The 67,645-nt window shown below is 46.7% G+C and overlaps 1 protein-coding gene across 1 annotated transcript; it reads left to right on the forward strand.

The window, feature by feature from the left end:
• Positions 1-25,566: 25,566 nt before the first annotated feature.
• LOC142767794 (uncharacterized) lies at positions 25,567-41,402 on the forward strand. The gene is made up of 4 exons (XM_075870037.1): positions 25,567-25,894; positions 36,888-37,080; positions 37,590-37,734; positions 41,104-41,402. Exons 1-4 carry the CDS (start codon positions 25,704-25,706, stop codon positions 41,400-41,402), a joined length of 828 nt encoding a protein of 275 aa, XP_075726152.1. The 5' UTR covers positions 25,567-25,703.
• The last annotated feature ends 26,243 nt before the right edge of the window (positions 41,403-67,645 follow it).

Below are 67,645 nucleotides of genomic sequence, written 5' to 3' on the forward strand. Positions count from 1 at the left end.
TTGACTTGCTGACTGATCCATCCACTCCATCCACTCGCGCGTTGCGTCGTCAAGCCCACCATTTCGCCGTTCGCGACGACCTCCTCCATCGACGCAATTACAACGGTGACGGCCGCCAGTGGCTACTAGTCTTACCCCGCAGTCTGCGCTCTGACATATGCGAATTCTTTCATTCTGATTTGCAGTGTGCGCACTCCGCGGTATTGAAGACTTACCACTGCATTCGCCAACGGTACTTTTGGCGCGGCATGTACCGCTACGTGCAGAAATTCGTTCGCTCCTGCATAGAATGTCAGCGCCGCAAAACTTCAACGCACCTGTCGCTGGTAGGTCTGCAACCTCTTCCTTGCCCTGCCAGGCCGTTTGGGCGCGTTGGCATTGATTTGTATGGGCCACTTCCACTAACGTCGGCTGGTAACCGCTGGGCCATTGTTGCTGTGGACCACCTCACGCGATACGCCGAAACGGCCGCTCTTCCCGCGGCTACAGCGAGCGATGTGGCCTCCTTTCTGCTGCAACGATTCATTCTGCGACACGGCCCACCCCAGGAACTGCTCAGTGACCGAGGCCGTGTCTTCCTGTCTGAAGTCGTTGAAGCCATTCTCAAAGAGTGCAACGTTGTTCACCGCAAAACTGCTGCTTACCACCCGCAGACGAATGGCCTCACAGAACTCTTCAACCGTACGCTCGGCGACATGCTCTCCAAGTACGTCACCGCCGATCACACAAATTGGGATTCCATTCTACTCTTCGTCACCTACGCATATAATACCGCCCCTCAGAGCACTACTGGCTTTTCACCTTTCTTTTTATTATATGGAAGGCACCCGTCACACACCATCGACACGATACTTCCGTACAGGCCAGATCCGTCTGAGTGGGCACCTATTTCTGCTACAGCCAAGCTTGCTGAAGAGTGTCGAGAGCTTGCAAAGACCTTTACTGCGCATGATCAAGAGCGGCAAAAAAGCATTCGCGCTGACGCCAGCACTACTGCGCCCACGTTCCTCCCTGGAGCGCTCGTCTGGCTCTCGATCGCTACTACTGCAACTGGCCTATCTTCAAAACTATTGCCCAAATACGAAGGCCCCTACCGTGTCGTCAAATGCACTTCCCCAGTCAACTACTTGATTGAACCCATCGAACAGTCTTCGGACATGCGTCGTCGAGGACGCGACATTGTTAACGTGGAGCGCCTCAAGGCCTACCATGACCCGCTCATTGTAACCACCTGTTAGGTCGCCAGGCGGCTCCCTTTTCGTACCCGGGGTAGTTGTGGTAAAGCCTTTGAACAGTGGGTCGTCCTCTTCAGCGCTTTCTAGTGGGTCGCCCTTTTCTTAGGAAGAAGAGCAGCTCGTGGAGAGTCGATCCCCGCATTGACTGTCGCTGTCGTGAATCATCGCTGAGTGTCCGCCAATAAACCGCTTAACAATATATATATATATATATATATATATATATATATATATATATATATATATATATATATATATATATATATATATATATATATGTGACGTAAGAAGGCAGGGATGGTTAGGAGAAGTAGACAAGGAAGAAGTGCAGAGTAGAATAAACATGGAGTGTGAGCCAGGCCACGTCTCCCAGTCATCATAGCGTCACACGAGTCGACAGGATGAAGACCTCCCAGCCACTTCATCAGTGTCTCATCATCAACGCAGTTCTACACAAGACGCCCTGACCATACATCGGCTACGGAATCATCTCCTAGCTGCACACATCGACCAGTACCGTGACAGAATCATCGACCGACCTTCCCATCCCCAAGTACACTGGAGCAGCGGACGACGGACCTGTACAGGACTGGTTCGACCTGTTCGAGTTCCACGCTACCGCTGCATCTTGGTCGGAACAGGAGATGGTCACGAACTTCACTGACTACATCTCCGGTGAGGCATTCAAGTTTTACCTGACACACATATTCGAAAACAACGAATCATGGCAAAAGATCAGGGAAGAGATGATTGCCCGTTTTAATGACTACGAAAAGGACTTCCTCATTACCGACCATCTGCATACAAACACACTCGGCCGTCACAGTCCACGCTTATTAGTCAAGAAACGCGGCGTTCCACCAGGTTTCTCTTCACGAAAGTCGCCATTTCCAAAGTCGTGGCACCAACATACGACACGACACGTCGCTCACCCTACTGATGCCTTTCATGCTTCGTCTCGCATACATGGTCCACCACCTGGTTTTCTACAACGCAGCTCTTCAAAGGCTCCTAACGGTCATTATTCGTGTCATAAGGACGCCTTGTTTATGGTAGACCAGCCGACACATGGGGAAAATGCCGAACAACCCCATGACGACTCGAAGTGTGAAGATCAGTCTTCACACATTGGATCAGCTTACCTTCCATCTAGCACGATTGGGCTACCTCCTGGTTTTCCGTCACTTGGCTCTTTCGTCGCTCACAACACCCACCTCACATCTAGCATGCTCACAACGGTCGGGATAGAGCTGCAGAGCTCGAAGAATACTCAGCCAAGCCCTGAACCTACCATCCAGATTCAGGCGCAAGAACCAATCGCAGTGAACAGCGAAGAAGAAGCCCCTGATGATGTATCTATCAACTCTGAAGCATTACCTTTATTACCCGAAATGCCGCACAACAGCCTAAAGACTACTACCTGCCCGCTCGACACCACAATCAGTTGCCCAGAAAGTCAGTGTCATGGTCAAAAAGGGCTGCCACCTCAGCTTTTTTCGCAGCAACATCATCAATGCCAGCAAGTCCAAGAACAACACAGATTCCAAGGGCTATACGAACAAGGACAACGACGAACACAAACATCAGCGGATGATCACTAAAGGGTTAAGCGAAGGCATCTACAAGCTAGTTATGTGAAGCGACGACAAATTCAATATGTCTCGCTTAAGACAAACAAGTCTTCTGATTCAAGATGTTTTCGTAAAAAGGAACATCGCACAAGTTTTCTCCAGGAGAAATCAAGACCCAGTCTACAATCAAAGCTGTTGAGACAACAGGACACAAAACGACGAAGAAGGCGCAAGAGCACACCCTGTATTCCGGAAGGACGCAGAAATCAGCTCATCAGTCTTGGACAACAAACACGAAGACTGGTGGCGCTGCATGTGTACCAATCAAGACAAAAAACACAACGCCTACGCAAATCATGCTGCTGGTGCTCCAAAGCCTTCACATCACGTTCATTCTTTGCAAGTATGCAAGCACTTTCGTGATCTGCAGTTTCCACGTTCAGGGTGTACTTGTGTTTTCCAGTACGCAACAGTCAACCTCGTCCACCAGAATTCCAGCGCTTACCGGACTGCTGCACTCTCCTGTGAAGCTAAAGTGTGTTAACGGAAACTTTCTGGGACATGGAACGATCTTCCCTTTTTTGACTGTGTTCACTTCTAAGCCATGCATGTTGAATTTTCGTGTCTGTTCGTCTGACGCGACTTCTTTCGGGGGGAGGGGGAATCCTGTGACGTAAGAAGGCAGGGATGCTTAGGAGAAGTAGAGAAGGAAGAAGTGCAGAGTAGAATAAACATGGAGTGTGAGCCAGGCCACGTCTCCCATTCATCATAGCGTTACATATATATATATATATATATATATATATATATATATATATATATATATATATATATATATATATATATATAGCTGGGAATAATTCCTCTCTGACTGAGATAGGGTGCGCGAAGCAAAAGCGATCGGGGCTTCCCGTCCCTGGTCATCAACTTGGGAGAGGACTGCTCCCACTCCGTATGGTGATGCGTCACAGGCTAGCAGTAGGGGTCTCCTTTCGTCGTAGTGTCGCAGAACAGTAGACTTGCGAAGTAGTTGCTTAAGGGACACAAATGACTCTTGGTGGCGTGGCGACCAAGTCCATGGGACTTCTTTCTGCAGGAGCTGATATAGATCGTTGGCCACTGTAGCTCGATGTTCTAAGAACCGTTCGTAGAACGTCAATAGCCTCAAAAACGACTGCAGTTCTTGCTTGTTAGTAGGCGCTCGTGCTTCGGTGATTGCACGCACTTTGTCTTCAGTGGGATGGATACCCTGCGCGTCAATTTGATGTCCAAGAAACTTCACTTCAGGCACCGCAAAAACACATTTTTCTTTACTGATGCGCAAATTAACAATTGCTAGCCTTTCCAAAATGAGCTCCAAGCGTTTTGTGTGCTCTTCATTGGAGGCGCCACCGACAATAACATCGTCCAAGTAGACGCAAACACCTGGGATCCCGCTAAGTGTAGACTCCATAAATTTCTGGAAGATGGCTGGCGCTGCAGATATTCCGAATGGTAGCCTTTTAACTTTGTAAAGACCCTTAATAGTGTTTATTGTGAGCAGTTCAGACGTTGATTCGCTCACCTTCAGCTGCTGGTAGGCTTGTGTCAAGTCCAAGGTGCTGAAGATTTTTCCACCACGAAGCGTGCTAAAAACCTCTTCCGGTGTCGGCAGTGGGTAGGAAGATGCTTTTGTCGCCAGGTTGACAGTGCGCCGGTAGTCTCCGCAGAGGCGTAGGATACCGTTCTTCTTTCGGACGACAACGAGTGGTGTAGATTGATTGATTGATTGATTGATTTGTGGGGTTTAACGTCCCAAAACCACTATATGATTATGAGAGACGCCGTAGTGGAGGGCTCCGGAAATTTTGACCACCTGGGGTTCTTTAACGTGCGCCCAAATCTGAGCACACGGGCCTATAACATTTCCGCCTCCATCGGAAATGCAGCCGCCGCAGCCGGGAATCGAACCCGCGACCTGCGGGTCAGCAGCCGAGTACCTTAGCCACTAGACCACCGCGGCGGGGCAACGAGTGGTGTAGCCCATTCCGAATGTTGCGTCGGTTCGATGATCCCTTGTTCCTGCAGTCGGTCAAGCTCATTCTCGGCTGACGTTCGTAGGGCGAAAGGCACCGACCTAGCTTTCAAAAATTACGGCGTCGCATCCTCCCGCAGCTCCATTGTGACTGGAGGTCCGTTGTTCTCTGGTATTTCTTCGGAGAAAACCGCTTTGTACTTATCTTGAAGCTGCTCCACTAACGGATAACTGGGTGTGGTGAACTCCGCCAATGACCACTCCAAGGGGGGTGAACCAATTTCGTCCTAAAAGGCTCGATCCACATCCGTGGACGACTAGCAAGGGGAGCTGATGGGTCTGCCCGTTGTAGTACACGTCTACGTTGGCACAGCCCAGCAGTGGAAGGGAATGTCCGGACCACGTTCTCAGCTGCGTGTCGTCTTGCTGGAGAGCTGGCGCGTCCTCATGCCAAGTAGCGCGAAAAGTGTCCTCGCTGATGAGCGTACATGCTGCTCCGGAATCCACCTCAAACCTGATAGGGCGCTGGTGTACCATGATTTCAGTTGTAATCTTCGGTCTCGTTCCGAGGTTCACAGCGGCGTTTAAGTCATATAGTGCTGATGACGTTAGTGCTGTTCGGCTTGTATCTTGCGTCTGGCCCTCCTGTGCGTCGACATTGTTGTTCCGTTGCACTACAATCTTCGGTCCGAGCTGTTTGCGTTTCGAGATGCATGCCCTTTCAATGTGTCCCAGTTTTCGGCAAAAATTGCAGGTCGCTGTCTTGTATCGACATACTTGGGGATCGTGCATGTCGTCGCATCGCCAACAGCGCTGTGTCTTTCTGCTTGATTTCGCCTTAGATGTGGAATGACCTGACTGCTGACTGGTGTGATGCACCGGCTCGACGTTCCGTCGAATATCCCTCTGCTGGTGACCGGCGCTCTCTGCTCGTTGGGCGATGTCGTAGGCTTTGGAGAAGGTGAGACCCGTCTCCGCGAACAGGCGTTGTTGTAGGCCTGCGTCACGCAGTCCGCACACAAAACGGTCACGCAACATAACGTCCAAGGGGAGCATAGTGGTGTTAGCAGGTGTGGAAGTCGATCCTCCCTCCTGCGCAGTAGCTGCAGCTGTCGCGGTCAACGTCCCGAAATTGCAATCAGCAGCGAGCTTTTTGAGAGCCGCGACGTATTCGGCCACTTTTTCGCCTTCCAGTTGGTCTCGCCGTTGGAAGCGGGCTCGACAGTAGACCTCCGATGGCCTTGGGTCATAGTGCTCTTGTAGCGCTGCTACGATGTCGTCATTGTCAATGGCTGCTGGAGTGCGTGGCTGAATCAGGGCACAGACTGTGTCGTATGTCTGCTCCCCACACAGCGTTAGCAGGTTCGCCCTCTTCATTGCTGCATCAGTGATGTTGTTAGCCTCGAAGTAAAATTGCAGGCGTCCAAACCACGATGACCATGATGAGCCGTTGTATTCGGGTAGCCGATTTGGGAGCCCGTTCGTAGCCATAGCTTGTAGCTTGTCAATATCGTTACGTAGCGTTGGTCCAAATCCACTTCCTCGTCGCCACTGTTATGTCCAGTGTTGTCGTCGGCCCATAGACGTACGCGTTGGTCGCGGTCGTCCAAAAAGCTCAGACAGCCTCGAATGGTTAAAACAGGTTTATTCCTATTCGGATGGAGGCGGCGGCCGAACTGCCGGGGGAAACGACGGTGGCTCGTTTGCACCGAGCGGCGGAAGAGGAGGAGTCAACATCTGGAAGCAGTTTCAGCAACCGGTCCTTCGCGGGTTCGCTCGTGACGCAGGGGTGCTTGGAACACAACAATATATATATTGCCACGCGCTGTGTTGGTAGCAGAAGACGAGAGCAAAGAAGTGAATGGCAGCTGTGGCTGAGTAAACAGTCCTCTACTTCGAGTTCCTGCCTATCGTTTCCTCTCGCGACAGACTTGTGGACGTGCTGGGTACTGTACTGCAACGTCTTATGCCTGCTGGTCCTGAACCAGAAGCAACCACCGCCAGTGCACCAGGGTCTGCTGATATCTACCGAAGCAGCCGCCGCCTTCAAGGACTACCACCACAGTACGGCCCCTTGGCAAGTTCCGTGAGGACAATGTTTGCCACATCCGCAACCCAAACCGAGCATGACCCACTCGCTAGCGTACCCTGTGTCATCAACATGCCTCGCACACCCAACCCATTCCATGGTGATGCCGGTGAGGATGTCGAAGACTGGCTTGACCATTTCGACAGGGTCGCTGCCATCAACGACTGGGACAATCGCCGTAAGTTGAAGAACGTGTATATCTCCCTCTTAGACGCGGCAAGAGTGTGGTATGAGAACCACGAAACTTCATTCACAAGTTGGCAGGAATTCCATCGGCAGCTTCGTGAGGCGTTCAGTAACCCCGAACGGAAAGAGAGAGCGGAGCAGGCACTTTCTTCGCGGTTTCAAATGCCGAACGAGAGCGTCGCCATGTTCGTCGAAGAAATGTCGCGATTGTTTCGACGGGCTGACTCCCACATGCCAGAAGACAAGAAAGTGCGCCTGCTAATGCGAGGCGTAAAGGAGCAACTTTTCGCGGGCCTTGTGCGCAACCCTCCTACGACAGTGTCCGAGTTCATACGTGAGGCCACAATTATGGAGCGCATGCTTCGGCAGCGGGTGTCGCAGTATGAGCGTCAGACGGCCATGTCCGCTGCGTGCTCACTTGTACCAGGAGGTGATAACAGGGAGGTGCTCACAGAACTCATACGGCAAGTTGTACGCGAAGAACTTCGGAAATTTCATGCAGCGTCTCCTCCCAGTAGTGCTGCTCTTACGCACGTCGTTCGTAACGAAATCAGGCAGTTCGTTCACTCCTCACCACCATCGCAAGTCGAAGCTCCCATGCTTTCCTACGCGGATGCCCTACGCGTCTCTACGCCGTCGACGGCACATTTTGCTCATCCACCAGCTGGGACTCCCAGACGCTTTCCAAGTCCAGCCCATCGCCTGCCTTCTCAGGCCGATTTTCGTCCTGGCCCACGGAAGTCCACCATCTGGCGTGCACCCGACAACCGTCCTTTGTGCTAACATTGTGGTGAAGTTGGACACATGTACCGCGACTGTTACTACCGACGAATAGGCCTACGCGGATTCCACCCAGATGCACGTTGCCCACGCTATGGTGAGCGCCCACAAGAAATTGCGGATTACTTGGAAGGTAGTCATCACGCTCCTGTCTCGCCGCGACGACAGTCACGGTCACCATCACCCCGTCCGTCCACATCAACGCACCGCACCCGACCCACCTTTGGGTCCCCTGGTGTCAGTGGCGCAAGCCCACGCCGGAGAAACTGAAAACGGCGACCTCCGGAGGTGAGACCGCTGTCACGCGAACCGACAAATACCCTCCGCCGCGGCCTTACGACGTGCCGTTAAAGCCTGTTTGTAAAACCGCCAACAGAACGTCTGCTGCCATTACCGTTTCCGTCGACTGTTATCCGGTGACTGCGCTTGTTGACACGGGAGCTGATTACTCGGTGATGAGTGCTTCATTGGCCACCCGTCTACACAAGGTGCTGACAACGTGGGACGGCCCTCAACTAATCACCGCTGGAGGACACCTCGTATCCCCTATAGGAAGGTGCACCGCCAGGCTTGAGATTTGTGCGTCGGCTTTTGTAGCATCATTCCTTGTACTGCCCAATTGTTCTCGGCCGGTCATTTTGGGCATGGATTTTCTGCAAGAGTATGGAGCGATAATTAATCTGCGCGATTTGTTCGTCAGTTTCGTTAACTGTGTTTCGCCAGATTTCGACATCGAGAACAAACATCGTGGCGTGGCCTTAGCGTAGTCGATGATTGCGTCACGTTGCCACCTCGCAGTAGTATCTTCGTGCTTGTTGAGTGTCAACAAAAGCAGTCGATTACGGGCATCGCCGAAAGTAACCTGACGTTATTGCTTGATCGGGAAGTGGCCATTGCTCGAAGTCTCGTTCAACTCCAAAATGGCCAGACTACGGTTTTAGTTACGAACTTCGGTGGCGAACACAGGCATTTTGCGAAACGCACAACCATAGCTTACTTAAAGGCATCGGATGATTTGGACGCTTTCCCTTTGATTACGACGATCTCGACTGAGAACAGCTGCGATACTGACGTGACTAGTCGCCTCAACGTCAATCGCCTGTTAGAAGAACCTAAGAGGGCAAAGCTCCTCAGTCTCCTCTCATCCTTTAGTGACTGTTTTGCCACTACTTCGAAAGTCCGACAGACTCCTCTAATGAAGCACAGAATTATCACTGAGACCAACGTGCAACCCGTGCGCCAACATGCTTACCGCGTGTCGCAGAAGGAGCAAGATGCTATCCGTCATCAAGTGAAACAAATCCTCGACGACGACGTAATTCAACCATCGACTAGTCCTTGGGCGTCACCAGTTGTTCTGGTTAAAAAGAAAGATGGTTCATTACGATTCTGCGTCGACTACCGCAAACTGAACAAGATAACACAAAAAGACGTATATCCTCTTCCTCGTATCGATGACTCCTTGGATCGCCTGCGACACGCCCGTTGCTTCTCTTCCATGGATCTCCGTAGCGGATATTGGCAGATTGAAGTAGATGAACGGGGCCGAGAAAAAACAGCGTTTATTGCACCGGACGGTCTCTATGAATTTAAAGTTCTCCCTTTTGGCCTGTGCTGCGCTCCAGCCACGTTCCAACGAATGATGGACACAGTTTTATGTGGCTTGAAGAGGTACTCTTGTTTAGTGTATTTAGACGACGTAGTCGTTTATTCCACGACTTTCGAACAGCACATTGAGCGGCTTGAGGCGGTTCTTCTGGCTATTCGCACTGCCGGCCTCTCTCTGAAACCGGAAAAGTGTCATTTTGGATATGAGGAACTGAAATTTCTTGGCCACATTGTCAGCAGCTGTGGTGTTCGCCCCGATACTGACAAGGCTATGGCAGTTGCTTTGTTCCCGATACCGAAAACAAAACATGATGTACGCCGCTTTCTGGGACTTTGTGCTTATTACCGCCGCTTCGTGCCAAACTTTTCGAAAATCGCCGACCCTCTACAACAACTCGTCAAGGATGACGTCGCCTTCCTCTGGGGTCCCAAACAATCCAGCGCTTTCTGCGACCTTCAACAACGCCTACAAACGCCACCGATCCTAGGTCACTTCGACACCGAAGCAGACACAGAAGTCCACACTGACGCGAGCAACCTTGGCCTCGGAGCTATTCTCGTGCAATATCAATATGGCGTGGAACGCGTCATCGCCTACGCTAGCCGCACGTTGTCATCTGCGGAGAAGAACTACTCGACAACTGAAAAAGAATGTCTGGCGGTTGTATGGGCCATAACGAAATTCAGGCCATACTTGTACGGACGCCCCTTCCGAATCGTAAGTGACCAACACTCTCTCTGCTGGCTAGCGAATCTGAAAGATCCTTCGGGCCGTCTCACAAGATGGAGCCTTCGGTTACAAGAGTTTGATATAACGATGGTTTACAAGTCTGGCCAGAAACACACCAACGCTGACTGTCTTTCCCGTGCACCCGTCGAGGTCGCTGAAGAAGACAATGATGAAGAATTCAGCTGCCTTGCTATTCTCGCATCATTAAACGTGGCTGAGCAGCAGCGCCAAGACTTGGAATTGCAACCCCTGATCGAATACCTTGAGGGACGTCGCCCACAACCCCCACATCAGTTCGCGCGTGATTTGTCATCTTTCTGTTTACGCCAAGGCATCCTCTACAAGCGCAACTTTCATTCAACGAAAACTGTTTACCTCCTCGTCGTTCCTCTGCTCTCCGCGATGATGTTTTGCGTGCTAGTCACGACGAGCCATCGTCAGGGCATCTTGGCTTCGCGCGTACTCTGGCGCGGATCAAGGACAAATACTACTGGCGGAAACCTACGAAAACCGTCCGGCAGTACGTCAAGACATGCACAGCCTGTCAGCGCCGCAAAACTCCAACGACCAAACCAGCCGGTCTGCTTCAGCCTTTGCGACCCCCTCACGAACCTTTTGAAAAGGTCGGGATGGATTTACTCTGCCCATTTCCGAAGTCTACGGCTGGTAACCGCTGGATCGTGGTTGCCACCGATTACTTGACCAGATACTGCGAAACACAAGCCGCCCAGCGAGCAACTGCCTCCGAGGTGGCTGACTTTTTCATCAAGAACATCGTTCTCCGCCACGGTGCTCCCGCTGTCGTCATCACAGATCGTGGTACTGCTTTTACGGCACAGTTGCTCCGAGAGATCCTGTTGCTGAGCGGCACGACGCATCGTACAGCAACTGCGTACCACCGACAGACTAACGGGTTAACCGAACGTCTTAACAAAACGATTGCAGATATGCTTTCGATGTATGTCGCCAAGGATCAGAAGAAATGGGATGAAATCCTCCCGTATATAACATTTGCCTACAATACGGCTTTGCAGGAAACCATCGGCTTTGCTCCTTTTCGTCTGGTTTACGGCCGCGACGTCACCACAATGCTTGACACCATGCTGCAACCAACTCTTCCGGACACGATTACCCCGGACGCAGATGTATTTGTTCAGCGTGCCGAAGACGCCCGGCAGCTGGCGCGCTTTCGCATTTTATCGCGGCAAAATCAAGATGCTCGCCAGTACAACACCCACCACAGAGCAGTAATATACGAACTCGGTGACCTAGTCTGGGTTTGGACTCCTATACGTCAACGTGGACGCTCAGAAAAATTGTTACGTCGGTACTTCGGACCCTACCGAGTTCTTCATCGCCTCGGCGAAGTGAACTACGAAGTTGTCCCAGCAGACACGTCACACCGTTCTCGCAGACCGCGCTCCTCGGATGTGGTTCACGTCTCCAGGATGAAGCCTTACTATTCTCGTTGACTGCAAGACAAGAACTTTGTGATGTGGCAATATCCTTCAAGACAGTTGCACATTACTTTCTTGCATCTTTATTTTTCATCTCGTCCTTTTTCTTTTCAATGGACACAGACATTTCTTACTACTTTTCGTTGTTTTTCGGAGCCATGGCATTCATTCGATGCTTCTTCTTTTTTTTTCATTGGGGAGAGGGTAATGCCACGCGCTGTGTTGGTAGCAGAAGACGAGAGCAAAGAAGTGAATGGCAGCTGTGGCTGAGTAAACAGTCCTCAACTTCGAGTTCCTGTCTATCGTTTCCTCTCGCGACAATATATATATATGTATATATATATGTATATATATATATATATATATATATATATATATATATATATATATATATTGTAGGCATCTATTATGCGCTTCATCCTCATCTGAACAGCAGTCAATCATCATCATATGTTCTGGCTGACAATCATCATCTTCTTGGCATGTGCGCTTCTTGGTCGGGTCCAGTGCGCTTGTTCGTTCCCGAGTTCACGACGAATAAACCTCGTTACAACCGAGTCGTCATACGAGGTGGAGGTGGATTGACGTTCCCAGTACCTCTCCTTACAACGCCTACTCGCTGGAGCTCCGTTCAGGCCGCCGCTTGGACCCTCAGTCCGCCAACATGTCTCAGAGTGAGTGGGTGGATGCCCTTTCTGCTCCCGTCTCTGCGCCGCAAGCCGTCACTGCGCCGCAAGCCCCTCCTCTTTACATCGTAAACCACCAGCGTGACCCTCCGATCTTCGCTGGTCTCCGCGGCGAAGATGTGGGGGACTGGCTCGATAACTACGAGCGAGTAAGCGCCACTAATCACTGGGACGGCTCTAACAAGCTCCGCCGAGTATCGCTTTATCTCACGGGCGTTGCCAAGACATGGTTCTTAAACCATGAGATCGACCTCACCGACTGGCCTGCCTTCAAGCAGCAGCTTCGTCAAGTTTTCGGCACGCCAGCCGTTCGATCCGCTCTAGCGAGGAGGGCCCTAGATACTCGCCAACAACATCCCGGCGAGTCATACACATCTTATATCGAGGATGTGCTTGCGCTTTGCCGGCGCGTCAATTCTTCGATGCCCGAGTCGGACAAACTGCGCCACATCCTGAAGGGCATCGGAAGCATTGCCTACAATGCCCTTGTTGCCCAGAATCCTTCTACTGTCACAGACGTCGTCTCTACGTGTCAGCGTCTCGACGAACTTGATTCTGTTCGCCTTCAGTCGGGCAATAGTGAACACCGTACAGCAGACCGGGACCTGCGTGACATGATACGGGAGATCATACGAGAAGAACTTCAATCAATGGGCATTTCTCAACCTTCTCCATCGGTCACACAGCCTTCAAGCATGGCACTCCGTGACATCGTAAGGGAGGAACTAACATCATTCACCGGTCCAGCCTACGTACAGCCACCTCCGTCTAGCCCTCGAACGTACGCGCAAGTTGCGGCCGCGCCTCCTGGAAACGTAAACTCCACTTCACCGCTGACATCATTCACGCCGGTTGCTGCTGCACCACCGGTCCACTTCCGGCCAATCCCACCTGACCCTCCGTCTGTCCACTTGAGTGCGCTATCTCCCGGTGCGCCGAACGCCCTCTACTACCCGCCTTGGCGCCCGTCTCGCCCAACATGCTTTTACTGTGGATATCGTGGCCATATATCGCGCTTCTGCCGCAAGCGCCAGCAGGACGAGCGTCGCGGGTACGACATGTGCGAACGGGACTTTTCCAGAGGGGATTCTTACACTCGGCGGTATTCATCTGGACAGCAGCGGTCTCCATTTCCGCCCGCGTCGACTGAGACGCGGAACACTTACCGTTCAAGCCGACGCCGATCACCTTCGCCCTTCCGTCGCTCCTCCTCTCCTCTTCGGCCAGCCTCGTTTACTACTGACAACCGGTCGGAAAACTAAATGATGCAGTTTTCGGAGGAGGAACTGCATGTAACAGTAGGACTCATATTCCTCCAGCACGCCCGTTCAACATGGTTTCTGTTACGGTGGAAGGAGTTCTCGTGGACGCTTTGGTGGACACCGGTGCTACAGTTTCTGTGATTAGGTATGATTTGTGCAAACGCCTAAAAAAGTAATGACAGCTTATAATGGACCCAATCTAGTCGAAGCCCAGGGGAACGCTATCCGCCCTTTTGCTCTTTGTACTGCTCGTGTGTTTATTGATGATATTTGCATTGTTGTGGATGCTGAGCCTGTCAGCGTCACGCCACTTAACCCTGCCTCTACCAACGACCGTTCTATGAGTAAGCCTACCTCATCATCTCCCTTCACAGCTCTTATCAGTGATGACTTAACAGCTATGCAGGTGCAGCAGTTGCTTGCGTTATTAACGAAACACGCCGATTCTTTCGACACCTGCTCCTCAACGTTGGGCCGAACTACCACTGCAGCGCATCGCATTCAGACGGAGGGAACATCTATTGTACATCGCCGCCCGTACCGCGTGTCTCTCGCTGAGCGAAAAATCATCGAGGAAAACGTCGCTGACATGCTCCAAAGAGAAATAATTCGTCCATCAACTAGCCCTTGGTCATCCCCTGTTGTTTTGGTACGAAAAAAAGATGGCTCCGTGCGCTTTTGCGTTGATTACCGGGCACTTAACAACATTACACGCAAGGACGTATACCCCATGCCACGCATCGACGACGCCCTTGATTCACTGCAAGGCGCCAAATACTTTTCAAGCCTTGATTTGCGTTCGGGATATTGGCAAATTCCCATGCACGATGACGACAAAAAAAACGGCATTCGCAACCCCCGATGGTCTATACGAATTTAACGTGATGCCTTTCGGGCTCTGCAATGCGCCCGCGACGTTTGAACGCATGATCGACACCGTCCTGCGTGGTCTGAAATGGAAGACGTGTCTCTGCTACCTTGATGACATTATCATCTTTTCATCAACGTTTTCTCAGCACCTGAGCCGCTTGGATGACGTCCTAACATGCCTCGCCGGTGCGGGTCTGCAGCTCAACACTAAGAAGTGCCGTTTCGCCACCAAATCCATCAAGGTTCTCGGTCATGTCGTCAGCAAGGACGGTATTCGCCCTGACCCCAAAAAGATCGCTGCCGTCCTTCGATTTCCATGCCCCACAAGACTTAAGGATTTGCGAAGTTTTCTTGGCCTCGCATCATATTTTCGTCGCTTCATACAAAATTTCACTTCAATAGCTGCGCCACTTCACAAACTACTTGCATCTAATGCACCCTTTGTGTGGTCTGAGGAATGTGAGTCGGCGTTTCACCTATTGAAGAAAGCTTTGACGTCAGAGCCAGTACTCTGCCATTTTGATGACACCGCCCCAACACTCCTGCATACCGACGCCAGCGGTTGCGGTATAGGTGCTGTTCTCCTCCAACGCGCTAACTCTGGACGGGAAAGGGTCATCGCATATGCTAGCCGAGTGCTAACTTCTACCGAAAAAAACTATACCATCACTGAGCAGGAGTGCCTCGCTGTGGTTTGGTCCATACAAAAGTTCCGTCCTTATCTGTACGGCCGTCAATTCACCATCGTAACGGACCACCATGCCTTATGCTGGCTTTCTACAATGAAGAACTTGTCTGGACGCTTGGGTCGTTAGATTTCACGCCTACAGGAGTATCAGTTTAAGATTATTAAAAAATCGGGCAAAAAACATCAAGACGCCGACGCTCTTTCTCGTTGCCCACTACCTACGGCGTCGTTCGACACTCCAGCTGCCACCTCAAACGACACCAGTGCGGACGTGACTTCCACTTCTGTTGCCTTGCTCGCCTCGCTGTACCAACCGCCAATCGACAATGAACAACCCTTCAGTTCTCGCCAGCAGGCTGACCCATATTGTCGGCGCATTATAGACCACCTTTCAGGAGCTACGCGTCCACCCAATGCACGCCTTCGTCGACAACTCGAGCACTTCAAATTTCAGGACGGTGTGCTGTATCGTCACATATATCATCCTGACGGCCAACGCTGGGTACCTGTTCTGCCACGCGCTCTTCAACATCATGTACTTAACGCCTTTCATGACGATTTGACTGCTGGCCACCTAGGCTTTCACAAAACCTACGACCGCATTCGAAGCCGCTTTTATTGGCCTGGGATTTCTACCAGCGTAGCAAAGTACGTGGGTTCCTGCTCTCCATGGCAACTTCGCAAACTTCCGACATCTCCTCCGGCTGGTCAGTTACAGCCAATGACGTGCCCTACAACACCTTTCGAGGTCGTCGGTGTCGATCTTTATGGACCCCTTCCTGTTACTGGTGCTGGAAATCGATGGATAGTCACCGCCGTAGACCATATGACACGCTACGCCGAGACAACTTCAGTAGCTACTGGTTCAGCATCGGAAGTTGCTGACTTCGTCCTTCAGGCCATAATACTACGTCATGGTGCTCCTCGTGTACTTCTAAGTGACCGTGGAAAGGTGTTCTTATCACAGCTTTTAGGTGAAATTCTTCGCGTTTCTGGTACCGCACACAAGATGGCATCTAGCTACCATCCTCAAACAAACGGTCTGACCGAGAGATTTCATCGAACCCTTGCCGACATGATCGCCGTATACATTCAACCGGATCACAGAAACTGGGATAAACTTCTACCGTTCCTCACTTTCGCCTACAACACCGCTGTTCAGCGCACAACAGGCTACTCACCGTTTTATCTCGTTTACGGACGTTCACCTACTTTTTTTATCGATGTTTCCTTCTTCACCAGCAATGGCCCTCCATCACCATCTTCTTGCGAAGAATATATTTCTCGCTTGCCCAGTGCCGCCAGCGCGCTCGTATGAACACGGAAGCTACGCAACAAGCAAGGAAGGCCGTCTACGACACCTCTCATCGTGTGGTATCATTCCGACCAGGTGATGAAGTGCTGCTATTGACACCAATTCGCACACCTGGTCTCTGCGACAAGTTCCAGCCTCGATTCATCGGCCCATATGTTGTTTTAGAGTAGACATCACCTGTCAACTATCGTATGACGCCTCTTGTCGTGCCAACTGACCGCCGTTGCCGCAGCACCGAAGTTGTACACGTTTCCCGCATGAAGCTTTTTACACGACGTTCCTCGTCACCTTGACTACCCGCCCGCAGCGGCCAGGCTGGCCGCTTCCACGGGGGGGGGGAATCAGTGTAGGCATCTATTATGCGCTTCATCCTCATCTGAACAGCAGTCAATCATCATCATATGTTCTGGCTGACAATCATCATCTTCTTGGCACGTGCGCTTCTTGGTCGGGTCCGTTGCGCTTGTTCGTTCCCGAGTTCACGACGAATAAACCTCGTTACAACCGAGTCGTCATAATATATATATATATTATGACGACTCGGTTGTAGCGAGGTTTATTGGCCGTGAACTCGGGAACGAACAAGCGTAACGGACCCGACAAAGAAGCGCTCGTGCCAAGCAGATAATGATATCCACAGTAAAAGCATGTCCACAGTAAAAGCATGTTGGGCGAGACGAGCGCCAAGGCGGGTAGTAGAGGGCGTTCGGCACACCGGGAGATAGCGCACTCAAGTGGACTGACGGAGGTTCGGGTGGGATTGGCCGGAAGTGGACCGGTGGTGCAGCAGCAACCGGCGTGAATGATGGCAGCGGTGAAGTAGAGTTTACGTTGCGAGGAGGCGCGGCCGCAACTTGCGCGTACGTTGGAGGGCTAGACGGAGGTGGCTGGACGTAGGCTGGACCGGTGAATGATGTTAGTTCCTCCCTTACGATGTCACGGAGGGCCATGCTTGAAGGCTGTGTGACAGATGGAGAAGGTTTTGAGATACCCTTTGATTGAAGTTCTTCTCGTATGATCTCCCGTATCATGTCACGCAGGTCCCGGTCTGCGGTACGGTGTTCACTATTGCCCGACTGAAGGCGAACAGAATCAAGTTCGTCGAGACGCTGACACGTAGAGACGATGTCCGTGACAGTAGAAGGATTCTGGGCAACAAGGGCATTGTAGGCAATGCTTCCGATGCCCTTCAGGATGTGGCGCAGTTTGTCCGACTCGGACATCGAAGAATTGACGCGCCGGCAAAGCGCAAGGACATCCTCGATATAAGATGTGTATGACTCGCCGGGATGTTGTTGGCGAGTATCTAGGGCCCTCCTCGCTAGAGCGGATCGAACGGCTGGCGTGCCGAATACTTGGCGAAGCTGCTGCTTGAAGGAAGGCCAGTCGGTGAGGTCGATCTCATGGTTCAAGAACCATGTCTTGGCAACGCCCGTGAGATAAAGCGATACTCGGCGGAGCTTGTTAGAGTCGTCCCAGTGATTAGTTGCGCTTACCCGCTCGTAGTTATCGAGCCAGTCCTCCACATCTTCGCCGCGGAGACCAGCGAAGATCGGAGGGTCACGCTGGTGGTTTACCATGTAAAGAGGAGGGGCTTGCGGCGCAGTGACGGCTTGCGGCGCAGAGACGGCTTGCGGCGCAGAGACGGGAGCCGAAAGGGCATCCACCCACTCACTCTGAGACATGTTGGCGGACTGAGGGTCCAAGCGGCGGCCTGAACGGAGCTCCAGCGAGTAGGCGTTGTAAGTAGAGGTACTGGGAACGTCAATCCACCTCCACCACGTATGACGACTCGGTTGTAGCGAGGTTTATTGGCCGTGAACTCGGCAACGAACAAGCGCAACGGACCCGACAAAGAAGCGCTCGTGCCAAGCAGATGATGATTGTCAGCCAAAACATATGATGATGATTGACTGCTGTTCAGATGAGGATGAAACGCATAATAGATGCCTACAATATATATATATATATATATATATATATATATATATATATATATATATATATATATATATATATATATATCTAAGCAATCCAAGAACAAGTCCAGAAAATGCTCAATGATGACATCATTGAGCCCTTCTCGCTTCTTCTCGTCGATGGACCTGAAAAGCGGTTATTGGCAAATTGAGGTCGATGAGCGGGACAGAGAAAAGACTCTTTTGTTAAGCCTGACAGGCTTTGCGAGTTTAAAGTCCTGCCCTTCGAATTGTGCTCAGCCCCAGCAACATTTCAGAGACTGATGGATACCGTTCTATCAGGCTTTAAGTGGCAGACGTGTCTGGTATACCTCGACGACGTCATTGTTTTCTCACCAACATTCGAGGAACATCTAAGACGGCTGCTATTATTATTTCGAGCAATACGGTCCGCTGGCTTAACGCTGAAACCTGAGAAATGTCATATCAATTTCAAGGAACTCCGATTGCCCCGCCGCGGTGGTCTAGTGGCTAAGGTACTCGGCTGCTGACCTGCAGGTCGCGGTATCGAATCCCGGCTTCGGCGGCTGCAATTCCGATGGAGGCGGAAGTGTTGTATGCCCGTGTGCTCAGATTTGGGTGCACGTTAAAGACCCCAGGTGGTCGAAATTTTCAGAGCCCTTCACTACGGCGTCTCTCATAATCATATGGTGGTTTTGGGACGTTAAACACCACAAATCAATCAAGGAACTCCGATTCTTAGGACATGTGGTGAGCCATGAAGGTGTTCGTCCGGACCCTGACAAGATCGACGGCGTCCGAAAATTTCTGGTGACATTAGAAAAGAAGGCCGTAAGACATTTTCTTACCTTTTGCGCCTACTACCGCAGGTTTATCGCCAATTTCTCGCACATAGCGTCGCCCTTAACACGCATAATGAGAGGCGATGTTCCATTTTTATGGGGCGAAGAGGAACAAGCAGCATTTGACGGTCTACGACAGTGCCTGCAGACATCACCTGTGCTTGCTCCCTTTGACGAGGACGCTCCTACCATGATCCACACCGATGCCAGTAACGTAGGTTTAGGTGCTGTACTCGTCCAGTGGCATGACTTAGGCGAGAGAGTGATTGCATATGCAAGTAGGACGCCTCACCGCGGTGGTCTAGTGGCTAAGGTACTCGGTAGCTGACCCGCAGGTCGCGGGTTCAAATCCGGGCTGCGGCGGCAGCATTTCCGATGGAGGCGGAAATGGTGTAGGCCCGTGTGCTCAGATTTGGGTGCACGTTAAAGAACCCCAGGTGGTCGAAATTTCCGGAGCCCTCCACTACGGCGTCTCTCATAATCATATGGTGGTTTTGGGACGTTAAACCCCACATATCAATCATTATGCAAGTAGGATGCTTTCCCGTGCCAAGTCCCATTATTTCACAACGGAAAAGGAATGTCTTGCTGTAGTATGGGCAGTTCTGAAGTTTCGCCCATACCTCTATGGCCGTCCCTTCCACGTAGTCAGCGAACACCACTACCTTTGCTGGCTGACCAACTTGAAGGACCCATCTGGTCGGCTAGCGCGCTGGAGCTTACGTCTACAAGAATCTGATATGACGGTCGTCTATAAGTCGGGACGGCAGCACTCTGATGCTGATTGCTTATCCAGGTCGCCCATAAAGCAAGACGATGTCTCAGAAGATGATGACATGGCATTTTTAGGAGTGGTCGACACGGTCACCGTTTCGTCTAAGCAGAAAGAAGAGAGTGAGTTGCTTCATCTTATTAATTTTATTCACGGCCAGTCTACAAGCGTTCCCAAGATATTTGCAAGGAGCCTGCCATCATTCTGCTTGCGCAGTGGTGTCCTATACAAGAACTTCTCCCCCAGCGGAACTGCCCACTTACTTGTCGTCCCGACATCCATTCGCGATGAGATCCTGAGCACTTGCCACGATAAGCCAACCTCCGGCCACCTCGGATACACGCGCACATTGGCCAGAATCCAACAAAAGTACTACTGACCGAAGCTTCCAGGCATTGTAAAGCATTACGTCCGCACGTGCCTCGATTGTAAACGACAAAAATCGCCATCTTTAAAACCAGCCGGATTGTTGCAACCAGTTCAAGTGCCCACCATGCCTTTTGCACAAGCTGGAATAGATCTCCTTGGACCATTTCTGACCTCGCATACTGGAAACAAGTGGGTAATTTTTGCTACGGACTATCTTACTCGCTACGCAGAAACAAAGACTTTATCAAGGGGAACCACAGTAGAAGCGGCACGATTTTTTATTGAAAATATCGTTCTGAGGCATGGTGCTCCTAGAATTATGATAACCGAGAGAGGTGCCACTTTCACGGCCATGCTCCTCAAGTGAGTGCTTGAGTTGAGTGGAACAGCGCATCGAAAAACTACCTCCTACCACCCACAAACCAACGGCTTAACAGAACGCCTTAACAAGACAATTGCTGATATGCTGAGTATGTACATCGACGTGGATCACAAAAATTGGGACGACGATCTAACGTACGTGACGTTTGCCTCTAATACGGCGCTGCAGGAAACTACCCGAAGCACGCCATTTAGTCTTCTTTATGACCGTGAAGTGACGACAATGCTTGATGCCATGTTGCTGCACGACTGCGACGATACAGGCACGGATGTTGAAGCCTTTACCCAACGAGCTGAAGAGGCGCGGCAGCTAGCACGCGTGCGAGTCACCCGGCAGCAGAGTTACGACGCACAACGTTATAACCTGCGACACCGATACGTCACTTATCAACCAGGCGAGAAAGTGTGGTTCTGGAGCCCTATTCGCTGACGCGGCCTTTCTGAAAAGTTACTGAAGAAGTACTTTGGTCTCTACAATGTTGTACGGCGCCTAAGTGACGTGAATTATGAGGTCATTCCTGGCAGTTCCTCGCGAACTCAAAAATCTGAAATCGTACACGTTGTGCGGATGAAGCCATATTGCAGTGAGCCAGTTGCGTAATACGTCAACTACATACACCACGTATTCTGTAGCCGAGCATCGGGACGATGCTCTTTCTGGAGGGAGGCAAATGCCGCATTCAACCTGCAGAGGAGAGCTCGCGCAGCCAGAAAGGAAGACGAAGCTCTTGCCCGGTATTCTTTACGAGCGCCTTTCATTTTAATTAAAGTGAGCTCTTCTATATCGGACTTCTGCTGTGTCTGCGCCGTGACAATATATATTATGTATGTATATATATATATATATATATATATATATATATATATATATATATATATATATATATATATATATATATATATATATATGTGTGTGTGTGTGTGTGTGTGTGTGTGTGTGTGTGTGTGTGTGTGTGTGTGTGTTCGTGTGTGTGTGTGTGTGTGTAAGCCTGAATGTAGGATCATAGGGGGACAGCCAATCAGAAAAGTTGCTAGCTTCGGAGCTGGCCGGTGAAGCACCGCCTGAGAAAGACCGAAGCGGTCTCGAAACGTATGGTCAGTTTTTTTTATACTGTGCACTAAATGCACGTGCACAGTCCACTTATTCGTGTAATTTTACTTAGCCAGACAATTCTGCCGTCATCTTTACTTTTAGGAAAATATCTTGATTGATATGTTGTGTTTAACGTTCCAAAACGACCATAATAATAAGAGAGACCCCGTAGTAAAGGGCTGCGCAATTTTCGGCCAAATGAGGTTCAGTATTATGCACCTAAATCTGAGCAAACGGGCCTGCAGCTTTTTCGGCTTCATCGGAAAAGCAGGTGCCGCAGTCGGGATTTGATCCCACGACTTCCAAGTCAGCAACCGAGTACCTTAGCCACTAGACCACCGTGGCGGGGCAAAGTGGCTAAACGTAGAATCTTTCCAACTACGCGAGTTAATGTAGTATCTCCCACCGTTCTTATGTGTGTTTCGAGATGGTACTGCGCCGTTTGATGACGCTTGTTTTGGTGAAATAAACCGCGAAACCTCAGTGATGCTACGACGATTTTATTGTTGCTCTTTTAGGCGCTCATAGAAAAACTAGTTCTTTTATATTTGTTACTTTTGTGGTCTATCATTTCTCAGGAGAGCTGCGTGGGCAGATCGTCGACAGTGACAGCACACATGTTCTTACAGACGTTGAACAGGCCGAAAAAGTGAGGAAAGCAATTTCGTCTCTTGATCTCAAGGTACGTGAATAGAACAAGCATATATTTTTTTGAGAGAACATGAACACTTAATTGCATTGAATAAATCTTCGGTCTCAGAAAAACTATTCACTCTGAGCGAACAGTTTCGAGACTAAAGACGTTGGCACAAAATGGTGAATAGTGGAGTGTAGGGGCTTATATTTGTGACTTTTTGGGTGCATCAGGCCCCGTAGTCCATGCCCCGTATTCCATCTCCACTGCGTGGAGATGGATTAGTATAAAATACGGGCATCAGGCCCGGTAATCTATCTCCACTGCGTGGAGATGGATTAGTATAAAATGCGTCACCTATTTTGCAATGTAAAAAGTTATATTTTAGTGGCTTATTCATTTTATTTATTCTAAAATAATCTTATGACGAGGAATTTTCAGCGCAAAGCAGCCTTAAAAATTGTCATTTTACTAAATGTCAATTTTTTGATTACTTTAGAATAGGACTCTTAATTGGAAGCTGATTAAGAGATCACTGAATTATGCTAGATTTGCTGCCACCTTTATTAGCTCATTTCAGAAGCCACGTAACTTCAATTGAAAGTGCATTGCTATGTCGAAGCACATTAAGCAGGTATTCAATTCAATTCAATTCTTTATTTGCAAACTGTGAAACATACAGAAACATCACGACTGGTTGAAGCAATATTTGAAGTTTGAATGCAATATTTTAGAAGCCAAGTGTGCACATAAATGCAAGTATGCACTTTATATTTCACATGCCCACCAAGAATGCCACTGGGTACCACGAGATATTCTCCTCTGTAAAGACTTCACCAGGGTGGAGGAGTGCTGGCTTCTCCACTTCTTCACCAATACTGTACTATGCCCTGCAGTATTGAAGCATTTCAATTCGACCTTCTCGGGCGCGTGCTGCACTGCGTGGAGATGTCTTGTGGCACATATCTAGTGTTGTGGGCATGCCCCTCAAATTCCATCTACCCCCCACTTCTCCCCACGCGAGTGAACTGCGAAGCTGTGCTGCTCAGCTTCTCTGACTTCCAAGCCCAACAGGCGTTAGGGGCTAGAGCCCAAGGCGCCACGGCAGCGGTAAGGATATTGGACTAGGGATCCCTTCTAGTGTTTATCAAAGGCAGGCCCTTTAGACGTGCCTTATTTGCAACTCTCACTGTAAATATAATAGTAAATGCTTTTCACCACCACCACTCGTCGATGGTTATTAAAATGGGTTTGTGTGTTGATCTGCCATAAAAAAGCTTATCACGCAGCCTTTTGCTATAACCTCATGGAGTTATTAGGGGCTGAACTCCTTAAGATGTGGCTCTGTCACTCATGCGTCGCTGTCCTATAAAGCAACCGGGATGCGAGATGGAGGATAGCGGTACTTGGAGTGTTCACTAGATTAACGCATAGATGAAAGCATGGAGGGATGGACAGACAGACTAGCAGATGGACAGACGGATGGACGGATGCATGGAGCGGGTATGTGCCACAGGGGATGCGAGATGGCGATGCTTGGAGTGTTAACTAGATGGACGCACGGACAGCTGGACAGAGAGACTAGGGGACGGATGGACAAATGGACAGATGGATAGACGCATGGACAGATGGACGGACGCATGGATGGACGCACGGATGGTCGGGCGGACGTACGGAAGCAAGAACGAATGGACGGACGGAAGCATAATGGTCTGACGGACGCTTCGCCCCACTCAACATCATTCACGCTGTGAATATGCCGTGATTTTTTTTCTCGTATATCTCTTCGGTAATTGGTATAGAGGGTGCCAGTGGACACTCGTTTCGAAAGAGTCCAAAAGATTCATCAACATGTTGTTGTGAATCGCAGCATGACTGATCGCACGGCAACGCTGTTGATAACGGAAAAAAGAGAGGGAGAGGTTAAGAAAAGCTGTAGTTTATATCAGCTGAACCGGCCCACGTGTAATGACTGCTTAGATCCTGCTGGTTCCATAAAAGTGGACAAAGTTCAAAAGGGTCGTTAATTTGGAGAGCGTGGGATAAATCCGAATATTCAAAATTTATACGCATGCATGCTTATCCAATAATTGTTTTGTATTTATGCGAAGGCACAGAGCCCTAATTATGATATTCGCCAAATCCATGACGAATGCAGCGTTTGTCCTCTGTATTCCCGCTCAAAAGCACGCCGAAATAAAAAGTTGCATAAAGCTGTACATGCCAGTGCATGCCGCTAAGTGACTAAATAAGGTGATGCAACAGTGCCACCAGGTTTAATCACACCTTGGCAGAAGCGTGACGTCGTGCCTCTGAAGCATCAGCGAAAATTCTTTGCCCCTCAAAATTCTCTAGAAAATGTTCCACTAAGTCATTTATTTCTCTGAATCGACGCTAACAGCGGCACGACAAAATTGCTTGCAGGTACAAATTTAGCTAGCATTTCTGTAAAGCAGGGCCTATAATTAGACAGCTCATAGCTATAGATAGGTGGCTGTGAGGCGAAAGAATTGCGCATGTTTACTGCGATACCGACTGGCTCTGTGGGCTGGCTTCCTTCACTCAATTACTATTATTGGCTAGTGGTTATCTTATCTGCACTTACATACCGTGACAATGCTATATCTTCGTCTAAATTTTGACTGTTATGTCCTTAACAGTAATTTGTTCCCTGGCCCTCCTTGTTATCTCCTTTCACCTTTCACGTTACACTTTAAATTTTCCTTTCAATGACTTCCCATTTTCCGCCCGCCCTGATACGGTGGTGTAGTGGCTAAGGTTTTCAGCGGCTGACCGGCTGCGGAAGCAGGATTAAATTCGGGCTGCGGCGGCTGCATTTTTAATGGAGGCGAAAATGCTGCGGGGCCATGGGCTCATGTTTGAGTGCACGTTAAAAAACCCCAGTTGGTCGATATTTCCAAAGCCCAACCCTACGGCGTCTCTACTAATCATATAGTGGTTTTGAGGCGTTAATCCTCGAATATCTATCTAAATTTCCGCCACGTTTCTGCTCCGTATGTAAGGACCCGTAAGATGCAGCGGCAAATTTAAGCTAACTCTCTTGAGGGATAGTAAACTGCAAATCTTGATTCGAAAATGCCCGCCTAAAGCGCCATACCCCATTACTTAGTACTGTTTGTATGCTCTACAAAAACACGATCTTGTTCAGGGTCCATTATCAATGGGTCCTGTGTCTGGTTTCACAGATGCCGCATCATTCAAGTACCTGGACCAGTCCACCTTAAGGGAGTGCCCTGTCGGAGACCCGAGGGAAGCAGTCTTCGTTGTTGTCTACACGTCGGGCACCACGGGACTTCCGAAGGGCGTCGAGCTCACTCACCATAGCTTCATTGCAAACTTCTGCATATCAAAGTACGTAGTCTTATGAGTTAATGTCTAACGATAAGCTTGTATCACCGTTACATTTGTGTGACCACATAAAGTATCGCAGATGGTAAAGAGCTGAGAAGACATGCTAGTAAACTGTCAAAGGGTGCAGTTGGGCAGAAAGAATAACGTCAAAAATAGCGTGAACAGAACAGTGCGCATGGCGGATGAGCTTAGTTACCTTAGACACGCAAGCTGACGACACTAAGGAGAGCGAATGAGCAAGCTTCATCATATAACGCAAATATAGTGCACTTAATGTGCTCGTGCTTCTCGCTTTCCTTGATGAGACGCTTGGCGCACATGAGCTAGCGTATGCACGACAACAACACTGCAGTCGATGTTGCAAGAAAGAATACAGTCATTATAAATGTCTTCGAAGCTTCGGGAGATTGTTTTTGTTGGTCAGCTCTTTTCGTTGCTGCAATTGGTTGGTTTGCACCTTTGTGAAGAAAAATCACACAAGCTGGGACCAAGTTTGTCATGTCGTCACTTTGACTTACGACATTCCGGCAGCAGGTATTACGGCACTTTCCCCAGACTTTCTTCAGTAGGGACGTAAACCTTCCAATAGATTCTTTCTTCTAAGGGAGACACGTTCGAGATTACTTTTATCTCTGAAGCGGCCAGGTTATGCCGTGGGCTCTACAGCTATGTTGACGTTCTTCCAAAATAGGAACGAAAGGTCGTTTCTACTTTCTTCGAAATGTTGAGTTGAACTCACTGAACAGGTTCTTTTATCGAGAAATGAAAGCGTTCCAGTTACATTTAAATAATTGAACCGTTTCGCTGCAATAATGCTATATTTGCACTTCTTTATCTACATGTGTTTACCCTGAGCTGTAATAAGTATAGAAACCGCAAACCCATTTCAAAATATGGATGTTATAGGAACGTGAGCATCAACGATAACAATTGCCTTTTCGTGCGGCCACCTTACGTGTCGATGACCCGGGTGGTGCTAAAGTTGATGTGATGGTCCATTTTTCCACTATATTCGACGAGAGCGTTTCGCGACGAGTTCAAGCTACGTACGTCATTTCTCCTCTAGGCCACTTAACCCCTTAACTGCTTCGTACGAACAGAGCTCGTCCTGCCCAAACTGTCACCAAACTTCTTTGGACGAATAGAACTCGTCCAAGCAAAATAATTACTCTCTTCTAGCGTTCAGATGGAGAAGCGCGCACTTACGACTCACATTGCGTGTCATCTTCTAGATAGCGGCATTTTAGCGGGGATTTGTTTTTACCCTGTGGCGTAAGTGCAGTTTTTGTATGGAAAAACGGCGTGCAGTGGCGGCGACACATGCATAGCAGGCACGTGAACATGAAAGAAATGCTATTCATTTTCGTCATCTTCTTTTAGCAATGATGATTAGAGCACAGCTATTTATCGTGTTCCCACTAATAAAGACAGCGATTACGGTGAATCGAGAAGTTGCTCCGGTGATCATCAAGGCGGCTAGGACACAAACGCTGCAAGTGACCGCCAGTGAAGCCGCCTTGCGATACTACCCATTCGGAAATTGTCCACGCAGTTCCGAAGCTCCTCGAGCGAAATACCCGAAGGATTCGTAGCCTACCGAAGCGAAAAAAGGTGTGGCGCCTGTAACTCTATGCTTCATAAGGTTTTAAACTTTCATTAGCATCATGTAGCTGGTTTTCTTTGTATTGTCCAGAAATACACTTTATTCATTTGATTTCACTGAGCATGTCATGAAAATATTTTTTACCATTGACTAGCTACTTTTTAGTGCAGTCAGATTCTAAATAGGCAGTAAAAATAGGCACTTTTGGATGGAAAATATTAAAAAAAAAACGAGCATTTAAGGGGTTAAGTCAATAATGATTCCCGCAAGCACGTTAACCGTGGCGGAGGCTGCACGATCAGCAGATCGTGTGAGCCTGTTCTGCATAAGTGATTGTTACAAGATATGTGTACTACATTTCTTTCAAACCTAGTTAAACAACATATGTGCACTGATGAACGCTATCTGACATGTGGCTTCGCATCGAGTCTGCTGATAGAGTCAAGCTCGAATCGTTTTCTCTCGTATATGTTCGGCTATGGTAAACAACCGCGACGGCCAAACATAACAAACCTTCCTTCTAAGGCCTTGTATGTCATCAGATGAAACGGATACTGTGCTCGCTTCGGCTCCTATCGGCCACCTGTCTGGACTGCTGCTCGGATTGATGGCTGTTCTCGATGAATCGGTCTGCGTCCTTGCGCAGCCAGGCCTGAGCCTTCAAGAAATCACTGAACTTGCTGATGAACACAATGTAAGTTCTTCGTTAAGCATTTAAGCATGATTCTTTATTCCGGACATGCGCAGGCATTTACAAGGCTCAGATGAGAAAAAAAGCCGCTCAATAAGGGCTTGACGATTGAACGAAAAAAAAATGCATTTCTTACGCACCTTGAAAGTCGACGTTATGCGAAGCCTGCCGATATGAAGACGTTAGCTTCACGCACTACCAACATGAAGTGAAGTAGGCAGAAATGTTTCATTAGCACGTGTTGGTGGTTACGTATGCACACATCAAGAATACGCATACATCTGTGGCGTATCTGTGACGTCCACGTAACGATAGGTAACTGTGAAATGTGAGCACCATGAGCAGAAGTATAGTTGTTTCTATGATCGTCCGTTAACGCTGTGATGAGGGGTCCTGGTACACTAAAGAACTAGTTAATTTAAATTGATAATACCTCCTATAAAGAAGTGATCAATGACACCTGCGTTCCTCGTACTGAGTGCGAGATTTTCCAACGCTATGTCTACATAGGCAACGTCTTACATGAATTGTCTGAATCAAGTAAGGTTGTTATTTTAAGATATCCACAATAACGATGTCAGTGACTGACGGATCTAAGTAGGCGAATGACGGAACTTGAGCAACGCTACCAGGCACTCATACTCATGCCCTTACGCAACGAATGAGAAGCAGTACATCCTTCTACTGGCGTAACTGGTCACCTGGTGGCTATTCTCGGGGGCCGCATAGACGACGCTCACGACCGGTTTCATAAAAATATCTTAATATTGTATGGAATTCCTGATTTCAACGCTTCTGAAACCTTTACGCAGTCCGAAAAATTATTCATTGATAAGATTTGTGAGCACATGCACATAAGCCTTGATGATTAGGAAATAGAGCGTGCACACCGGCTGGGACGGTACTCACCTGGCCGAAACCGCCCCATCATAGTTAAATTTGCGCTCTACAAAACTAAAGAATTAGTCCTGGCTGGCGGTCCTAAGTTAAAGGCGAGTAATTGCGCAATTGGCGAAGATTTTTCACCAGCCGTTCGAAATGCCCCCAAACATCTTACTGCTTTCGGCAAAAGCAAAGCACGACGATTTCGTCGACGTCTGTATAAACTTTAATCTTTCACAGCTTGTTTCAGAACCAACACGTGTTACGCATCACTGCGCGAACGTCTTAAACCTTATACTAACTAATCACCCAGACAGCTTATCATCTTTAACCTTTCTTCCTTTTATCAGTGACCACAAAGTTCTTCACGCCACATTTTTAGTTTCCACACCACCACGTGCAAAATGTAGCAAAACAATCAGCCTATACGATATTTATTTTTCAGATAACCTAAAGGCTCCGAAGGCATTACATATGGGGAGGGGGAGAACAATGTGTTGAGTGCATTTCAATTCAAGAGCAAACACAGTCAAGGGCGAGCCAGTAACAGAAAACAGTAGAAAAGTAAACAAACAAACAAAAATAATTTGAAAAGAAATACAAAGCAAGCGCACATCGTACATGGTTCATGGCTCTGATAATAAAAATCGCTTCAAGTGGCTTACAATCAAATTGTGATTATGAATTGTGGCAATATCTTCTGGTAATCGATTCCAATGAAAAATGGCCAAGAACAACGGGGATTGACGAAGAAGATTAGTACGTGCAAACAAGGGGAGGACTTTGAAAGGGTGGTCTAGACGCGGAAAAATGCGATGGGCAGGTTTGATATGTGATGCAGCAAATGACGACGCACTATGATAGTCCTGGAGGATAGTCCTGATAGTCCGATAAAGGAAACTTCCGAGCCATTATTGACGAATCAGCTGCTTTTCTACCTAACTTTGAGTCTCTATTTCACGAGCAATCTATTGATGATAACGGGGTGCTCTTTAAAAGTAAAATGATTCATTTACCAGAGAAACATATACAGAAAATTACCTTCCGTAAGAATCGGCAGATGCCGTGGTTCACTATTCACCTAAAGCGTTTAGAAAATAAGAAGAAAAGACTTTTCCGAGCTGCTAAACAGGGTACAAATGCTAACGTTTGGGAAAAGTATTATTCTCCCAAAAACTGTATCTATCTTCTGTTCGTGGTGCCAAGCATGCTTTATTTAACAATGACTTGCCAAAAATACTTAGAGAAAACCGAAAGAAATTCTGGCGGTAACATGTCCCAAGTCATGTTAGCGCCAGCCTTAACACTTGCTGATAATTCGGGGAACAATATGTCTGATACTGACTGCGCCACAACTTTTAACAATGCCTTCGTCTGAGTTTTAGGGGCGAAGCTCCTTAGGGCGTGGGCTGTCCGTCCCCTGTAGCCTGTATGTAGCCACCTCTAGTTTAGTTCTTGCAGTATTCACTAGATGGCGGTACCATCCCCTGTATGTAGCCACCTCTAGTTTAGTTCTTGCAGTGTTCACTAGATGGCGGTACAGTCTCCTGTATGTAGCCACCTCTCGTTTAGTTCTTGTAGTGTTTACTAGATGGTGGTACTTGTAGCTGATGATGAAAAGATGCAAGATGTTATAAACTAGAAAGCGGTACTTGTAGTTGATGAAAGACGCGAGATCTTATAAAATAGAAATGATGTCACATATGGCGCGTGTCATTGGTTGAAGGCAATCGTTCGATTTAGTGCGGCGACGTACGCTAGGGGGAGCGATGTAATAAAATCGAGTGGGCGAAATGTACAGAGGATTCATGGTTTACCAGGTTTACCTCCGGAGCTTCGCCCACTCATCATCATTCACTTCGTGGATATGGCGGAATTTTTTTACTAAGGATGCTAGTGCTCCTCTACCTTTACTGTCTAAAAACAAAGTATCCAGTATGCCGGCCATTACGTTCAGCGTAGATGGTATTTAAAATGTGATTGATAACCTAAAACTTTCGTTCTGTACCGGTATCGATGGTATTAACTCAAAACTGCTAAGAAACACTAAAGATATATCTTTGTCATTTTTGTGTCTGTTGTTTGCTCAGTCGCTTTCAGTAGGTTGCATTCCTCACGACTGGAAAGTGGAAAAAGTCATTCCCATCTACAAAGAGGGAACAGGCTTCACCCGCTAATTTATCGCCCCATCTCCCTTACGAGTCTGCCAAGTAAAATCATGGAGCACGTCCTGTAATCACTCATTATAGACCATTTGAATGCCAATCATTTCTTTCATCCTGCACAACATGGATTCCGCAAGGGCCTTTCTTGCGAAACACAGCTAGCTCGTTTCATTCACGACCTTCATACTAATCTTGACTGTAACAAACAAACTGAAGCTATCTTCCTCGACTATGAAAAATCTTTTGACAAGGTTTCTCACTGACACTTGTTACATAAACTTTCCTTCTTAATCTTAAACTCCGACGTTCTAAAATGGCTTGAAGCATTTTTGTCAACCGTTCGCAATTCGTCAGCGTCAGTTATCAGTCCTCCGTCCCACTTCCTGTTACTTCAGGTGTCCCCCAGGGGTCTCTTCTTGGCCCATTTCTTTTTGATATATATTAATGACTTACCCTTCATGTAACCTCTAAATCCATATGTTCGCAGACGACTGCGTGATTTATCATACCATTAACAATATTACTGACGCAGATACATTACAGCAAAATCTTAACCACGTGTAGTCTTGATGTATCCGGTGGCTAATGACTCTCAATCCAAAAAAATCAAACATTTATCATTCACCCCTAGTAACAGTCCCATTACTTCTTCTTACCTGATAGCCAATAGTCTCATTGAAACAGTCCCATCATTCAAGTACCTAGGAGTATTAATTTCATTTGATCTTAACTGGGGCACACATATAAATAGCATTTTGTCATCGGTGAACCAATCACTCGGCTTCTTGAGGCGCTACTTACGTCATGCCCCACGCGACGTAAGATTACCAGCGTACATAACACTAATCAGGCCTAAAGTTGAATATGCTTCAACAATCTGGGACCCATATCAAAAATACTTCATCAACGCACTTGAGTCCATTCAAAATCGCGCAGCAAGATTCATTCATTCATACTATCTACATGACGTAAGCATATTCGCCCTAAAAGAAAAATCTAAACTACAATCCCTCTTACACCGTCGTGCGATATCCAGCCTTAGTCTTTTTCATAAGTTCTTTTACAGTTCACTTTACCGCATGCCGTACATCACCCCACCATCAATAATATCGCAACGCACTGGTCACCCACTACAGGTTTCAAAACAGCGCAAACACACTACTACTTTCTCTACTTCAATTTTTTTCTCGTACAGCGTCAGAGTTGAATGCCCTTCCGCACCATGTTGTATCTACCAATAACTGTCACATGTTCTATGCTGCTGTGTCTTCTGTTTTACCAAATTAGTTGCCATTGATTGTACTTAACTCCAGTCTTTATTTCTACAGTGTTCATTGTTTGTTATTGTTGTATTTATTTGTACAGTGTTATTTTGTGCAAGATTTTCAATGAATATTACGTTATATTGCCACATCATGTTGTTTCTTCTAATGTTACCAAATGAATTACTTAGCGCGTTTTCTCGTTTTCACAGTGTATCAACATTTCTTTCTTTTACTTTCTCCTCTTTTCCCAAAGTTCTATTGGTTTTTACCTTTATTTGGATATACCCATTACATGTTGTGCCCACCCCTTATGTAACACCCCTATAAACAGGGCCTTTAAGGAAATAAACTGAACTGAACGGAACTGAATGAGAAGTGGTAGACTGATATACCTTGCATGTGCAGGCAAGGATGGCGGCCCTGGACACTCTTAGACAAAAGAGCTTAAGTGGATGGCGCTTAACTACAATTGCCGTTACAGGTCGAGGGATCGAATCTTGACTGCGGTGGCTACATTTTCGATGGAGGCGAAATCGTTCTGTGCCCGTGTGCTCCTATGGGTGCTTGTTAAAGAGCCCCAGGTGGTCAAAATTTTCGGAGACTTTGATTATGGCGTCTCTCATAAGCATTAGGTGGTTTCCGAACATTAGGTCCTACTTATCAATCAGTTAATACGATTGTTGTTATCTCAAAGTGACGGGTGTATGATAAAAATACATCAGTACTGTTTATAAGTTTGCATAGCCAGGACTGCAACCACAGGTAACGTTTTACGAACATTGCGGTGTAATTGACAACAAACTCCGAGAACTAAGACATATAATACGATTAGATTATTTTTTGAAGGCTGTAGTCGATTTAGCCTGTATATAAACTTGCATAGGTTTACATAAATGCGGTATTGTCTGATGGTTAGATGTAACAGCGTTCTTATTATGTTAAAACTTCTGAATATTCGTTAGAAATAAAATGGTGTAGGATTTCAGGCTTATATCTTTAAACACTGTGCCGTGCAATTCCCAACTTTTTTGAGTAGTATTCAATAAGTATTCGTAATCGATTTTGCTCGATTACCATTCCCTTCAGTTCTAAATTTCACTCTTCGCAAAACACTAAGTAGAGGTGGCTAACATTTCCGGTGTCTCCCATAATCACATCAATGTCTAACAGACAGTACTAGGTTAACTAAGCCTTCATACCTTCTTTATTATACAATCGTCGGCCATTTAAATATGGTACAAATGTATTAGGCCATTGTCGAAAGAAAACGTTCGTTAGAAAAAGGAGACGAGATTTCGACGTCTCTACATACTAATATGAATTGCGTATTCACACGGTAGATGATAAAAAACGCCATGAGCCGATATGTCCTCGCTTGCATTTGTATATCGCTCATCAGTAAGAACCTCACTGATCATCTGAATGGTCATCACCTCTACGGTGGTGTTAGTGGTAAACATTTCATCACCCTTTGAAGAAAGCCTCTGCCTCGCCTTACCGTCACTGCTCATTCTTCCATGCAGATTACGTCTATGTTCTCATTTCCGACACGACTTCAGACTTTAGCAGAAGAGATGCTCCATGACGGAAAGCAGATCAGGAGCATCCGTCGCATCGGCGTGGCCGGTGGTTTACTTTCACAAGCAACGTATGATGCGGCCTTCAAGGCATTCGAGAATCTCGACAGCTTGGTCATCATGTACACTATGACGGAGAGCGGTGGCATCGTCTGTTCAACTTCTCTGCACGAGGCGGTAGGAATTGGCATGGGATTTCAAGGAGCCATGGTTGAAATCAAGGTATTTGTATAATTGTTCGCAACGAGGTTTTTTTTTATGCAGTACTGACCGTGTAAACTGGAAAGAATCAGAATTTTGCAGTTTAGAAACTTGGTTCGTGAGAACTATTCTCCTAATCTTCTAGATTTATGAAACTAACCACCATCAACTCTAAAGCAAATAATATCTCGCCCAAACAATCCTAAATTTTTATTTCGTTTAGAACGTACCTAGCCCAGCTGCATTGTGTTTGTCGTAGAATTTGTGTCTACCTAAAGCGTCGTGGTGCACACAAGGTAGGTGATTTTTAACGCTCTTGCGTAAGGAGCTCGTTTTGCCGAAATTCCGGCGTCGGAATTGTTGGTTGTGAGCGAAAATCCATTTTATGCATGACCGAAAAATTGAGAAAGATACAAGGGAAATAAATACTATTAAGTAAATCCGGGTCTGGGTTTGAGATCAAACTCGGGTCATTTGCGTGTACAGCGGGTGTTCTACCACACAGCCACACGTCTGCTTGCGAATACGATGAAAATAACTATCTCTGCTTGGAAATGCAGTGATAGTAACTTTCATGTTTTAAAAACACACGTGACCTAATTACGTGCTTCATAATAAATTAGGAAATAAGGCAATAAGAATGCGTGGTACAAGCGTACATGGCCACCGAGATCAGAACATGCGAGTACTATAATAATTTCTATGCTTAAAGCCAGTCACCCACTACAAAAGGCACACGCGTTACTGCTCCTATTTCCTAAGTGCGACAAAGCCGGTGCATAATTAGCTCGCAAAGATTTTATTCATTTAGTATTTGGAGTGTGCACTAAGGACAGGATATAGCTGTCAAGTGTTAAATTGAAGCCTAAGGAGCCCCATGTTGTTATTGCAATTGCAATTCTGTGGAGACTCTCAGCTGGGTTTTGCCACCAACATCGCCGTCACTACCCATATATGTATACGTATCTGTATATATGAAAACACAAGAAAGAAAAATAATCCTGATAATTGATTGATATGTGGGGTTTAACGTCCCAAAACCACTATATGATTATGAGAGAGAAATCCTGATAATTGCTTTGATGCGCGGAATCAAACAACCGAACCTACGTTTGTGAACGCGCGGCCTTAGCCACTGAGCCACCAAAGAGGACCTTTGAACGACAATCTATTTATATCTACCACTGGTAAATGGTGCGTTCTTAGCATTACCAGCGAGATGGCGTGATGAGTGTGTTCAGTGTAGTTCAGCGCAAAGGTCTGCGCCCAGCTCGTCGCGATGCACTGATGCGTGCTCAATTCCCACGCATGCTTTGCTCCGCGGAGGGAGGGGGGCTTTATCCGCGCACTTATCTAGTGGTTGGGGAGAATCGCGCGCCTTTGGCTTTGATCGAATGATTGCGTTCAGTTGCCGATGGGACAAAGATCACTTCGCTCGCTGGACAGGCCCTGTTGTCGAAAAGAGCGTGCTAAACAAAACGAAGTAACTGGGACAGTAGTTAGTTTGCACTCATATCTGTACCGATGATAACATTTTGTGCATTGTTTTTGTTTACACGGCGCGTTGAGTGCCAATCTGTAAACATTGTTAGTTAGCTGTCATCCTGTGTGTGGTTTTCGTGCATTTTTTGTGCGTGAGCAGCACGCTGCACGTTTCGATGTGCTTGCCATTCTCAATGTTACATTCCAAGTTTTTGATGTCGCATTCGTTGTTTCGCCCTTACGGTGAAACTGTCACTTTTTCTTGCTAGTGCAAACCAAGGTGCTGCTGTGTGGATGGATGGCTGGATGAATAAACTTTATTGAGACTTTCAGAACGCGCTTCATCTCCTGCGGGCTGTTTTCATGTCGAAACAGAAAGACCAAGTCTTTCTACTGCATCGCGTCCGAAGAAAAAAAAAAGTAGAATTACACTAGTCTTTCCACAGGACCAAAATAAACTTCTTTTCCTGCTTCCTTCCTCGCACTCGTTGTGCAAGGTGCCCGCAGGGGTGTCTGCGCAAGCAGGAGTTTATTGAGTGGTGTAACCATGGACCTGGGCCTAGGGGCGGGGGGGGGAATCAATTTTTTTTCACTCTTAGCCGTGCATGGCATTGACATATCTGGGGAAAGGGAATGTGGGGAGGGGGGGTTGACTTACTCTGGGTGATTGGACTTCTAAGGCATCCTGGTAAATGCAACGCACCCCTTTAACAGTGGCTTGGCATCTTTTCCGGTGTTTCTCTAAATATCTATTTTTCTTTCTCTTTTAAATTACAGCTTTTTCTGTATTGTCTTCTCTTCCATTTATTTCCTTGTTTCCTGGCGGCAAGTGATATGTTTTGAGGTTTTAAGTCAGATTTCGTTATAGTAATGGCGTGCTGCTGGCTTTGTTCAGACCTGCTCACATGTTCTGCCACGTTGTAGGCGCTGTTGCCGAACGAACAACCTTTTCCATGGAATCGAACAAATTACCCATGAATCGCCCCACTAGAAGTGGCGCACAGATGCAAGTACACATCCCCCGCCCCAACAAAGAATAAACACGACTTGTTCTCCAAGTACCACGTTAGTCATTGTGTGTATCCTGACAAGAATGCTCGAAACATATCACCACTCCTTGCACCCAGGCACCTCACAGGGACAATCGGAAATAGCTACAAGGCCACGAAGATGGCCAGTGAGTACCTTCTGGTGGAGGTCAAGAGGGACACTCCGTATGAGAAGTTCACTGACCTTGTAGCGTTTGAGGAGAAGCCAATAACCCTCACTGCTCTCCGAGCCATGAACACCGTCGAATATTTCCTGTCAGACGACAACTTAGTGACAACTTAGTGGATATTTCGGATGAGGCACTTCTAGGTAGCGGATATCCGCAATGAACAACTATGTGACATAGAAAACGATGATTTTTCGTATAGTTCAATTCAGTATATTATGGAATGATTATCAGCGTACACAGCAATACAAAGTTTTTTTTTCACATCGCCTTAGTTGTAAGTGTTTCGGTATTATGTCTTCCGAATATAAGAAACACCAATGTTTTCCACATGAGGGCTCCGAGAATATTACGTTTCATTTTTGAGCTTCCTGTTACTAGTTATTTGCCGATGTATATGACTGATTTTGTGTGGTTTGTAACGGATACATCATTTTTAATGGAAAAATTTTGATAAAGAGAGTTTTTTTTTCGGCAGGGTGATGCCATCAATTTCTAGTTGAGGTATATTTGTTGAAAGTGACCGTGCTAACTAACTTGCAGGCATGTACATGATCAGGAAATATTCATAAATATAGAGCCCAGATTAAGATAAAACCCCTGGCACACGCAGGTGCTGGACCCTGTGAGTAGAGTCAAGCTGGGTCCGAATGAGCCAGGCGAAATCTGCTTCCGTATACCGACAGTGATGCGTGGCTATTACAAACAACCAAAAGAGACAGCGGAATTCTTTGAAGGAAATGGCTGGTGCCGATCGGGTGAGTAGCAGTTTCAGGCACATTATAGAGACACTAAACAGAAGCAATGACTTGGTGTATATTTTTGAATTGTGAATAGTGATAAACTGCAATAGATCAATATATGTCACTATCAAAAGTTCGTTATCAGCGGAGAAAAGCTCCGTATTAGACGTCACAAATTCAAGAACGCATTTTTCGCATTTTCTCGACACTGGTACGACAAAATTGACTGAAATTTCTTGTGCCAGGTGATTGGCAACCGCAGATGGCTACGTACTTCATTTTTATTGATTGGAAGCTGTGTAAGAACTAGCAAACTCTTTCAAAATCAATGACGTCGTGGTGTTCGGTGCCAGACCGAAAGTCGAGACTTCACCCGCATTTTTTCGCGCGTTTTCTGTAGGGAGCCTTCATGTGCGCGCACCTGCGTGTTTTAGGATGGTGACAACTTCAATTATGGTTGCTTACTCTGGCTAAACCAGCCGCCATACTTCATGGGCCCACATGTTGGTTCTGAGTGGTCGCTCATTTACATTGAAGGCAGTGTGAGTTGCAACAAGATAGGAGTAGGTTTTTTTTAACTATATAGCAAGTTCTGAAGGCTGAAGGGTTGTATTCTGATGTTATGCACGGTTTTGTAGAAAAGAAAAGACATGTTCGTGGCTCAAGTTTGTTTAAAATACTGTTAAAACAGTTCGTTTCTCCCACCTGTTAGACACATGCACCACATTGGTGGAGTGAGGATATTTGGGGAGCCTTTATATGCGAGGGCGTCAACCTCGACGTCGCATTGAATAAACTTCAATGCCTGCGTGGCATTGATAAAGCAAGTTCGCCTCAGCACCGCAGACACCTCAAACGCCTTCTTGTGCAAAGCTCGAAATCGTTCTTTTTATATGGTGGTACCCATAATGACAGGGAAGGCAGATCAAACAACTGGGCAGCTCGCGATGTTCTCTGTAAACCGCATAACTCCGCTTTCTTGTTTCTCGTACCTGAAATGTTGCTTTTGTCCATAATGTAATTTCCTGCAGTAAGTATATATACTTCCTTCGAACGAATTTGTACATTGGACAATTAAAAACCTTACAAGCTGTAAGCATTTTCTGAAAACAGTAAGGCACTCAATCATATTACACCAACCCAAACCCCACAAAAGCCTGCATATTAGGCTAGAAAAAACAAAGGGGAGCAACAAGGGACAAACCAAGTTTTTTCAGGTCATGTTTTATTGCAAACAGCATGCAACCGGCATGTGGCCTTAAGTTCTTCAAACCGTCCTGCCTCCGTTGTTAAAATCTCGTATCCTCGTTGTGGGCCTACAATAAAGCAAGAAGACGAAAAGTTATACACGGCGCCGACCACGTAACGAAGTCCATTCTCATTTTCTCTACTAGCACTGAATAAAAACTGAGTTTACGATATCAAATCATCTGTGTACATGGTTATGAAAAAATGCAGCACATAGGGCATATTTGAGTTACGGGCCAACAACCAACTTGCTTAGGGCACATATACTGCACCATCTAGGACCGACAGACAGACAGAAAAACAGACGGACACGAACAGTAAATCTGTCGCATTCTATGTTGAAGAGAAATCCTTTTCGTAATTATTGAGCGAGTTTCGGTGTGGTTGCGCGTGTCATTGAAGGGCCGAACGAATACCCCATGGCAAGCCGCACAAAATTTAGTTGTGTTGCAACTGCGCAAGACTACGAGAGTATACAGAGAACGCGTTCGTCGGCTCGTCTGTCTACCTCTTCTAATGTCCTTCCACAGCGACCGAGGTGAAATTGCAGGACACGAGCATCTGCAAGCGAAGGAATATGTGAACGCGAGCGTGTCTAGAAGGTTCGCGGGCCTGGTGTTTTCCGCAACGATTGCGGTGACGGCTTCGGAAATCGATAAAGCGCAGATAGTGAATGCGTGCAGGACCACTCATTCGACTAGTCATATCATTTGGTTGGTGAACTGTGCTTTGACTACGAGAATAAACAAGCATACTAAACCAGCTTTCGCTCGCATAGCACGGCGTGGCCGAACGAAGCCTGATTCATTTATTAACTGTGCACGTTGTCGAGTTTACTTTCCTCAAACTGCTTTTCGTCTTATGGTTAAGTCAGCCCTTTCAACATGTGTGCGGCAATATACTCAACCCACTCGCAATACAACGGGTACTCACCTCACAAACACGGGGAGAAGTATTCGTCTCCAAGCAGTCTCACTTCACATGTGTAATCTCGTGTTTCCGTTGGATAGCGCAAGTCGGGAAGCCGGGAAGTCTCATTGCGGCACGCAGCACCATGGCATTTACACTTCAAAGTCATTGTAGGTGCGCCTAGCGCGGAGCTGGTGTCGTAGTGGAAGCTACGTCTACGGTGTAGTCAAACGTAGCTAATACTGCAGCTCGCTCACCCGCGCCATCATGCAGCTGGTGAAGTGCGACGCAGCAAGAACGGCTGGCCGCAAGAACCAGCATGGCGCTAGTTACCATGAAAACCAGGACTGGCAACAATGTGTTTTAGCAGACGGCGGCAAGTGGTGAGTCAAAGGCTGACACCACCCTAAAACACGGAGACGCGCGCACATGAAGGCTCCCTAGTTATTTAGCTTACCAAGTGGCACGTCGCGGTAATAGTGCTGTTTGCGGGATTTTCGAAATGTACGTTATTATTGCGCGAAAATTAATTTAGCTGTTTAATGGCCCGTTATGTCGATGTATATTTCCTTTGCAAAGCGGTACCTCGACTATCAGTCCTCACGTCACTATACTATATTATAACAGTGGCACACATATTGGAGCATTCACCGATTTCTGCATAGTAAGAGAATGCCGTGTGTTTATGAAAAGCGTTTAACGATTTCAAGTACATCGTACTCAACTATGAGAGAGCAGTGAGTCACCTCGTATGTACAGTAAACATACAAATACTGTCTAAAGCACAAAAAGCATCGCCGTTTAGCTGAACAGTCATTCGATCATGTGATCCTGGCCTGTGTTACATTGCTCCAAAGGAGGATAAATCAGTTATTTTAACTCAGCAGCCCATTTCTAATCAGTTGGCTCCATCCACGAAACCGCGGCGCGTTTGTCTGTCACTTGCAAATGACAGCCGTACTGGTTGGATTTTTTACTTGAACCGTTAGTACTTTTTCTCGGATAACGCAACCACGCGCATTTAGAATTAAAGGTTCGTCATAATACCTAAAACACTGTTTCGTGAAGGAGCAATCCTGTGATCTCTAAAGAAAGATTAGGCCATTCGTGTTTATTTATGACTGAAAACCAGTGCCACAAAGATGGGTCATTATTCAGTTATCCAAAATGCGCGAGAGGTGCTTAACATGTCTCTTTAAAAACTCATAGTCCTCTTCCTCCGATTAGGTGACATTGGTTATTACGACAAGGAAGGGCGTTTCTATTTCGTCCAGAGGCTGAAAGAGATGATAAAATGCATGGACAACCAAGTTGTTCCTGCTGAGCTTGAGCAATTGCTGCTTCAGGAGCTCTCCGAAGACATTGCCGAAGTGACAGTGGTGGGGCTACCGCACACTTTATTCGGAGAAACACCAGCGGCTGCGGTAGTGCCCCGGGACCAGTACATGTGTCACAAGGCCGCGGGTCCCTTGGTGGATAAGATTAAGTCTACCATTGCAGGTGCGGTTCCGCTTTTATGCCAATAGTGTTTCTTTATATATTATGAATGCTGCTCGCCTCTTTCCGACACCATAGTAGATTGGCATACAAGTTTGACATACAGCTACAAAAATTATATCGAGACTCGACGAATTTCTGTCGTCGTGGGCATGTCTCGTATGTATGTATGTATGTATGTATGTATGTATGTATGTATGTATGTATGTATGTATGTATGTATGTATGTATGTATGTATGTATGTATGTATGTATGTATGTATGTATGTATGTATGTATGTATGTATGTATGTATGTGTGTATGTATGTATGTATGTATGTATGTATGTATGTATGTATGTATGTATGTATGTATGTATGTACGTATTGGGACGGTACTGGGAACTGCGTGACAGCGGAAATTTTTCCAGGATTGGGCCGAACGCCTGCGTTATTGACAACGCGACTGAGAAACTGAAGTTCGTGGAAACAGAAATGGCACTTCTCTGGTTTGAATGTCAGGCCTGCGGACCGTATGACACGTAAAACAACTTCCAGCCTTTCGAGATTCTCGTCAAAAGTGTTTGACAACACTGACATCGTCCAGATAGACTAGGCACGTCTTCCATTTCAATCCCGAAAGTATGGTGTCCATGAGCCTTTGAAAAGTTGTGGGCTCGGAACACAAACCGAAAGGCAAGACGTTAAATTCATATAAACCATGTGGCGTCACTAAAGCCGTTTTCCCCTGGTCTCTTGGGTCTATCTCGATCTACCAGTATCCACTCCTCAAGTCCATGGAAGAAAAGTAGCAAGCGTGCCGAAGTCTGTCAAGGTAGTGATCGATACGTGGGAGTGGGTACACATCTTTCTTGGTCACCTGATTAAACTTCCTGTAGTCAACTCAAAAACGCAGGGGGCTGTCTTTTTTCTTTACTAGCACTACAGGGGATGCCCGAGGGCTCTGTGACGGTTGAATAACGTCATCTTGAAGCATTTTCGCGACTTGATGCTGTATGACTTCGCATTCCTTTAGAGCTACACGATAAGGATTCTGGTGAATAGGTCTCGCTATGTCTTTAGTGATTATTCGATGCTTTGTCAATGGTGTTCGACCGACTCATGATGTCGAAGAAAAGCAGTCACTGAATTCGGCTGGCAGCTGAAGAAGTCTCTAGCGGTCAACCTTTGACAGAGAGGGGCCAACGTCAAGTACGTGTTTTGGTTCTTGATTACGCGCTTCGTCCAATACTGACAAACATAAACTGCCTTGTAATTTTACGATATTGTCGAACGAAGTGATAGCTGTGTCCTTCGGAAGGCGCCGTCGCTAAACAATAAAGTTGGTGAACAGCAAGTTCGTGCATCCGCCAGTGAGAAGGACGATACCTCGTGCAATCGAAATGCCATGGTTAAATAGTAGCGAGGCAATTCGGTCGGCAATACCTTCACCGTCAAATGATTTGTGCCCTTCCACCGAAACAAGAGTGCATGACCGTGGCGGGACGACCACATCATCATCAGTTATACGTAAAGTGTTACGTATCGCGCCTGAACAGTCGACTGATCTAGGGCTGTTGCGGAACGTAATTGAACAGTCCGGGATGTTGATGACGGCGCCATATTCTGTTAAGAAGTCAATTTCTATGATCAGGTCCTTGCAGCTTGAAGTGAGGATAACGAACATCGCCGTGAAAAAAGAACCACCGATGTCGAGTCTTTCTGCGCACCTTACGACAGGCATCAACAGCTCGCCGCCTGCCATCCTGAAGTGGGGTCTCGTCCACATAGTCTTTACTTTCCTGAGGCATACGGCGAGGTTATCGCTAATAATAGAAAAGTCGGCACTGGTGTCAACAGGGGCTGTTACTTGCTGTCCATCTACAAAAACGGTAAGATCTGTCGTCAGTTTCGTCTGTGTTACGACTAGTCGGCTTTACGGCGTCCTGTGTTAAGAGTAAAGGGGGCCTTTTTTCTTCGCCTTGACGGCCTGCAACTCCACGCTCGGAGGTCACCGCCTTCAGTTTCCCCGGCGTGGTATGAGTGACATCCTTCGACTGACATCAGCAGTAGTGTGGTGGTGCGACGAAGGTGAGTAGGCCGGAGACGGAGAGCATGGTTGACATCCCAAACATGGCTGGTAATCAGGCACACTGTCGTCATTGTTGTCAAAATAGGACCGAGACAAAGAGGGTCTTGGAGAATCGGCGTCCTCCAGGCGTGGTGCGTAGTCGTCGCTGGGGCGTCGATTGTCAGACGATGGCCGAAAATATGAAACGTATTGACGTGGTGCCAGAAATGGCTGGAAATGTGGCCCACACCTCCGCAGTTACAACAAAGCGGACGCCTGTCTACAGTGCACCAGGCGCCTGTTTTGCGAAGCTGTGAACGCCGCAACGGCTCGTAATGTGGCGAATGCCACGCCAAGTCGGGAGACGGCTCTTCGTACGGCGGCACGATGGCAGGGCGTCGCGGTGTCTGTTTAGGCGGTGGTGACCAAAGAACGGCTGCTGATGGCAAGATTGCGCAACCGCTGGCGGGCGGCGAAGCGCGGCTGCGTAGCTCATGGGTCGCTTTTCGTGAGCAGGATCAGTTGTTGAAAACGCTTGGCGTATTTCTTCACGAACGACTTCAGTGACAGACCCCATGGGTGTGTCCGCAAACAGAGTCCGCAACTTCAGCAGATCTTCGCGAACAAACTCTCTTATAAATCGCGTAATGAGCTTTGATTGTCAGACGTCGTAGCGGTGACTTAAATGTGGGCGCTGTTGGACAAGCGATCGTACTGTCGGCATCGTAGGTGAAGCGCCCGCTCGATAGCCGTAGCCTCTTTGATGAAGTCTGTCACGGTGCTTGGTTGGTTGCGTAAAAGTCCGGCAAACAACTGCTCCTTAACGCCTCGCATGGGGTAGCGCGACTTCTTGTCGCAGGTCATGTGCGGGTCAGCTCTACGGAAGAGACGGGCCATGTACGCAGCGAATATTTTGACCGTTTTATTGGGTTTCTGAACCCGTAGCTCGAGTAATTGCTGCGCACGGTAGCACCGGTCGACATTGGCAAGTGTGTCAATCATCTGCCGTTTAAAGTGACTCCATGTTGACAAACTGCCTTCTCTGTTCTCATACCAAGTACGAGCACTGTAGTCGAGATATAAATAGGAAGGGGGAGTCTTTGTTCAAGAGACCGCAGATTGATGTTGGCGACACGTTCATAGCGATCAAGCCAGCCTTCGACGTCTTCATGTGCGCCACCGCGAAAGCGATCAGGTACGAGTGGCGAAGAAAGGGTTACCTGAGATGGGGTTGGCGGACTAATGTCTCGTAGTACCTGTTGTGGACAGGCGGTGGCCGTATGTAGAGGTGAGCGGTGCCTTGGGGGGGAGGGCTCGTTTATGGGGGTGAACTCTGGAGGAAGGCCCCGCAAGCGATGACTGAAGCGACGCACGGGAGTTTCTACAAGTGTGTCCGGGCTGGATGAACAGCTTCCCGTGGGAGTGTAGATCATCAGGCGGGGTTACAGGCCAGCACCTCCACCAGTGTTGTGGTATAGCGAGAACAAAAATTAGAAACAACTTGCGAACGTGAAACAGCGTGTTTGATGACGATGATGATGATGATGGTCATTGTTTCAGAATCAACTGTACGCCGAAGACCATCTTCGTCTTTCTTTTCTAAACCTATAGTCCCGCTACCAGGAGTCTGCAAAACACCTGTATGTATGTATGTGCACATGTGCGTATCTACATACGTACGTAGGAAGGTATATAGGTAGGTAGCTAAGATAGGTAGGTAAGTAAAGCTACAAACAAAAATAAATCGGTAGAATAAGTTTGCGACCTACGCTGTTCAGATTTCAATCCGTGACTCCTGACTCCGCAGCCTACCGCTTTGCAAAGCTCTGCCACGTGCCACTGGTTACTTGGAATGGTAGCGGTGAGCTTTTACCGCTGCTGGTACGCAAATCTCGGAAGCGCTTCGGCATGTTCAGTACCACCCTCCAGGTGGTGCTAAGGGTGCGCTTTAAAGCAACGCTACTAGATCATGTTTCAGCTGTTTTTGAGAGGCGCATGGAAGAGTGGCCCATTTTTCTTCCAATTCACAATGTGCGACGCCAGACAAGCAATGCTTCGAACGGCATAAGCCGAAGGAGGCGCTGAGGGACACTCCACGCGTCGCAATGTCCAGTGAGGAAGCGCTGGCGTAGCCGACGTCCGCTGATCAAACAGGAAGAAGTAATAACTGCGCCAGCTGTAAATGTGCGCGTGTTCTGTGTATACCTGTGCATTCTTATCAAGCGTCATTCTTTGGGAATCAGCTGCGGGCTGAGAGTGTTGCGCTGACCAAGCATTAACACTGGCGTCACATTAGTCTGTAGGCTGATCTAGGTTCTTCAAAAAATGGTTCCGGCTATAACGCAGAGACCAAAACTATGTACGTCTACATAGAGTTGTTTACCAAGAGTGTCCTTACAAAACTTTAATTTACCTCGTGATTTCATTCCTAGCTTTCGGCTTGGTAGGGGGCTGGTGTATCTCAGATATCATGAGCTCTTTTACACCAGCGACATTGCGGCAGGTGGTGTTGCGAGTACTAAATATTTCCAGGTTCTGTTTAACAATGTCAATTTCTTACGCAGTTCAGTTCCGGGTGAGTATTTCCGATGTCTCTGTTGAGTTACCTGTATTTCTAGCACAGAGTAGCACTTAAGACAAGTTTTGTCTGAAGATGTAGACACCTACGGGTGCACCTGCTTACATAAAGTACGGAAAAAACATCTATAATGGCAGGTCGAGAGTTGTGCAAAGGAGATTTGCCTCAGATGAGTTGTCACTGTAAGTAATTTGCAGCGTAAATAAATTGTATTTGGCTGTAAATAAATTACAACCAAGTTCTTTCGAGGATTCCTTCTCTTGTAATATTATTTCACCATGATTAGAGTGTCGTTCTCACTTTCCGAAAAGCACTAAGTCTAGACGTCCTCAATAGCTGCTATCTTAGTGGGCATGCTGCGGAATATATGATTTCCTAATTGTACACTAGAGGGAACGCTGACGCTAGTGTATATGTTAGCTGCGAGGCATGGTACTCAAGCCAGCAAGAGAATGGTGAGTATTACAGAAATTTGTATATTCTTTGTTCTATCGGCTCCGTTTGACTTCGTGTTGCCTGGAGCCAATTTGTAACAGGGCGACCATCGGCAAACGTGCAGCAGTTGCAGTTCACTGAAGTTCACATCATGAAGTTCATGAAGTTCACAACCGTTTGCTCTATTACTTCCAACAAAAACAAACAAGAACAATAAACATAGCCGCCAGTGCGTTCGAAGCTAGCAGGCACGAAGACTAGGCAAATTAGTGTACTACCCGTCATTCTCTTGGTGGTGGAACGATAACAGCGCCAGAGTCCCTCTAGTTAGTTTCAGGAAGTTAAGCTTTGGAAGATTTCGTTCTATTATAAAAGCACGTGAATCTTGTGCCCTCCAAATGTATTGAACATAAAACCTGTGTGTGTTTTCCGGCCAGAGAGAAAGGCGTGCAGAAGCAATGGAGGTTACAGTTACGAGAGCGAGTGATTGGAGGGAAAGTCGTGGTAGCTAGAAAATGTTGCAGCGTTTTATTAGTTTATATTTGCTGCGGCTTAACTATATTTACTACAGCAAAGCAATTCTGTCCTATCTATTCGCAGAAAAACTGGCTATCCACAAGCACCTTTATGGAGGCGTCTTTCTGTTCGACTCCTTGCCGAAGACAGAAACGGCAAAAGTAAACCGAACAGCAATAGTGGAACAGTGTGCTCATAAAGTAAGTTTGTAATAAATAAAGAAGTTGCAGTCGTTCTAACACACGTGTTCAAATTTTCTTGGTGTTTCCTTTACTAAGGAGACCATAATGCTGGCTTATAGTGTCGGGTGCATAGTCGTTGCTCAAACTCCGAGCACATTCTTACAAATTTATCGAACTGGTTAAGACAGAGCAAGGATATATAGAATATCTGATAAACAGTCATGTGATTATTTCTCTAAAGTCCAAGGAGCCGCACAATATGTGGGTGCAATCAACACTAGTCAAGTGTTTTCCGACTCGTCGTGGCCCTAACGTGCCTCTCGGAGAGGTGGCATATAGATTCCGCCGCAAAGCGAGATGTTGCGCTGTGCTTGCGTTGAATCATAATCATCATTATTATGGTTAGAGCAGTAGCGCAGGTAGTGCCACCCAGCGGCTAGGCTAGGTAGCCGCTCAGAAAAGATTCGGGGCTCTTTTTGGCGTGGGGCGGCTGGCACAATTGGTCCTCTTTTCACGGGGATTCGCAAGATGGGAAAACTGTGGGCCGTGTCCCGTAAGTGCCTTGTGGTGATTCGATCATTGGGGATGGCATCTTCGCGTAACCTTCTGTTAGTTATTCTGTCTGAGGGTGTTATTGGGATTATTGTATAAGGTTGTTTCTAGCGTGTCACCAGTGAGGTGTTTGATCGGCTGGCGATATTGTTGTTTGTAAAGGTTGTTGAATAAATGTACACGATGTATGAATTGATTCTAGTGCATCTCTCAGTGCGTGCGTTTTAAGAGTGGCACTCTGGTCCACGACCCCACAACAAATATTTCATTAATGCTAAATTATGGTATAGCGAAACAAAAAAAAATTGGAGACCCTTAGCTTCACCTTTCAGAGTTAAACGCGATGATGAATCTGGCCCTTAGTTGGCCCTTCAACTGCAAAGGGTGTACCTAATAATGTTTTGTTACGTACACACACACGCACACAGTAGATTGTACCGGCACGCGCGTACGAATGAAACATACAATTTTTTTATCTAAAGCAAGAGTCGCAAGGCCTCCAAGATACATACCGCGCGCTCGCCATCTTAGAGGCCATAAAGAGTCTCACAATGCTTCACAGATGGCGGCACATTATCTAGCGTTTGCCATTTGCTTGATAAACGCCTCTGGAAAGTCATGATAGGTTTTCTTCTAGATCGACATAGTTTTCTATATTTAGAGCGGTTTGAAAGTTCCTGTGTGTTTTTAGCGGTGATCGCTCCACTATCTCGGCCTTTTTCTACATAATTTGAGGCCTCCTAAAGGCGCCTACAAATTGCCGAATGAGCTTGTTTTCGTCATGACACCTGCCGAACAAACTGCGTTGACCTCACGATCACCAGCGTGCGCGCTAAACACTGGACCACAAAGCCTAATTTTTTTTCTTTAATCCATGAAATCATCACCAGTAATGGTGAACTAAAAGCGTACGTTGTCATGGCTGCTAACGAATAGCCATTCATATACACCATATACCATTTGGCAGTCTTCAGAGCTCAGCCTCTTCAGTGTATTTTAGTCATCAGAAGCGAGATGGCGCGACGTATTCGCGTCGCGGGAGCTTAAGTCGTTGCTTTTCGCGTTTCGTTGAGCGCCGTTTCCGAGGCGCATGGTCTCTCCTGCGCGCACGCTTGCCGGACGCGTTATTCGAAAGGGAACTAAGGTCAGTTCTCTTGCTTCCGCAGCTGCGTTTACGGAAAGAAAACGCTGCTCATACAGGAGTGTGCAAGAATTGTGGCAGTTGTTCACGCTCGTCCTGTGTATCTTGCGCGTTCGTTTCGTGCACCTTTCTGGTTGAAACAGCCTGCATTAAGGGTCAAGCTGCGTCAGTAGATATTCCGCGTTCGTCCTGTGTATGCCCACTTTGTGCGTGCTTTCTGCTTGAGGTGCGTGCTGTACGTTTCGAGCTGCTTGCTTTTCTTCGCGTGATTTCACCATTTCTTGCTCTAGCATTAGTTCTTTCACTCTTGTGGCTAAACTATGCACAATAAGCGCTCAACTACCTGTGTGAAAACATATTTCATTTTCGTGTTATCATCGTCGCCATCATCATTATCATCAGCCTGACCACGTCCACTGCAGGACAAAGGCTTCTTTCTACCATGTTCTGCCAGTAAACTCGCTCATGTACTTGCTGCTGCCATTTTATACCCACAAACTTCTTAATCTCACGTGCCCACCTTACTTTCTGTCTCCCTCTAATACGCTTGCCTTCATAACCAGCGGTTATCCTGTCGATGCGCTATAGCCCGGCCCATGTCCATTTGCGATTCTTGCATTCAACGATGATATCTTTAACCCCGGTTTGTTCCCTGATCCACCCTGCTTTCTTCTCGTCTCTTACGATTACACATACCATTTTTCTTTCGATTGCTCGCTGCGTCATCCTCGTTTTCAGCGGAACCCTTTTTGTAAGTCTCCAGGTCTCTCCTCCATAGCTGAGTATCGGCAAGATTCAGCTGTTATATACTATAAAATATCATCTTTAAACGCCACAAGATTGAAGTGAGCGCGTGCTACTTCACTACTTTTAATAAACTGTATTCGTTCAAAGCAGTCCCCGATCTCGATCGCCCTAATATATTCCTACCTCTTGAGGAATAGTGGCAATCTGCCTGTCGTGATTTGAGAGTGCTTGTCAGATGTGCTTCCCCCCATTCTTTTTCTTCTAGTTACTTCAACTATAAGTTTCGGCTCCACGGTTATTACCTGTCCTAAGTAGACACAATGTTTTACAACTTCTAGTGCACAATTACTTATCTCGAAGCGCAATTTTCTTCCGACGTTGTTGTACATTACTTTCGTTTTCTGCAGAATAATTTGAAGACCTACCTTTCTGCTCTCCTACTATAACTCTATAATTATTCGTCCCCTGAGTTACTCTTCCCATTCTAGGCCTCTGACAACCACCTGTAGGCACGCTGTAAATAGCATTGGGGTGATTGTACACCCTGCCTTACACCCTTCTTGATTGATACTCTGGTGATCTCATTATGAAGCACTGTTATACCTATGCTCGCGTTATATTAGTGCGTACAAAGAGGAATCAGCCACGTTTTCAAGGATTTTTCTAAGTGAACGTACGTTCAAAAAGAAAAAAAAAATTGCCCGCAGCTTCCCTCGGGGGAACACTGAGGAGGATGCGGACCATATAATTGGTTAACGGGGTGTTAAAGTGCGACTTACTTGGGTCGATGGCTAAATTGGTTAACGTGGTTGTGAAATGGGGTGTTAAATTGCGACTTACTTGGGTCGATGGCTAAATTGGTTAACGTGGTTGTAGGAGGGGGTGTTAAATGAGTGAACACGTACACACGTATGCGAAAGGGCGGCGCTGGTCGAAGGGACGTCGATCATTGTGTTTGTGGATTCGTTGGAATTCATTTCACCGCGACCTTGGACGTCGACGCGCCGTACAAACCAACCGACGAGCGGCAACTGAGCGAGCGAGCGCCGACCTTGAGTATATATACAGCACGACGGCGCATGCACTGTCAGCTGTTGAATGTTCTCGAAGCGCGACGCCACATGCGCGTCCACTGGAGAATCAGGAGAATTGTAGATGTCGAACGCGGTGTGTAGAGGAGGAAGGGTGCACAGATGGTGGAGGAGTGAAGCGCGCGCGGTGTGTAGAGGAGGAAGGGATGCACAGATGGTGGAAGAGTGGGCGACGGCGCGACGGCGCATGCGCGCGCGTCAGCTGTCGAATGTTCGAGAATCGGTGCGGACGGCGCACTACAAGGCGCGAGTATAAGATGCTCCGCATCTAAAAACAGTCGTTATATGGCACTTGCTCACGTATTTTGTTTTCGTCACACTGTACCTGATCAAATACTTCAAGATGAATATATTTCACCTAAGCTAAACCACAGTTCCGCTTATACTAGTGTCGGCGACTTCAACGTAAACATTAGATAATTTTAGTTTAGCGCAAGCAACGACCTAGCGCACGCAAAGCGAGAGAGGGAGCAAGAGTTCGCATGCGCTGAACCTAAGAGAGATGCGTGCGTTCGCGCACGCTAAATTGCGACACTTACGTGTGTACTTACGTTGCGCCTGCTACGGCCATTGCGTACCTTACTGGCGGCTCTCGTGAGATCTCGAACTACCGAAATGAAACAGACGAGATGGCTGCTACTGACAACATTACGATTGCCAACAATGTCACTGTGCATTCCTGTGGATTTGGAACGCAAATGAGTAAGCTGAAGCCAGTAGATGAACAGGTTCAGTGGATCGTGATAAACGCTATGCCGGAGAACAACGCTGGACGACCAGACAACATTACTAACGAAGCAGAAACTGAATCAGTTGGTGACGTGAAGCACTCCGCTGGATTTGTGGGCTGTGTACGGGGTGTCGTGTGTTTCATCCCTTTGAACTGTGGTGGTTGCTGATTGATTTATTGATATGTGGGGTTTAACGTCCCAAAACCACCATAAGATTATGAGAGACGCCGAGTGAAGGGCTCCGAAAAGTTCGACCACCTGGGATTCTTTAACGTGCACCAAAATGTGAGCACATGGGCCTACAACATTTCCGCCTCCATCGGAAATGCAGCCGCTGCAGCCGGGATTCGATCCCGCGACCTGCGGATCAGCAGCCAAGTGTCTTAGCCACTAGACCACCGCCGCGGGGCTGTGGTGGTTGCTGCATGTGCCTTATCACAAGATGTCATAATGATCGCCTGCAAAAGCGTTCCAACTGTTAGAAAGTAAAGGTCAGTTTTAGTCGTGCATTTAGCGTGTATGTGGATGCACGTTTGTTTCCCAAGAAGCTCGGGTGATTTTTACTGCACACAGTGCTTTCAACATTATGAAAGCTGCTTTGACGGCACGTGAAGGCTGGCGCGTGAAGACGTCACCGTCAATAAGGCTATTCTTGTATTTAGCGTTTAGCTATTCAGCTCGGTTCTCTATTTTTTCTCTCGCGGTTTAGAAAAGTTGTGAAGCATCTAATATATGTAAATTGGCAGTAAGCGATCGTCTTCGCCTTTATGTCTAGTGCACTGTTAGTTTATCTGGCCTAAACACACCAAACTACTACTCATCTTCAGAAAACATTCATTTGTCTCATATGCCTCGACTCTGGTGTTGTGTTGACTTATAACGTGTTTTGCAGCTTCTTCCTTTTTACTAACATGGCGCGAAGTAACACTAAAAGGCAGGCCTGTTGAAGCACAGGCGCAGTACACGTCGTGTGTATTGCGCACGGTAAAATAATGCTGTAGGAGGCAGCCTTAAACGTAGCGTACAGAGCGCACAGCACATTGAATACTTACAGCCTGGCGTACAGTAAAGTTAAATTCTTCATTATAGACCTTAGGACCAAGCTTCACCCACTCGTCATAAGTCACTTCGTGGAGACTCAAGGATCCCTCCACCCCACCCACGATACCGGCGTTATTATTGAGCAATATCTGTGCTTTTCTGCAACGAACTCAAGAACAATTAAGAATTTCTTATGTCAGTAATACTCGTACAAGTTTGACGATTCCAGTAAGCATGACTGTTTCTTATCCGATCATTAAAGCGACAGAAAAGACCTGGTGTAAATTGAACGAACGCAATTGATGGCGTTTTATTCAAAGCGTCCTGACACGCCATACAGATTAAGGACATCTGTTATTCCTGTTCGACAAAAATAAGATGCTTTCGTTCGTCCTCTAAGCCAGGAGACATTCGTGAATGCCTGCACGAACTTCATGTTGTGACTGAAGTACCGCTGCGAATAGTAGTTGAGAAGGGATACTCCAGTGAAATATGTATGTAATTACATTAAAAGAAAGCGAAAATGAATGGCATGTAATGGTTGTGATGGAATGCATCGACGATGGGTGAGCGTATCTTGGGGTCGCGAATGTGGTGAACATGACACCCTTTCTACGGTTCATCATCGGTCGTCTCGGCGTCTTCTTTCTCCTGAATGGTTTTTTCTATACTGCGAAGGAAAACAGGAAAAACGCCATCACAACGTGTAAAACATGCTTTCTAGAAGGGGAAAGCATGCAAAAATACATCTGGTTATCTCGAAGGGTACGCTTGAGATTGATTGCTGCATTTCTACTTGATTCGAGAAGACACTGTAACATTTATGTTTTGTTTAATTGGCGGACAAATTGCCTCCGAAAATGGCCAACTCACCAACAGCCACCATGCACCTCCCAATCTCGAAAGCGCATATACGGCTGAGCGGAATGTTTGAGTTGTTCTGGATAGTGCTTATGCTACAGCCACTGAGTCACCGCATATTTTGTCGGCAGAGAATGTATCCTCACTAATTTCTCGCTGAGTTTGTGACGAGCGTATGTAGGCAAAAAAAAAAAGGTCAAGCTCCCTCACACAAGATATATATATATATATATATATATATATATATATATATATATATATATATATATATATATATATATATATATATATATATATATATATATATATTGACACGATGACTCGTTCTCACACAAAAAAATCACAGCATCTTCACGGAGGGAATGATGATGACTAGGGCGAAGCGCTGGATGGTTTTATTGCTAAACCGTGAAACACCCGCGAACATCACCAACTCCATTATCAAAGACGTGACGAACACTTTATATATTTATACAAAAAATTTGCTTACTGGTAAGTGGTAGTTATACGTCGCTTAAGTTCCCCCTTCATTTTAACGGCTTTATGGTCGGTGAAGTGGTGGATCGGTGATGGGGTGAAGTGGGGTGTTTGCAAGGACAAATTAGTGGGCAGTTTGCAAAGGTGAAACTATAGGCGGTCACGTACAAACAAGGGATAGACACAGTGGAAAAATCTATGGTTCTTTTTCGCGCACATGGATACAAGTACACGACCACCTTGACTTTTATTTGGCTACTCCACAAGAATATTTACTTTATGATCGGTGAAGCGGTGGATCGGTGATGGCGCGTAGTGGAATGTTTGCAAGGACAAAGTAGTGGGCAGTTTAAAATGTAGGACTATAGGTGGTCACGAACATACATACAATGTATGGACAGATCCACGCCTTTAGGAGCTTTACTCTTAAAATGCTCTTCAACCGGACTCACTCGGAATCATACGCATAGGAACTATGTCTCACCCGTATTCACTCAGACTTAGACTCATGGCTCCATCTGCGTCTGAATGAGTACGAGTGAGTCGACTCTAGAGTTCGGTAGCCTAGACTTCGATTGTTCGATGTAGGCATGAATGCTTCTTAAAAGAAATATCTCATGTAATCGGCACTTTTCTTGGAACTCGTTCATATTGTACCTTGGAATACGAGTGATGAGTGGGTGCAAACGAGTAAGGTAATTTTCTTGAAAAATCGACAAGTATAATTATCAAGAGCGTCCTTAAAAAGTTGTAAAACAAGTGTAGGTATACACCTTTACGCAATTCACGCTTGTGATCAGTGAACAATAAAAGGATGTATAAAGAATACTGAATAGCAACACGTGTGAGTAGAAATGATTTTAAACGTGAATATGGGTAAGGCTGATAATAATGCTGAAGGTGAGTTTATAGGACTATAGGTGAACCAAAATAGGTCGAACTCAAAGAGACTTAATTAAGAGATATACTGTACGGTTTTGACACAATGGGAATCATATTCAACGAATTTTTCCTGAGGTGGACCCCTTTGCACTTACTCAGACGAAAATGTTTTTCCACTGGACTCATTCGTTTCATCTTCCACCGGATTCATTCAGACTCAAACTCAGCAAAACGGTACTCAGCTGGACACACTCGCATTTCAACTCACAATTTGATCTGAGCCTTAATGAGTGGACTCAAAAGTGAGTTCGCCTAGGTATGGTGAGGAGGTATTGCATTTCTTATCGTTCTTTAGGGCCCTTCATTTTACCTTGGCACGCCAGATAATATACATATTCAGTTCGTATAATTTATTGCTCATAATTATATAATACAATTCGTGAAAACTGAATTATTTTAGTGCATAGATAAACAACAGTGTGTGGGCACATGAGCCTCGATTTGCGAACATCATTTCTGTTAAGGGAGAATGCGCGAACTTATTTTCAAAAGCCATGACATTTACCATTAATGTAAGGAGTTCAGCGTTCGGAGGATGAGGTTCTTTTTTTTTTGTCTTCATCATTACGCTGCTTTCTTTGACTATGTAGTGCAACTCAGGAGTAGCGCTGCCTGATTTAGAAAGACGCATTGCGAAGTACAATGAGCTCAGAAGCAGTCACAAGGTATGCCAGTGGTTCTTTGTGGAAGCTCACAACGAACAGTCGAGCACCGCAATGGTGCGTGTGCTGTTTGTCAGTAGTTTATAAAGCATTATTTACAGTCATATGTTATGAAAAAAAAGAAACCAATGGTCAGTGTGTATATCACAAGCGCTTCCGCAAGTTTAACACCCGAAGGGAAATGCTTAGCCCATGCCCCACCATATGCCTAAACATACGTGGCATGTATTGACGTTTACGCAATTATTATAGTGACAGCTCTCTTCCTCCCGGCAGAAACGTAGAAAGCGAATTTGCCCATGCATTTGATGCCGAAGCTCAGCCGACGCCTATTTTCTATTCCTTGTGCTCACAGGTGCGTCGTCGTAGCAACGCACATGCGCAGTGTCTGTTTTTTTCTGAAGATACTACTTCTGCAGTCGGCAAGACCTGGGCTCTTGTCACGTGACAACCTTGCCGTAAATAAGGAGAAAAGTATTGACAGCGTGTCACTGTTTGTTGCACGACGACACCGTGGCATGTATTAGGGTCAAACTATGCAGCGTTTCTGCTTGTATTTTCCCGGTGTTTCGTATAGGCCGGTCTCTGTCGGCCTCAACGCTACCGATAACGATAGCCAAAACGTTCATCTCAGGACGACTCAGACATATGCAGCGTCGAAGACGACGCCAAAAGCGGTTTGATGAACGGAGAACCAATCAACGCGTGGCCGCCAGCGACTTCCGCTACCCAACAGCATCGTCGCTGCTGTATATGGCTGCCCGTCCCAGACCTATTACGTCGTCACTGTGGTCCGTGTGACCCATAAGTTCTCAAATTATGCTTGTATTGGACTTAGCTTGTTCCTCAGAAAATTGGACAGCAGACGCTCGGAATTTTTTTAGAACTGTTTCTGAGCGTTATCCTTAGGTTCATCAGTAGTCTTAGTTGGCCTGTGGGTTTCGGCAGAAAACATGACCTCAAAAGTTAGAGACAACTTCTAAGCTCAGGTGATATAGTTACAAGTTTGTGGTTATTTCTTTCGAAACAGTTGGCGTTACACGTAAAATTAGCAAAAAATTACCGTTCAAGGGCGCTTTGACTTGTTTCCTTTACCAAAGAATGAAAAATTAGACACAAAAACTATAACGAGGAGCATTTCTTGTTGGTCCACTGATGGACGCTGACACTGCTTTGTGAGGACTCAAGTTCATTTCCTTTGGTCACATTGTGTGACGCTGGGCCTGAGCTGGTCTCAGCATTTTCCATGTGGTTGGTCACCTTCTTTGGCACCTTTTGTAGAGTGTCTAGAAATATTACTGTCTAGTGTGCTAAGCGCGCGCATTCCGCACGAGAGAGTGTGGCCCCGCATGTGATTACTGCACGCAGATGCCACAAGCGGCGCTGCGTGTCGAGTGGGTGCTCGAACGCGCAAAATTTCTCTCGTCCTGTTGCTGCCGGAGCCTCGCCACGTGTAAAATCAATGTGTGACTGCTATGATCTGTTTTACTGTGAAGTTCGACGACGCCAGATGTAGGCTGAAACATCCTGAGATGTTAATATCTAAGCAGCAATGCAAAGAAAGGACGTGTTTTGTGCCACTGTGACGAATCAGTTATCGGTCGAAAAAGAAAAAGGTGTCTTGTTCCCTGAACCAACGGATCCAGCATGGTTTCCTGAATGGAAAAGTAGGATAAAGAGAGCAGACAGAAGGCTGACGCTGGACGCGGTCGTGAGCGAAAGACATTTTCAGAATGACTATATCGAACTACCTTTTCTGGTTGGGGTGAACGTTGTTGCGAACTAAATTGCCGTTTAGGCAAAACTTCAAGTATCAATCTTTAAATAAATTGAAAATACCGCCTCGAATTTCAGTCCCGCCCTTTTTCCCCAATTTAACGTCGCACTCCTTTTGCAAAAATGTATCCAGTATCATGTGCGGCGAGTGTCAGATTGTTCATTGGCATGTTATCATTTATTTTTACTTTATCCTACTGGAAAGCAAGCTAAGAGGTAAAGGTTTTTCGGTGTTCTGTGGTAATTCTTGCTCTCAAAAACAAAGCATATTTTTATAATAACTGGTGGTTATACTGTCAATGGTCTTTAAGATTAATTTCTTTGCACACTGTACCCACTTTGAGCGCCTATCTATCTATCTATCTATCTATCTATCTATCTATCTATCTATCTCTCTATCTATCTATCTATCTATCTATCTATCTATCTATCTATCATTCTATCAAATCACCTACTTCTGGGTGCTCTCACGATCTCTCTCTTAACTTAGGGTAATCCAAAATTAGTGTGGGCGGTTAAGATGGTTTGATGAATATGACTCGCTAATCCTGACATGAATATTGTAACAATCCCGTCACGTGCGCAATCAAACCCTTCTCACCACACCTCCTTTTTTTGAAGCGTGAGCGTTAAGAAAAAGCTAACATTGGCAACGTTGTCCCTACGAATGCAAATAATAAGTGTACGTGTCGCAGCAGACGAATCGTAGCCAAGCATTCTACATGGAAATCAAGTATTCCACCACAGAGCCATGCTTGGTCTCCGAAATACATTGCAAAAAATAGCCTAATGTTCGTGAAACGCCAATCCTGGTTTTAGTGTTGGCTATTCAATTACTGGCATATATTTAGCGCCTTTTCAAATTGTTTCGCCTCATAAAAAATACAACAGTGTCACCTTCCATCCGCATGCTTTCACATCATTCATTCATAAGTTACGTGGGATCTGCCTGTTTTTGCGGGCGGTATCGGTTGGCTAAATGAATGTCACGAAATAATCTTCATTTGGTATTGCAAAGTGCCAATACTGTGAAAGCAATCGAGTACTTCTTATACAATACAGCGTTTTGGAAAAAATGACTCTGAAAAAAAAACAGAAAAAATTGACACCGTATTTTCATGTTAAACTGCAAATATTGTCGAAAGACGATGGTCTTTCGTCTGAAGAGAGTGACCAAAACGTTTATTTGATGTTCTGCGCAAGAAAATAGGTGAGTGGTAATCCGAAGGCGCTGCGTTAGAGTGCCTCGAGCGTTCAAGGGAGGCGAATGAGTGCATCAAGTCACGTCCCACGTGAGACATGAGTGCTATCTGGCAGTTATCTTGGAAAACGAACCGCGCGTGCCCTGCGCACCCGTCTCGAAGGTAATAAAGTGTAGAACGCAAGGCGATGGGTAGGTGCCATCACCGTGTCGTCTTAGCAAAGCGTTGGAAACACTCGCCGTTTCGTGCAAGCGTTACATAGTCAGTGCAACGTGATAAACATTACGCTCCTTAAAATTGCGGATCTATGCCCTTTCTAGTAGAGCCACAAATGCAGAATATTGACGTGTTGTTATGGTGCTTCAGGCATGCGCAATTATTGCTTTTTAATTGACAATTGCACAAGTGATAACGCTGAATATTGAGCAATATTCATGGGCGCTATGGATGGGGTCAGCCGTTTGGGGAATCGTTTGGCCACTTTGGTGCCGTTTAGAATACCGTTAAGGGCGGACAAACAGGCAAATGTACAGACAGACTAAAACTTTTGTTGCGTTGAAGGTCCCTAAGAAAGACTATTGTCTTCAATAACAGTTGGCCTCGCCCCGCTCGGCCTCCTGAAAGCTTCGCAGTGCTTGCGGAGTGCATTGAAAGGTTTGAACGCAAATGCACCCACTCGCACAGCAGTGCACCATGCGGGCGCCGCCGGCAGTCATCAGCTACGGGGCCAGCTCTTAGCCAGCGCTCAGCACACTAGCCAGTATATTTCTAGACTTTCTATCATATGTATCATAACATAAAGGGACACGACGCCAGAAAAAAAACTGCCAAGAACGCTGCATGTGCTTAGGCCTTTACGGGCCTGTTGGCGCCACATATATACACTATAGCTTCGTTTAACTGTGAGTAACCAAATCACCTCTATTGCTTTATTTTGTTTTGTATATTTTTTGAAGATATCATCGTCAGTCAAAAGCTAAGATTGTCGTATGTTGATTTAGTTTTGTTTTTTTTGCACCTTTTGATAGCGCGATTTCACAGCCTCATACATAAACTACAAAAGTTACCACTGCTGCCAATCTAGAAAAATTGGTACTGAAGGCGTATATGTCTGTACACAAACATTTTAAAGATTTTGCACAAAAGTCTGGCTTAAACATATCTTTCAAGATTCCATACTCAGGCGCATCTTTTTATTGATGACAAATAATGACGTTGTATTTATGAAAGCGGATAGCCTGTTTTCAAGTTATTTAGCACTTTCCCCCATCAGCCATGTGTAGCCGACACTAGCCATAACTTGAAAACGAACTTCTGACTGTTGCGACTGCTTGATGACGACGTGGTTCGCAGTGTTTCTTTCTTGCATTCTTTTTGGCGGCGATGGAGAGGTACGGTGTGTGCGTGTCTAATACAAAGTCAATCTTGGCGTTTAAAGTTAGAAACTGGCTCACAGGACTACTGTAACCACTAAGTATGATAACATTATTGCTTTATTCTTGAATTCCTAATGCTGCGTGGATTAATATTGCTAAGTAGTGTTCAGATAATTTTATAACGAAGTGGTTTCATTCGTTGTACAGAGTACTTTTGTGCAATTCTCCCGCTTTTTATACCTCTCTTGGTCTGCGCAAAGTTCAAGTAAGCAAATCTTAGCCAGTAGTGAGTGACACATAGCAGTTAGTGCTAATCAGTGCTACATGTACGCGGGCAAACATATTTGTTCGTGGCACCAACGTTAACGAGTTATGGAAATAAAGGAGCGTGGATATGGAACTCATCAAGATTCGTTCACGCATATCAGTGACAACTTGCAAATACCGTCGGGCAAATTAAGTCTCACGGTTACCTGTATGTATCAATGCCAGAGCCGGTGTCTTCACCAAGCCTGTCGGTAAAAGAATCGGTTGAATCCTGGCTGGAGATGTGTCGCTCGACGGCAACCTGGTAGTCGTTATCCTTGTCATCGTCCTCATTCTCAGGTTTGTCTGCATGTCACATTACGTTCGTCTCAGCCATGAGATTTGAGGTTCGGTGGTTAGGCACTGTCCCCTCCTTGGGCAAACGTAACACTGAGGTATGGTGCTGTATTTTCATATATTGGCCATTGCACTGACGGTAACTATCGTCTTTAGGCCGTCGTCACCGAGCTGTACCGATATGGCTCTAAAGCAACGTTTCCTGGTAACTGTCGCTAGCCTTCTCACTTGAATGCCGTCAAAACAGCAACGGGTTTCCTTTTTGTGTCCATCGTTTCAGATAAGGGTACTCAATAATTTCATTTATGCTCTCCATGACATTGTGTGTCAGTCTGCTCCACATGACTCACAAAGGGAAAACACCAATCTACTCGAATGTCAATATAACATTCCTCATTGCATTTCAGGGTGTTCATGCACCAAAACCACTGTTTGTAAAAGCACGCCGTACTGCATTATCACGGAAGAATCTTTACCATCTCGCTACTTATTATATATCATCTTATTCGGAGCACACGCGCAGAGAGGAAAATAAAAAAGAAGCCCTGCACCTCCAGCACACTGCGAGGAAAGCGTGGACCAATGGACGTCTCAACGTAACGATATAGTTGCCGATATAGTAACGATATAAAACGATATATGTTGCCGTCGATATATGTTGGTTTGTTGTAGCGACGCCCGGCGCGTAAGCTCCACCCACCCGTCCCAGCCAAAACTACGCTACCACCCTTTATGATCACGCGAGAACAAGCGCAGCAGGGACCAAAGCTGTTTTTAAAAGCTGCCTCCGATTATGGCACGTCTGGATGCCTCCTGCATCTCTATAAGCGGCGGCAGCAGCAGAGGAAGTTGCAGCGAGCATATGAGCCTTGTTGACGTGTAGCTCTAGCTTTGAGCCTTATAAAAGCGTGAGGTATTTTAACGGTGATGGAATTTGCGAAAAGTTAGTGATGCTGCAGCAGTCGACGTCACACGCGTACCTACATCTAAATTTGGTAAGCTTGAATATGTCATCGCCATTTTAGTAGTCAATGTCCCACGTGTACATTTTAATCTGTTAGCTAATAGAAGAACAACAGACCCATTTCATTAGGAAACTAAACACTCTAAGGCAAAATTATCCGAAAAAGGAGTAACAGAGCCCAATAGGCGCGAGCGATGAACGGATAGACCGTTGAAGAGGAACCACAGAGAAAAGCGTGCCACGTGCAAATCACTTAGTCTCAAAACACGCTCCAAAGGGATGAACTGCCCGGGGATCGCAGGCAGCGCGCAAAGCGTTGCCAAGGTCACTAGCCATCCTCCTCCTCTCCTGGCTCAGTCTTTCCCCGTATTCTGCTGGTGACGGTTCGCGTTGCATCGCGCACGGAGTGCTCGATCACGGCCGCCTGCAATCGACGATCTAGGAATTATGACGTGGTGCATGTGTGTACACTTGGATCAGCGTGGGCTGCTGCTTTTACCTTTCTCTGCACCCATGAAGTCTGGAGGAAGTCTCGACACGTCACCACGCCGCGCTGTGTATCTCTGGCTCCGAGATAGTCACGACCAACGCACGACAGGTACAGTTGGGAAGGACAACATGGCGGCCGAAAAGACAGCAGGCCTATCGGATATATGCTACAGTCCGACTCAGGGCAGAAATCAGCGCTGGATTCTTTCTCAAGTAGGTTATCATTCTTTATTCTACTCTACTTGTCGCGTGTACGGTACGGATAGCGCTTGCCGGCAATGGGCTTGGTCGTGTTGTATATCGCACCCACGAAATGCACAGCGAAGGTCAGCTTGGGCGTCTGGAGTTCACCTGTGCTTTGCCATCGCCTGGAAATCAGCCGCCATTGCCGTCAGCCTCCCGTACGCTCAATCATCGAGTGCTCGCCTGTCTTCGCCGCCGCGATAAGCTCCGGGCTGACGATATTGGGCTGAGACCTCGTCGCTGAGTTGGGAGTCACCGAAAAAACGTTGCGGGTTCTCGTAACGAGCTTAGTTGTAGTATTTCGCGCACTGTAAGTGCACCAGCACGGGCTGGTGGGGCTCTTGTTAGCGTCGGAACTCAGTAAAAATTGGTCGCCATTACAGTTGGCTTCCCCGTCAGTCGGTCGCAATCAGCTCGGCGCCGTCCGCTGGCCGCGGCGGCAGACGTTGGTTTGCACGCTGCACTCGCTCGAGTTTATGGAAAAGGAACGCATTACCATCGATTTCTTCGGCGTTAGCTCAAAACCGACTCGGCGCTGTTCGTGGTGGCAGCCAAGCGTACGCTCGCTCTTCTGTTCAAAGTTTGCTGGCGGCAGACACTCCGCGTGCAGCGCCGTGTTTGGTCTCGCGTTCGCTTGCTAGAGCTGAACGACTTCGCTCGCTTGGGACTCGCCGACTTGTTGGCGGCACGGTGGCTCGAGGAGTTGCTGCTTCGGCCGCCGCTCCTAAGCTGTTCTGCTACGGCGATTGAAATGAGTCTGACGATGTGTGACATCACGGTGAAATTATTAGCATGTCATATTTCACGTATGTTTTCATTTCCCCTTGCACGGATTTCTAATATCCATTTCTATTCATTCTCTGTCACGTGTGACTCACTATTTTACATTCCTATTGTGCAGCCGTGGGCACACAGCGTGCTGTAGACTGTGTGCGCTGGCGTCTGCGATGCCTGTCATCAATCTCTTTCGTCAGAGCAACTTCAGAAGGACTGTGCGAGATGCAAAAGTAATGTTATTTGTATGCCATATTTTACACGTATTTATTTATATTAACTTGCACGTACTTGTCATATGCGTGCATCTTCTTTTTCTGTCACGTCTGTCTAACTATTTTCACTTTTATTACACGTACAGTCATGAAAACACAACAGGCAGATGGCTGCGTGTGCTTGAAATGCCTGTCATCTATCGCTTCCATCTGAGGAGCTCCACAAGGATTGAACAAGATCTGACAACGAGACTGAACTTGTACACTTCACCGTCAATTCACTTGAAAGAATGAAGAAACTTCTTGTGTATGTAGAAAAATAAAAAAAATCGATGTTTACTTCTGTCTTTCGTTCTTGCCGTGACTGCGAAAGCAGTTACACATTTGTGGCTAACTACACTTTTTTGCGTGTTCTTTTCCGCGCTATTTGTTGCTCACTGCGAAAGAAACAGGCGAAAAAAGTATTAGGCCTGGCGGCATATAAACGAAAAACAAGGTTTGAACTGGGGATCATCTTATTGGAGTATTTGAGTGAATCAACCGTTTGTCCGGCGAGGTGCAACTGTGAGTACTAATGGTTGCCCGGTAAGGTGTAAATGTGGGGATTGACAGTTGCACTATAAGGTGCAAATGTGAGGAATAAATGTTATTCTTTGAGGAGAATTGTGGGACTAACGGTTACTGACTAAGGTGTAAATGTGAAAACTAAATGTTAGTCTCTTCAGCTCGTCTGTGGGGACCAACTGTTGGACCTGGTGCTGTTAGTCCTTAAAGAGGTGAATGGTTGTGCTAGCCCCATTAGTCCCCAAAAGGACGAACTACACGCCATTTTAACACCTTTTTGCCTTTAAGTATAGGGTGCACTATGCAAATGTGTAGTGTAAAAATACATAGCCACCAATTTTCACGGTGAATCCTCCCAAGTAAGACATGTGCAGTAGAACTCATTGATGCAAGTGACCAGGACAATCTCGACGGCACTCATGCTTAATACGCTTGCGATAATGCTACAGCTAGACTCTATGGACAATGCCGTTACCTACCAGTCATATCTGCTACTCAATTCATGTATACGCTCAAACTGAGGCCGCAAAATACCTACAGATCGTAAACATACTGTACAAGTTTATCGAGTGCTGCATATCGTTGAATTCTCACAGGCGTGAAAATCTCGTGGCACCGCAGCCTGAACAGTCTTGCCCGATTAACTTGTGTCAGGTGTGTCAACCCAGCCGCATATAATTAAGAAAAAACCTAGTAAGTCATCATTAGCTGCTGCTTTGATGAACCATGTCTACGCAGAAAAAAAACACTTGCTCGAGTATAACAAAAATCTTTTGACACGTGTGAGGCTTCTCCATTATAATAACAATGGCAACCGTAAACGTCGTTCGCTTATTGTCACACAATTCAACGCTATCCACAACATGAACGTGCTTTGAGGTAAACAAACAACAAATGTTCGCTACGGGTCTTCATAAAGCTTACTTAAAAGAAATGTGATGTGGCACAATACAATGACAAACGCTTGACAGAGCTAATCGTTTTTGCTTGATAAGCCGCTCCAAAACAGAACCGTTTGACCAGGGCAAGGTCTCGCGTGGCTCGTCTTGCAATGGTTTTCCTAAACAGAAAACTGAAAAAAAAACTAGCGTATTTTTCTTGTGCCTTCCCGCACAAATAATCGTAACAGCTTGTCGTTACCTCATTTTATTCCTCTTTTCACTCTACAGACAGCACACGCAGCATCGAAAACACAGTAGCAAATGCGGTAGGCACGGTGGCTTTTGCCTACCACGCCAAGCTAAACTGTCGACGACAGCGCCACCGCATTTTCATGAAGTATGTTGGATGGAATTCGTCTTTATGCATACATCGCATGCCGTGTTGTGAAGGTGCCCACAGCGGCATGTGCGCTTACATCTCAGTCTCGTACCGAAAGGCGGCGGACAGCATTCAATATTCTTCATCGATGTTAGCCCCGCAGTATTCCTCCGGCTGTAACTGCACCCGGTAACGGGTAACATTTTCTAAAACCTGCAGGCATAGGTCGGCGCATTCACCTATGAGTCGACTCACTCAGATTCAGATCAAGCCGTGAGTCTGAAAGCTAGTGAGTACAGATGAGTAGTAATTTGGCGAGTTTGAGTTCGAGTGTGTCCCTTTGAAAAAAAAATTGTATTAGTCTGAGTGAGTCGAAAGCGGAAGATATATTTTTTGAGTGAGCCTTACTGGGTCCCAATTTTTTTTTGGCCGACCGATGGTCCTATCAACATACCTTCAGCGTTCCATTCAGCGTTATCTGGATTCCCGTTTACACTCCCGTCTACTCGCATATAATGTAAAGAGGTATCTTTCATACAACATTTGATTATATATTGATCAGAGATGTGAAATAAACGGGGAGTTTTTTTAGCTCTGCCCCTCACCCCACCAGCTGTCTCTTCCTGGGAAGTTCTTGATAAATATACTAGAATATGTAAGCTTTGAAAAGATGTCCTCTTTAATTGGCAACCACTCATAACTCGTATTTGAAGGTAAACCATATTAAAAGGCGCCAAGAACAGTGCCGATTAGATTAGATATCTGGGTTAAAAAGCATTGACACGATAGTTGAAAGAGCTAATTCTAGAGAAAAGCACCTATCACTCGACTCACTCCGACTCGCCGAAATCGGAATCGAGTCTGAGTCTGAATGAGTCCGAGTGAGGAATATTTTGATCTTTAGTCCCAGTGAGTCCAGATGCAGAAAATTTTAGTGAGCATGAGTCCGAGTGAGGCATAAGTGCAAAATATAATTCACGAGTGAGCTTAAATAAGCTCGAAGATTTTTGCCGACCTATGCCTGCTGGTAGCCATGTAGTGTGAACAGTGCGTGCAATGAGCGCCTACCCATGCACCGAGCAGCGCACAAAGCAGATGACAGATTAAATGTGCTCAGCCAGCGAAATCATGCTGAGACACCACGAGAGAAGGGGACCAGCGTTCACGATTAACGCCTTGCGAAAATGCGACTGTTGGGCAGGATTTGCTTGTGACAAGCGGACTAAACACACGTGTCCCACGAGACCAGATGAGGACATTATATATAGCTTCGTGTTCAGTATAGTGTAAAAACTTGCTCGTGCCCGATCAAACACTTCTGCTTTACTTAGGATCTCCACTCCTTGGCGTGAATTCGTGGGTCTACAGATAGCACATGCATCATAACGTCATTTGTACACCTGGCCAGGCGCAAGATCATCGGTTGCAAAATGGTGACGCCGCTGTGTTTTCACGTGGAACAAGAGCATGGCGACCGGGTGCCGCCTGACAGTAACCAGCGGCGCGTGGCCGATCTTGTTTTCTGTACAGAGCATGGATAAACACGTAAAAACGCTGGCACCACGCATGCCGTAGCCAGTGTGTCCAGTCGACAGCGCTTTCTCGTGCTCTCACGTGGTTCACAAGTCGGAGAGAGCAACGTGCTTTTTACTGCCCTGTTCGAATGTAAGCAAGAGAGGAGAATTGGCCATTCAACTTGACCGCCTTTTAGATTCACCACGGCTGCACAGAGATTCACGCCAGGGCTTCTTCTGAGTTCTTTTTATCCTCCGTTGATGTACAGGAGGCTGAATTTCGCCCTGGTCCGAATTCGGCCGCTGTGGTTTGAAATCGAGAGAATGGCATCGCGCTTGGTAGCGCTACACCTGACTCTGCTATAGGCTACAACGACAGGTAGTTACAATTCTCATTCTACAGCTTGCATCGGGACGATAATACCTCTTCGGCGCTACTTGCATTATCTGCCGACGCCTGCGACAGTGTAGACAAGTACTTATTTTATACTCGTAACAATAATAAATCTTGTTTTTATGGTGTAGCTTTTCTGTTGTGAGTAGCGAATGACCAACTTCTCAAGGATGGGACGCTTGTTCGCACGAGAGCCACGGTTAAATAATTGAAGATAGTTTTGAAGTGCACATTCACTTTTTCAGTGTCAGAAAGCGGCGAGAAAGGTGGTACTAAGTACATTTTTTTGTACAAAACTAATGTGAGCTCACAAAAAAGTGAGCACTCCTTTGACGGTTCTATTCTGCGAAGGCCTCCTTTTCCGGTGCCGCTATCATCCCCTTCGGGCAGTTGTAAATAAGTGTAACGCAGCGGCCATCGGTGTTTAGTGAGTCCATGTGAGTCACATCTGTACGAGTTCGGGTTCGAGTTAGTCCCTTTGAAGAAAATTTTCGTGCGAGTCTGAGTGAGTCGAAAGCGGAAGATATATTTTTTCAGTGAGCCTTACCGAGTGCCACTTTTTATTTTGCCAACCGATGGTCCCAACAACACATCTTCAGCACTCCACTGAGTGTTATGTGGATTCACGTTAACACTCACGTCTACTCGAACACATTGCAAACCAGTATCTTTCATACGCCATTTGAGTATAGATTGATCAGAGATGTGAAATAAAACCTGTTTTCGTCACCTGTTTTCGTCTAAAGCGATCCAAAGGTCCTCTTTCTCCTCCACTTGCTATAATGCACTGCTGCGGCAACAGCATCTGCTTTTACACTCCGTGCTGGTCCACAAAAGAAGTGCTTCACTGTTTCCGTTTAAAATATATGCCTAAAGAACATTGCCACAAACC

This window comes from Rhipicephalus microplus, chromosome 7 (genome assembly GCF_043290135.1).
Source record: "Rhipicephalus microplus isolate Deutch F79 chromosome 7, USDA_Rmic, whole genome shotgun sequence".
In the NCBI taxonomy this organism is placed as follows: domain Eukaryota; kingdom Metazoa; phylum Arthropoda; class Arachnida; order Ixodida; family Ixodidae; genus Rhipicephalus; species Rhipicephalus microplus.

What these genes read in the sequence shown, in the direction of transcription:
- LOC142767794 (XM_075870037.1), top strand. Translation starts at nt 25,704, where the DNA reads ATGGGTCCTGTGTCTGGTTTCACAGATGCCGCATCATTCAAGTACCTG. An exon ending in TCCTGTCAGACGACAACTTA is followed by an intron (nt 37,081 to 37,589) that starts GTGACAACTTAG and finishes TGGCACACGCAG; the next exon opens with GTGCTGGACCCTGTGAGTAG. An exon ending in AAATGGCTGGTGCCGATCGG is followed by an intron (nt 37,735 to 41,103) that starts GTGAGTAGCAGT and finishes TCCTCCGATTAG; the next exon opens with GTGACATTGGTTATTACGAC.